The sequence below is a fragment of the Serinus canaria genome, chromosome 25 (assembly GCF_022539315.1).
Source record: "Serinus canaria isolate serCan28SL12 chromosome 25, serCan2020, whole genome shotgun sequence".
Classification (NCBI taxonomy): domain Eukaryota; kingdom Metazoa; phylum Chordata; class Aves; order Passeriformes; family Fringillidae; genus Serinus; species Serinus canaria.
The window spans coordinates 3,979,916-4,042,479 of record NC_066338.1 but is presented as its reverse complement, the minus strand read 5'-3'; the positions used below and the strand labels follow the sequence as shown (position 1 = coordinate 4,042,479).

At 52.8% G+C, this 62,564-nt stretch overlaps 2 protein-coding genes, 1 long non-coding RNA gene and 1 pseudogene across 3 annotated transcripts; 2 read left to right on the top strand and 2 right to left on the bottom strand.

Moving 5' to 3' along the window:
• The first annotated feature begins 12,016 nt into the window (after nt 1-12,016).
• LOC127060594 (Fc receptor-like protein 3) lies at nt 12,017-19,258 on the top strand (annotated as a pseudogene).
• Nucleotides 19,259-20,852: 1,594 nt separating this feature from the next.
• LOC127060593 (Fc receptor-like protein 3) lies at nt 20,853-51,962 on the top strand. The gene is given in 15 exon segments (XM_050984270.1): nt 20,853-20,879; nt 23,891-24,035; nt 25,052-25,341; nt 26,161-26,225; nt 26,326-26,426; nt 29,401-29,423; nt 29,520-29,597; nt 29,599-29,743; nt 30,014-30,271; nt 30,367-30,599; nt 30,602-30,647; nt 41,701-41,970; nt 42,969-43,265; nt 51,366-51,437; nt 51,898-51,962. Coding segments are annotated over 15 exon segments (2,115 nt in total).
• A 3,260-nt stretch (nt 51,963-55,222) lies between these two features.
• Nucleotides 55,223-56,346, bottom strand: LOC127060566 (uncharacterized). The gene is made up of 2 exons (XR_007779780.1): nt 56,272-56,346; nt 55,223-56,189 (listed from the first exon to the last, which is right to left on the bottom strand). It is a non-coding gene; the product is annotated as an uncharacterized LOC127060566 (long non-coding RNA).
• An 86-nt stretch (nt 56,347-56,432) lies between these two features.
• On the bottom strand, nt 56,433-59,818 carry LOC108963678 (Fc receptor-like protein 4). Its single transcript, XM_050984269.1, has 7 exons — nt 59,751-59,818; nt 58,998-59,228; nt 58,478-58,741; nt 58,110-58,388; nt 56,986-57,276; nt 56,819-56,905; nt 56,433-56,458 (listed from the first exon to the last, which is right to left on the bottom strand). The coding sequence occupies exons 1-7, from the start codon at nt 59,797-59,799 to the stop codon at nt 56,433-56,435; spliced, it is 1,227 nt and encodes a 408-aa protein (XP_050840226.1). The 5' UTR covers nt 59,800-59,818.
• Nucleotides 59,819-62,564: the final 2,746 nt, after the last annotated feature.

Here is a 62,564-nt window from a genome sequence, read left to right as displayed (position 1 = left end):
GACTGTCCAATTGGTTCTGGACATCACCAAACGAGAGAAGTGGCCAAAGCTCTCCCTCTGTGCTGACTCATGGATGACAGGTGTGTATACCCCCTCTGTGGGGGTGGCTGGACAGATGGAAAGAGGCCAATTGACAATGTAAAGAGAAACCCATCTGGGCTTCTGAAATGTGGCAAGACATCACCATCCAGGTGGAGAAGCCGGTTGTGAGAGTCCATCATGGAGATGCACATGTGCCTAAGAGTCAAGCCAACAAGGAACACAGGAATGACGAACTTCCAAACCAGGTTCCCCCAGTCAAAGCATCACAGGTAGATCTGGACTGGCAGCACAAGGGAGAGTTGTTTCTGGCTCCATGGGCCCATGATGCCTCAGGTCATCAGGGCAGAGATTTCACTTCTAAGTGGGCACAAGGCCAAGGGGTGGATTTAACCATGGACACCAACTCCCAGGTTACCCATGCGTGTGAGACATGTGCTGCCGTTGAGTAGGCTGAGAGAGTAAAGCCTCTGAGGAATGGTGGGTGTTGGAATACAGGTATGGAAAGGCCTGGGAGTTTGATTACATCACACTGCCACAAACCCACTAAGGTAAGTGCTATGTGCTCACCATGGTGGACGCAACCACCAGATGACTGGAGGTGCACCCAGTGCCTCACACTACTGCCCAGCACACCATCCTGGGCTTGGAAAAACAAGTCATGTGGTGACATGGCACCTCAGAGCTAATTGAGTCAGATCGTGGAATTCATTTCAGGAATAGCTTAGTTACCACCTGGGCACAAGAGCACAGTGTTGAGTGGGTGTATCACATCCCCTACCATGCACCAGCTGCTAGTAAGGTTGAACAGTGTCATGGACTGTTAAAAACCACTCTAAGGGCTTGCATGGGAGGACTTTCAAGCACTGGGATCAGCATTCAACGAAGGCTACATGGCCAGTCAACACCAGAGTCCCTTCACACTGTAGATGGAGATAAGGTCCCTGTGAAAAATGCCAATCACTTGTTTTTAAAATTTTACAAGTTTAATAGTAACAAAATGGTTATAAAAATAGTAATACAATTAGAGTAGCAATAATTTGGACAATTTGAATTAGGACAATATGAGACAATAGAAACAAAGAGTTACGGATGTCTGGGTACTTTTTCTGGGCAGCATAAGTCCGAAAAAGGACACCCGTTAATAAAGGATGAACCCTTAAAAACAATAGCCTGTTGAATATTTATACATCTCATACATGATGCATAAATTCCATTTAAATACAGGATTCTGTCTGGTCATCGTCAGCTTCTTCCTCATAATGCTAATCATGTCTTCCTGTCTGAGCGAGGCGGGTAAAAGTTAGTTTCTCCTGATAATGGAACAATAAATTCTCTTTGAAAGATTTAGGTGTCCTGTGGCTGCTATCTTGGCACAAGTCCTTCTTTTAGAAAAAAAGTATCCTACATAGCATAGTTTCTATTATAATATTTTGTTATAACCTAAAACTATATTTAAAACACTACTTAAGAGAATTAATACAGCATTACTTTCTAACACAACTCATATAATATTCATTTTAATATTTGCAGAAAGCCAGTCATAAAATACGCATTTTTCATAGTCCCTGTGATACAGCTGAGAGGCCTTAAAGGGAAAACAGTTTGGATTAACCATGCCTCAGGAAATGGCAAACCCACTGATGGGATTGTTTTTACTCAAGGACCACATTGCACCTGGTTGATGACACAAAAGTTGGAGAAACACGATATATCCCTCAAGGAGATCTTATCTTTGGGTGAGCTGTCCATGATGCCACTGCACCTGTAGCTGTATCTTGATGTGTGTGTGTGCATATATATATGTGTGTATATACATACATATATATATATATATATATATATATATATAAAATTTGAGTAATGCATGTATGTGTATAGTTGAAAAGTCTTAAGTTCAGTGTTGGTATGGGAAAAAAATTCAGGATGGCTAATGTTATGGGTTTAGGGTTCTCAGTGAATTTTTTCCCATTTTTTGTCATCCTGAAGGTGCTGGGAGGGGGAAAGGGTGACTCTTAGATGGACAGCCAGCAGTCAAGTCACATGGAAAGAGTGGCTGATAGCCTGGGCATTCCAACAGAATCACTTGGAGGGGAATAAACCTTTTAAATTTTAAAAGTGTGCTGTTGTTTCCCACAATGGGGCACTCATCTGGTATATAAAATCTCTTTTATGGCCCAAGAGATTTCAGAAGAATGGCACACCCCTGCTGATTTTATTATATCAAACCTCTCCGGCAACCATCAGTGATTTCAGGTCGGCACCATGGAGACAACAAAGACTAGATAATGGAAAAAGAGGAGGGAGAAGATAAAAAGCCCCTGAAAACTGCAGACCTAGAAGACTGTGAGTACTAGTGCATGTAAGAGCTGAGAGTATGCCTAAAGTGTGAGTGAAGTAGTGTGCTCGGGTGGGTATGAGACTTAAAAGATCCTCATAACTATTTTTAGCCAGATTGTAATTTCCATAATCCAGATGTATAAATTCAGACAATCAATTGGACCCATCCTGGTCTGTTGAAGCTTTAAGATATTGGACGGTTGGAAGAAAAAGAACAGAAGGACGCGTGGTGGGGGAAGAAAGTGGGGACCCCATGGCTGGTGGGACACATGTGAAAGAGGGAGTAAGAAGCTTCAGGCAGGATGCATAGAAGAAGAAAGCAGGGAACCCGTGACCGGCTGGATGCATGAAATTGAAGGATTTGTAGGGGCTAGAGAGCACCAGAGGGTTGCCAGGTTGAGAGACATGGTGTTAGAGTGAGGTTGAAAGTTGCCATTTAGTAGAGACAGTGCTCATGTGGAGGTGAATAGTTGAGGTAACTTTCCCAACCTGCCAACATGATGGGGGGGCGGGGAGGGGGGGGAGGTAAAGATATAAAAGGCAGAGCATCCATTTTGTAGAGGAGCACATGGCTGGTGGTCACAGGGACTCCCAGTGCTAAAAACTTTTTACTTATTCAGTCCTTTGTTGTAATTTTTGTTAAGGTTTAATAAACATTTGACATTTTAAAAGTGAACGGTCGTTTCTCACACCTTGGAAACCCAAGCACTTTCCCCTCCCAGGGAGCCTTTCCCCTGGTCTGTTTGGAGCTGGGTGTCACGATCCGCTAGTACAAGTGGGGGTTGTGATGGTTCGTTAACTGATGTCAGAGTGCAAAAAACATCACAGAGGGGATTTCAGTATTAATCAAAACAAATTGCACCTTTTATTGAGTGCCCACAGCAAATGCAATAGAAAGATTAGAAAGGAGATAAAGGATAGAGAGAGAGAGAAAGAAGGGGAAGGGGAATATAGCTACCAATGGAGAGATTAAATCCTTGTGGTCCAGCCAATAGATCTGTCTTGTCACATTGGGGAGAATCTCAAAGTCCTGGTTAACTCAGGAGTCTATTATAGTCCTCCACCGAAGGGGGAACAGGTAAACATCCTGCTTCAGTCAGACCAGCACCCCCTGTGTTAGAATTATAGGGGTCTCCGTCTCAGTCCTAGTGGGGGAGCTTCAATCTCTGTCTGGTCATGAGGCAGATGAGGGATTTTCCATGAGGGATCACCAAAATTACCCCAGAAAGTTCATTTGGCCAAGAGGTGGGAAAATTCAAAGGCCATTGTGATGAGCAGGGATCATGAAGCAGGTGTAAGTGTACAGAGCAAGCCACTCCTGGCCAGGCCCTGCTCAAGGCAGTGTATCATGGCGACACAGCAAACACACCTGTAAACAATCACTTGGCAAGCATCCACCTCAACCAGGCCCAGAACTCCAGTCAGGGTCTTCATGGTCTTAGTCTCTGTCTTTGAGACGATCATGAGGCAAATGAGGGAAACTTCGGACCATCTCTTACACTGGGCTGCAGCTACCCAGCCCCTGCTGTTTCTCCACCACTGCCGCAAGGTTTCTTTGCTACACTGTAGTCCCCACACCCCCTGCCCTGGTGGGGACACCCTGTGGCTCCTGCTACAGCTGCAGAGTTTATGACATATCTCATCTACCACTCTGGGACTTTGCTCATCCCTGAATTCCCAGCTTGCTACTCTGGGGTTCCTCCTACAGTTCCTTTTGCTGTCAGAGCGATAGTATAGGCATAAAATGTTTCTAAAATCACGGGATATTCAGGGGAGTTGGAAAGAAATGTTGGGCCTGGTAGGCCCTGGGAAAATGTTTGGCTTTATTGGATCATGTGAAACTGCACCTCAATAATCATTTAATGACTATGATAAATTATATGATTGTTATATGATAAATGATATGATTGTTAAATGTGATAATTGTTTGGTAATTGGATATAATTATTGTTTAATCGTAACAGGAATCATCAGAAACTATGTTTGGGAGTTTGATGGAGAGTACAAGAATCCATGCTTAGATGAGATCAACGTATATAATAGAGCAATATAAGTTTTATAATTAATATGTAGTTATTAATGATAAGGGTATAAAAAAGTGTTCATCCCAAACTCGTGTCGGAGTCAGATTTGGGTCTGTACCCCTGACAGTCTTCAATAAAAGAACCTGCATATAATCATTTCTTGATTATGAGTTTCTGAACGCTAACATGAGGGGCACTGGGATAGGCTCCCCCTGTGAGTTTGTAAAGGGAGCCTTTTCCCCATCCATTTCTGCCAGCTGCGTCCACCATTACCCCATGGAGGGAGATGGCTGAAGCTCATGCCACAGCACCCCCTGCAGCCCCGGGGGAATCATCGCACCCTCCCTGCCTGGCCAGGAGCCAACAGCGCCCCTGCTGGCTGTGCCTGGAACCGCACTGAAGGGGAAAGTGCCTTTGGCAGAGAAGTAGCTGAGACTGGGTTTGTGGTTCTGTTTGTGGTTGCTGCCATTATTGTTGTTTGTTTGTCTTGTCATACATATTCCAGTAAAGAACTGTTATTCCTTTTCCCATATCTTTATAATTTCAAAGGCTCCCGCCTTCCTTGGCAGACACCTTTGAAGCAGGATACCATCCTTTTGGCAGCAGGGGACAGGCCACAGTTTACCTTGACCTGGAGGAGTGTCCAGAGATCCTAAAACTGCTGGAAACTCAGCCTCACCCTGTGGCATGGACTCATTCCTGGAAAAATGGAAGGCTCTAGAGCACCCACAGGGCATTGATGACATCATCATGTGGGGGAACATGGCAGAGGAGAAATGGTTTTTGTTTGTTCAGCTCTGCCTGGTTTGGCTCAGGAAAGAAGGACCTGGTCAGGTTGTTGAGCAGATCAGTGTAGGATCTGCAGGATTTTTGGGGCTCGACTTGGATTGAAAAGACAGGTGTCTGTTAAGAAAGGCAGGAGCTTCTCTTGAAATGGAAAATATAAACCTCTTCCCTCTGAATTATTAAAATTTTGGAATTAAGCGACTCTCAGGTAAAGATATGGGAGTAGGAATAACAGTCCTCTAAGAGGTAAATGTAAAAATAAAAATAGTTATAGATGAATAATGAGATTATTTACTCTCGCAATTAAGGAATGAATATTGTGTAAATAGTTTATTGTTTAGATGTCCTCTGTTCTCACAGTCCCCTTTATCTGTCCTCTGTATTGTTGCCACTGGGTTGGGTTATTTAGGACAGGTAAAAGGAAGGCGTGTACATGTCCCCTCCTACAGGGCAGTTGAGAAGGGAGAAGCTAGTTGCTACTGGAGGGCAGACCTGAAGCAGCAATCAAGTTGCAAGAAAGCAATCTCCACCAATAAATGGCAAAGAAGAGTTGACCGACAGACTTTGGGAGGGGGCATGGTTGGCTGATGCAACCCCCAGAAGTATAAAAGCCAAAGAACCCATCTTGAAGATGAGCCATGTGGTAGGCAGCCATGAGGGAGACTCCCAGGCCTGTTTTTCCGTATTTAATCCTTTTGTTGTATTTTTGTTAAGATTTATTAAAAATGTTAAAATTTTTAAAGTGACCAATCATTTCAAATAAAAATTTTTAAAAAAATTAAAAAATAAAGCACAGTTATATGAAAGAATACTGACAGAGTTAGAATATGACCTGACACGCTGTGGGTTAGGGTGCTGGCAGCAGTCCCATTAAATGGTGGCTGCAGTCTTCCTGCAATGACAGCTGAGGTTCTGTTGGAATAGTGATCATGTAGAAGGAGGGAGTTTTCCTCTGAAGGTCCAGTGGTGGTGTAGATGGGCCTGGTCTTCCTCTGGGAATCCAGTGGAAAAGAAGGCTGCTCCTCAAGGAATCCAATGGGAAAACACTGGCTGTGGTGTTACAAATGTCAGATTATATCAAGGTAGGAATGCTTCTCTCCTCCCCCTGGGCAGAGCATCTTACAATGGGATGATGTAATTTTATCAGTCATTCAGTGGCACTCAATGGCCCATTAACAGAGGATATTAGCCAGAGGGAGGATTGGTTGTGGAAGAAATAAAGAAAACTGCCCAATTAACAGAAGATAACTGCCCCCTCTCTAACAGCAATAGAATACACACCCACAGCCACAGCTTGTAACCTAAGACAGGAGCCATGGGTGTACTGGGAGTGCTGAGAGGAGGATTGCAGAACCACTGGGAGTACAGGGGTACTGGGAAATAGAATGGGGAGCACCTGGATATAGCGGGAGCAATGGAGAGGCACTGGGAGGGAGAATAGGGAGCACCTGGGGGTACTGGGAGCACAGTGGGGAAGGAATGGAGAAGTCTCTGAGGGTACTGGGAGCACTTGGATGTGGAATGGGGAGGTACTTGTGGTAGTGCAAGGTGCGAGGGGGGAAGCCCTTGGGGGTTTTGAGGCATGGGGAGCTCTGGGTGGCCTTTGCAGCCTCACACATGACCCCCACTTGTGCCCACCTACCTGTGAATGTCGGGCACTGACAGGAGCCGTGGGGGGACACACATGTGTGGCTGCCCATGGGTGGGGTCTCCCACTGCCCCCCAGTTCCCCCAGAGCCCCCCAGTGTCCAGCCATGCCTGAAGTCTCACAGCACATTCCCGTAGATATCACCGGGTTCCCACGGTTGCCCCTGGTGTCCCCACAGCTCCGTGTAGGTCACCTGAGGAACCTAGAGTGTGGTGGCACGGGGGGGCTGCTGTGAGAGACACGGGCTGTGGGATATGGGTGGGGGTGACACTCATGGGTTACATGTCCCTCTGCATGTGTTCCACCCCGTACGCACCCCCTGCGCTCCTGGTGACCACGACGGGGGTGTACAGCACCTCCCACTTCTCTGGGGGGCCAGGGGATCTGGGGGGTCCCTGAGGGAATAAAGGGGATGTCTGGGAGGGAATGGGAGGTCTTAGGGGTTGGGGTAAAAGGGGAGAGTGTGGTTTGAGCCCTCCACTCACCTTCCTTGCTGCTTCCTGCCTGCTGCAATGGAAAGAGGGGAGGGGTGACTGTCGGTCCCCAGGGCCCTAACCCCTCTAAGGAATCCTAAATGCCCAAGGGACCCTCAATTTCCCACAGGACCCCTGAGCATCCCCTGATGCCCCCCAGAACCCCTGAACCACCCCAGTGCTCTGGACCCACTAAGCCCCCAGAAGCCTAAGACTGGCATGGAAAGGGACTCTCCAAATTCCGTCATGATCACTGGAAGGATCCTCAGCATCCCTGCGAGACCCCCCCCACACCTCCCCAAATCCTTGAGGACCCTGAGCAAAGGTCCTGAGCTCTCATTGCTGCCAAAATCAGGGGCTGTGGGTGCTACTCCCTCACCCCACATTCTATGTGACCTCCCACCTCCCCAGCACCATTGTTGTCTCTCTTGTCACCCACACATAATGTTCCACAGATGCCAGCCCACAGCTATGCCCATGAGCAGGACCAGGAAAAGGAGGGACCTGTCAAATCCTGTGGCCACTGCTGGGGACAGAAGGGACACATCAGGGTTACCTGTCACTCTGGGGGTTCTGCAATCCCAATGACCCTGTGTGACCCCACCTGTGCCCCTGTGTCCCTGTGGTGTCACCTCCAGTGACAGGTCGGGGCTGAGTGCCCGGAACACATGGTGCCCGTCTGGCTGGCTTGTGGCCATGTACTGGTAGGTGCCTGAATGTCCCACATCAACATCCCCCAGCTCCAGGAGAGGACCCTGGGCCACCTCCTGCCTGTTGTGCAGCCAAGTGAAGGTGACAGGGTCTGAGCCCACCTGCACTGAGCAGCACAGGGTCACAGGGTCACCTCTGTGCACCTGGTGTGACAGGGTGTTCTGCTTTGAAAGCAAAACCAGTGAGAGACTGAAAGTCAGGAACACAATTTATTAAGAAAAGGGAAAAAAAAAAACCAAAATACATGCAATAATACAAAAGAAAAACCACTGACAGAGTCTGAATACAACCTGACACCTGGTTGGTCAGGGTGTTGGTAGCAGTCCAGTTGGATTGGTGGCTTGGCTGCAGTCCTCCTGGAGAGGCACATGTGGGTCTGTTGGAGCAGTGATCCTCTAGAAGGGTTTAGTCTTCCTCTGAAGATCCTGTGGAAAAGGTGGCTGCTCCTCTGGCAATCCAGTGGAAAGACTACTTGTTCTGTCCCAAAACCCAGATTATATCCAGGTGGGGATACTTAGCTCCTCCCCCCTGGGCAGAGCATCTCACAATGGGCTGTTATCATTCTATTAGTCATGCCGTGAGTCCATTAAACAGAAATGGCTCCCAGAGGGAGTTATCTCTCAGTCAGGTGGGAAGGCATTGATGGGCCCATTAACAGGAGATAAGGAAAAACAGTGCCCCTCCTGGTTTCAACAGCTCTTAATTGGGAATAGAATGCATATTTATATTGTAAACTAGGACATAATCCACCCCTTATTCTATTACCATCTATACCCAAACTGATATCCACTTACAAATATATATAAAATACAGAATGAAACTTTACACACAGTTCTCGCTTAAAATTAGGTCTCTGTGGTACCCAACAGCTTTCCCCATCCTCCTGCCTTACCCACCAAGTGTAACCAGGTCCTCGAACAAGAACAATCCCACGGATGGGTTTGCTCCTGCCTGTGCTAGGATTAATCCAGTCTTTCCTAAAATACCTTCATGGGTACAGCAGAGACTTTATCTCCATCCACTATGTGCAAGGGTTCAAAGAGGGCAGGATCAGCTCATTTATGGACCCTCGGGTGTTGACCATCCAGGTGGCTTTTGCTAAGTTCAGTTCCCAGTTTCTGAAGGTTCCCCTACCAAGTGCCTTCAGGGTAGTCTTGAGTAGTCCATTGTACCATTCAACTATCCCGGCATCTGGTGCATGATAGGGGATATGATATATCCATTCAATACCATTCTCTGGCTCAGGTGTTGTTAAGGCCATGTTTGACTCAGATCTCTCAGGGGTGCTATGTCTCTATAGGATTTGCTTTTCAAGGCCCAGGATGGTGTTCCAGGCAGTGGCGTGTGGCACAGGGTAGGTCTCCAACCATCCTGTGGTGGCTTCCACCATTGTGAGCACGTGCCTTGGTGTGTCTGGGGCAGTGGGATGTAGTCAATCTGCCAGGCCTCCCCATACTTGGACCACTGCCCACCATACCACAGGGGCTTCACCCTCTTGGCCTGCTTGATTGTAGCGCACGTCTTACAGTCATGGATAACCTAAGAAATACTGTCCATGGTTAAATCCACCCCTTGGTCTCATGCCCACTTATCAGTGGCATTTCTGTCCTGATGGCCTGAGGTATCATGGGCCCATTGAGCTAGGAACAACTCCCCGTTATGTTGCCAATCTAAATCTATCTTTGACACCTGTTTTTGTTGCCTGATCTACCTGGTCATTGTTTTGGTGTTCCTCATTAGCCCAACTCTTGGGGACATGGGCATCCACATGACGGACTTTCACAGGTAGCTTCTCCAACCAACAGGCAATGTCTTTCCACTCATCAGCAGCCCAGACTGGTTTTCCTCTAAACTGCCAATTGGCCTTTTTCTACCTTTCCAGCCAGCCCCACAGAGCATTGGCTACCCTCCACAAATCAGTATAAAGGTAGAACTTTGGCCACTTCTCTCTCTCAGCAATGTCCAGGGCCAGCTGAACAGCTTTGAGTTGAGCAAGTTTACTTGATCCACCTTCTCCTTCGGTAGCTTGTGCAACCTGTGGTGTGGGGCTCCATACGGCTGCTTTCTACTTCCGGTTCATCCCTACAATGCCACAGGAACCATCAGTGAAAAGAGCGTAGCACGTTTCCTCTGCTGGTAGATGGTTGTATGGTGGAGTTTCTTCAGCACATGTCACTTGCTCTTGTTCCTCTTCATCAGTGAGACCAAAGTTTTCACCTTCCAGCCAGTTTGTAATTATCTCCAAAATCTCAGGGTGATTCAGGTTTCCAACACGGGCATGCTACATGATCAGAGCAATCTATTTATTCCATGTAGCATCAGCGGCATGGTGGGTAGAGGGAACCTTTTCTTTAAACATCCACTCAAGCACTGGTAGTTGAGGTGCCAGGAGGAGTTGTACTTCTGTACCAATCACCTCTGAGGTGACTTGGACTCCTTCATAGGCAGCCAAGATTTCCTTCTCTGTGGGAGTGTAGTTGGCTTCAGACCCTCTGGAGCTTCAACTCCAAAATCCTAGTGGTCAGCCTCAAGTCTCTCCAGGCACCTTCTGCCAAAGGCTCCAGGACAAGCCATGGTTCCTGGCTGCAGAGTAGAGCATGTTATTCACCTCTGGTCCTGTTCTGACCAGGCCAACGGCTACTGCATGAGCGATTTCCTGCTTGATCTGGGCAAAGGCTTGTTGCTGCTCAGGGCCCCAGTGGAAATCATTCTTCTTGTGGGTAACCAGGTAAAGGGGGCTCATGATCTGACTGTACTCAGGAATGTGTATCCTCCAGAAACCTATGGCACCTACGAAAGCTTGTGTTTCTTTGTTGTTGGTAGGTAGTGACATAGTGGTGATCTTGTTGATGACCTCAGTTGGATCTGATGCCGTCCGTCTTGCCACTTTACTCCCAGGAACTGGATCTCTCGGGCAGGTCCCTTGACTTTGCTCTTCTTCATGGCGAAGCCAGCTTTCAGCAGAATCTGGATGATCCTCTCTCCTTTCTCAAATACTTCCATTGCTGTGTTTCCCCACACAATGATGTCATCAATGTATTGCAGGTGTTCTGGAGCTTCACCCTTTTCCGGTGCAGCCTGGATCAGTCCATGGCAGATGGTGGGATTGTGTTTCCACCCCTGGGGCAGTCAGTTCCAGGTGTACTGCACTCCCCTCCACATGAAAGCAAACTGAGGCCTACATACTGCTGTCAGAGGAATGGAGAAAAATGCATTGGCAATATCAGTAGTGGCATACCACTTCACTGCCTTGGACTCCAGCTTGTACTGGAGTTCCAGCACGTCCAGCACAGCAGCACTCAGTGGTGGAGTCACTTCATTCACGATAGTCCACAGTCAATCTCCATTCTCTGTCAGACTTGTGCATAGGCCAGATGGGACTGTTGAAGTGTGAGTGGGTTTTGCTGACCACCTCTTGGCTCTCCAATTCACGGATCATTTGTGGATGGGGATCACGGCATCTCAATTTGTCCAATATTGCCAGCAGTGCACTGTCAAGGTGATAATTGGCACTCATTGCTTTGCCACCTCGAGGAGATCTACTACAGTTGGATTTTCTGATAGTCCAGGCAAGGTGTTCAACTGCTTAATGTCCTCTGCCTCTACAGCAGCTATGCCAAAAGCCCATCTGAGTCCCTTTACGTCTTTGTAATAGCCATTCTGGAGGAAGTCTATGTCTAGAATACATGGAGCCTCTGGGCCAGTTCCAATAGGATGTTTCTTCCACTCTCTCCCAGTCAGGCTCACCTCGGCTTCCAACAGGGTCAATTGCTGTGATTTCCCCGTCACGCCAGCAATGGAAACAGGTTCTGCCCCCACATGTCCCAATGGTATCAGGGTACATTGCACACCAGTATCAACTAAGGCATTGTAGTTTTGTGGTTCTGATGTGTCATCTGATCCACATGGTCCAGAAGACCCAGTTTTCCTGTGCCTCTCCCTGGCTAGAGGCAGGGCCCCTCTAACCCTGGTTATTATTTCTTTCCTAGGCATACATGGTAGAGGTACCTTCAAGGGGATCTGACAGATCATACTCAGCAGCTCGGTCATGGAAGGCTGAGGCTACCTTCACTTTACTGGAGTTCCCTCGGTTAGTTTTTCCCTCCTTGAGTTGACACACCTGTGCTGCCAGGACAGAAGTGGGTTTCCCATCCCACCTTCCCATGTCTTCCCCATGGTCACACAGAAAGAACCACAGGTCAGCCTGTGGGGTGTACCCTCTCTCTCTAGCTGAGGAAGGTTGGGCTCTGACTTCGGAGCCTGTGACTCACACTGGTGCTAGTTGGGAACTGTTCCTCCTCACCTCCTCCCTCATCTCCCTCATCTCCTCTCTGAGTTCTTAGACCATGGCAGAGACATGAGCCTGCATAGGGCCATTGATCATACCCTCATAATTTTTAAGCTTGTTTGCAACAGAGCCCAGTGTCTCTTGGCTGGTATCAGCATTGATCGTTGCAATGAAGGTGATGTATTGAGATGGCCCCAGATTTGCCAGACTCCAGCACATTTGCCCTGTGCACCTGACCTTGTCGGGGTCATTATCATGCTGTCCATCCCTCCCAAAGAGTCCCTCCAATACTGCTACTTCTCTCAACTGTTGGATCCCTTGCTTAAGAGTCTTCCAGACACATTCTATGGTGCTGCTCCTGCATTCTTTCCCTGTGGACAAACCTCTCTCTGACACTTATTAAAAGCCACTCCCAGAGGGAAAGGGACCCTGGCTCCCTTACAAAAATCTGATTGATACCTGAGTCCTGGGTCAAGGGTCCCAGATTCCTTGTCTCACCACCATCCAGCTGGACACCTGTACCCATAAGATCCCAGACCTGAAGTAGCCAGCTTGTATAAGCCTCACATCCCCATCGTACAATGTCTTTGTGCAGATTACAGAAACTTTCATACGTCAGGAACTCAGTGATGATTGCAACCTCTGGCTCCCCTGTGGGTTGTGAGGGCCCTCCCCTATTTGGGTGCTGCTTTCATCTTAGATCTCCTTGTTTCTACAGGGGTAACTGCTGCTGGCTGTGACTACCTTTGCAGCTCAGCTAGAACCTGGACAGTTGTAACATCTGTGGGTTCCGCTGCTGCACTATTAGACTCTCCCTCTTCAAGGCATGCGGAGGACTTCTCACCAGCAAGGGAAGTGTATTCCTTCAGCATCTGGCGCATCTCACATATCTTCTTCATCAGACCCCCCATCTAATCTGGGTAGTTCACATCTGGGGTGGGCAGTGGGGTAGGGTCAGGCTCTGGGGCAGCAGTATCCCTAGGCTCTGGTGGTGTGTAAGGTTCTGGGGTAGGTGTCAGGGTAGTTATCCAGGTTAGTGTCCCCTTCTCTCTAAATGCTAAATAGAACAGGCCTATCAGCAACACCAACCACTGAATGATATCATTAATATTTAGAGTGGATTTGAACCCTTCAAAAACTGGTGGGGCGGACCCAAAGAGATGGTTAAAGGGTTGGGAGAAGATTTCCCCAGGTGTAATTTCCTTACAGCAGGTGCCGTAATTAAAGTATCCCCAAAAATATACAGTTAGCATGTGCTAGCTGTGAATCCATGTGCCTGCTTTCCAGAGGAAGTTAAAAATCCATTAATTCCTCACCTTATTCACCCATAAAACAAACTGGATAATAGCCACAGTAGGCTTGGTTATAGGACCCATGTTTAGATAAGGGCCTACAAATGGGACAAATATAGCCATGATCACGTGCCACCCAAACCAGGGCAAGCTGGACCACATGGTGTCACTTAACAAGATTTCTATAGCTGCATACAAAAAATTAGACTACTCAAGAACTGTTATTCCCTTTTTGTTTATGTGCCCTTGAGCCTCAAGTTGCGCACCAAAATCTGTCTTGGTTTGGAAAGACAGGAGTCTGCTAAGGAAGGCAAGAGCCTCCCCTGAAATGGAGAATGTGAACCCTCCGCACCCCTCTGAATTGCTATAAATTTTAAATTAAGGGGCTCTCAGGCAAAAAATATGAGAGCAGGAAATAACAGTTCTTTAATAGGGAAGAAAGATAAAAGGATAAAACAATGCAGTACACTAGAACAACACTGACTGAGTCACAACTCAACCTGACACCCTGTTGGTCAGGGTATTGGTAGCAGTCCAGTTGGAAAAGTGGCTACAGTCCTTCTGAAGAGTCAGGTGTGGTTCTGTTGGAGCAGGGGGTCCTGTAGAAAAGGGTGTATTCTTCCTCTGAAGATCCAGTGGAAGAAGAGGCAGCTGCTGTTCCTCTGGGGAATCCAGTGGAGAAACCCAGCTGGTGTTTCAGAACCTCTGGGTTACATCTGGGTAAGAAAGCTTGGCTCCTCCCTCTGGGTGGAGCATCTCACAATGGGATGTTATAGTTCTTATCAGCCATGCAGTGACATTTAATAGCCTGTTATCAGCAGAGGTCCCCTCCTGAGGGAAGAGGGATGGTGATTACTCAGAGAGAGAGAGAGAGAAGGAAAATTGCCCACTTGACAAAAGACAACTGCCATACAGATGGTAATAGAATACATCTTGCCTTGCAATCTGGAACAACCCCCGCCCCCTCTCCCCCTTTTTCCAAACTGCTATACATTTTAAATTAAGGGGCTCTCAGGAAAAAATACGGGAGCAGGGAATAACAATTCTTTAATAGGGAAGAAAATAAAAAGATAAATAATGCAGTAAACTAAAACGTCACTGACAGAGTCAGAACACAACCTGACACCCTGTTGGTCAGGGTGTTGGTAGCAGTCCAGTTGCAGATGTGGCTGCAGTTCTCCTTGAGTGACAGATGTGGCTCTGTTGGAGCAAGGATCCTGTAGAAGTCCAGTTGGAATTGTGGCTGCAGTCCTCCTGGAGTGTCAGGTGTGGTTCTGTTGGAGCAGGGATCCTCAAGAAAAGGTGTAGTCTTCCCCTGAGATCCAGGCGAGGACAGCAACTGTTCCTTTTGGAAATCCAGTAGAGAAAATCCATGCTGGTGTTCCAGAATCTCCACATTGTATCGAGGTAGAATGCTTAGCTCTCCCCTCTGGGTGGAGAATCTCACACTGGGATGCTATAGTTCTTATCAGTCATGCAGTGACATTCAATAGCCTCATATCAGCGATGTCTCCCTAGTTGTGAAACAGATAAGGAAAACTGCCCACTTAACAGAAGACATCTGCCACAGAGATGGTAAATAGAATACAATTTGCTTGACACTCCAGGACATGAGTCCTTGGGGGATGCCACGTCCCCACCCTGCAGTCCCCAGCCCCACACTGGCCCTGGCAGGCTGGTGTCCCCTGTCACTTGCAGGTGCCCAGACCACCCAGCTCTTTGTGGAGCACCCCTGGAGGCCGGGCGGTGCTGCGGGACCGGGTGACACTGACCTGCCAGGGCTCGGCGGCTGCTGGTGCCACCACCTGGTACAAGGACGGGCAGCGCTGGAGGAGGGAGGGACGCGACCACATCACTGTCACTGAGAGTGGCACCTACACATGTGACAGATCCGGCAGTGGGCTCAGCCCCCCTGTGAGAATCTTAGATGGTGAGGGGGGTTGAGTGTCACCAGCCTGGCACCCGCAGGGACCCCGAGGGCTCTGGGAGGGCTCTGCACCATGGGTCACCTCCTGGAGTGACCAGAGCCCATCCCCTCCTTTGAGGACATCCCAGAGCATACCAGTGTAGAGGGACCCCCCATGATGGAATTGGGGACCCCTGATGTGCTGGGTGTGGCCCAGTGGGGAGGTCCCAGTGACATCGGAACACTCCAAGCCCTTGTGATGTGACAGGACCCACTTTTTCCCCAGGCAGGTTGGTGCTGCAGGTGCCAGTGCAGACGCTGCTGGAGGAGCACACGGTGACACTGCACTGCTGAGGCTGGTGGAATGGCACGATCACCTCAGTGACCTTCTACCATGATGGGAAGGAACTGTGGGTGCTCTACAGTGGGACCGAGCCGTCCCTGTCCCCTCGGCAGCTGAGCCACAGAGCCTGCTACAGCTGCAGTGGCCAGATGAAATACAGGGACTGGGAGATGTCAGAGATGGTGACAGTGACAGTGTAGGGTGAGCACCCCACAGCCCCCACCCCGACACCCCCACAGCCCCTCCCCAGTCACTCGGGGTCACAGTCCCCACTGCTCCTAATCTCCTTCCCTGAGCTCTTCACGGTGCCAGTGCTGGAGGGTTCCCCCAAGCCCACAAAGGGGTCCCCTCTGACTCTCAGCTGCCTCAGCACCACCAGCACCCTGCAGCCACGAGCCTCCCTCCTGCAGGTGTTCTACTGGGATGGGCAGGTGTGGGGGGCCCGCAGAGGTCCCCGTAGCTGCTGGTGCCCACCATGGGGGCCTCCCACTCCAGGAATTACAGCTGTGAGGTGCGCAGTGAGTGGGGGCCATGAGGAAGAGCAGAGCCTGGCTCCACCTCACGGTGCACAGTGAGTGTGGGGATAGGCATGGGGAGCTCCCACAGCCTCCTTGGGTCCCCTATCACTGCCTGGGGACCTCTAACCCTGTCTGACACCTGCCCTGGGGCACCCAACATTTCCTATATCTTTCCCTGGCTCCTCCCCTCCTTTCTCAGGTCTCTCCCTGGGTACCCCAGCCCTACAATGAGCACCCCCATCCTTCTCTGACACCTGTCCTGTGTCCTGCCATCTCTTCCCCAGGTCCCACCCCAGGTCCCCCATTCCTTGCTCGTGTCCCCTCATCCCTCACTGGGTCTCCTCACCCCTCCCCAGGACCCCCACCCCTCTCTGAGGTCCCCACACGTTCCCCAGGTAACACCATCTCCTCCCTAGGTCTCTGGATACCCTTCCTGGTGGCAGCCTCCTCCCTCTCCAGGTGTCCCCTCCCTGAACCATGCATCCGCCCTCGGGGTTCCTTTCCAAGGCCCCTCCATCCTGCACCCTCTCTCCCTCACTGGGGTCCCCCTGCCCCTCCTGGACACCTCCACATCCCTCACTGTCCCCTGGTGTTCCCCTCTCCTGCAGGGATCCCGCCCTCGGGGGTGTCCTTGTCAGCGCAGCCCCCCTGGGGACAGGTGGCACTCGGGGACCGCCTGGTGCTGAGCTGCAGGGTGGCTGTGGGGACAGGTCCCCTGTTCTTCTCCTAGCACCTGGAAGGGCTTGGGGGCACTGCTGGGCACTGTCCCTCCCTGGAGCTGTGCCACATTGGGGACAATGACAATGGCCACTACAGGTGATGGGTCAGTGAAGGGGACAGCCTGGCAGAGAGTGACCTCCTGAATGTCACAGTCCTTGCTGAGGGGGACCCTCAGGCTAGGGGTAACTCCACCCACAGCATCATCTAGGACACCCTCAGCCCCTTATTCCTCTTTCCCTCTTGCTGGATTCCAGCTTCTCCAACTGACCTCAGCCCTGTCTCTGTCCCCACAGTGCCTGTGGCCAATGCCACCATCATCCCTGGTCCCCTGTCACACCAGGTGCACGCAGGTGACCCTGTGACGCCGTGCTGCTTGGTGCAGGTGGGCTCAGCCCTGTCACCTACATCTGGCTGTGGAACAGGTGGCCCTGGGTCCTCTCCTGGAGCTTGGAGCTGTTGATGTGGGACATTCAGGCACCTACCAGTGCATGGCCACCAATCAGCTGGGAGAAGATGGGCACCGTGTGTTCCAGGCACACAGCCCTGAGCTGGCCCTGGAGGTGACACCTTACTCACCCTGGACACAGGTGGGGTCAGGTGAGTTCACCAGGGAGTGCAGGACCCCTGGGGTGATGGGTGACCCTGATACGTCCCCCTCTGTTTCTTGCAGTGGCTGCAGAATTCACTTTGGCCCTTTTGTTCCTGGTCTTGCTCGTGGGTGTCATTGTGGATGGCACTAGTGGCACCATGTGGGTGTGTCCTAGGTTGACTATATGATGCTTTTATCCCCAATCATCTTGTTCTGTTTGTGCTGAATAATAAGTTTGCACCCTTAAGACTTGTTCCAGAGAGTGAAGGGGGGAGACCAGAAGTGTGCAGTTTGTTTTCAGATACTGAACTCCTCCACATTCCTGCTGCTGGACTGTGTTGTCTGCGGATAGACAGACAGCAGGACAGAGCTCTCTTTTTTGCTTTTAGTTAGTTTAGCTAGCTGAGGCAAAGAAGTTCCCTGGACTGTGGGTTTTTTCCTTTTTTCCCTTTTCTTTGGACCTGTTCAAACCTGCTCTGGACTGAACACCAGCAGAGCACCTGCAGCTCCACCTGTGGCCACCGGGCCCGGCCTGGGCTGCAGCATTTCCTGCACTGGAGGGACTGATAAGGGACTGAGTGAGCTGAGCTGCAGCCCGGGGAGGGGACTTTCTCAGTTTGTCATCTCTTTTGGAGCAGCAAGGGGTTTTATTGTTTAGTATTGTTTAGGTTTTATTGTTTAATAAACAGTTTTTTTCCACTTTTCTCCAAGGAGGTATTTTCTCCCAGACCTGTTGGGGGGAGGGGCTGATTGAATCTGCTTTCCTAGAGGAGCCCTTTGGGGGTTCTCTCCCAAATTTGCCCTGAACCAAGACAGAGTGGGTGACAATGGGGGGATGGGGGTCCCAGGGAGGTGTAGAGGCCCGCAGAGCTGGGGAGCGATAGGCCGGCACCCACAGCTCCAGAATTGTGACCTTGGCTGGGGGTCCTGTAGGGTTTGGGGGGCTGCTGGAGGGTACTGCAGTGATGTTGGGGGTTCTTTCAGGGGCCCTGAGGCTGTTGGGGGGTCCCTGCTAGACTTTGGGTTCTTGAGGCTTAGTTGGCTGGCGGCATTGAGTAGGTTGATGAAGCCTGGGCAGCTTCAGGGTTTCTTAGGGGTCCTATGGGAAAATAAAGGTTTTGTGGGGGTTCAGGAATCCTGAGCGGGGTCAGGGCCCTGGGATCCCACAGTCACCTTTCCCCTCTTTCCTCTGTAGCTGCCAGAAAGTTCCAAAAAGGTGAGTGGGGGGCTCAAACCACCCTCTCCCCTTTTACCCCAACACCCAAGACCTCCCATTCCCTCCCACACATCCCCTTTATTCCCTCAGGGCTCTCAAGGATCTCTCAGCCCCCGAGAGGAGGGGGAGGTGCTGTACACCCACATTTTGGTCACCAGGAGGGCAGGGGGTGAGTACGGGGTGGAACACACGCAGAGGGACATGTCACCCATGAATGTCACCCCACCCAGATCCCACAGCCCGTATCTCTCGCAGCGTCCCCCTGTGCCACCACCCTCCAGGATCCCCAGGTGACCTACGCAGAGCTGCGAGGACCCCAGGGACGACCGCAGGAACCCGGTGACATCTACAGGAATGTGCTGTGACACTGGGGGGAACTGGGGGCACTGGAGGTCCCCACCCATGGGCACCCACTGTCGTGTGTGTGCTGCCACAAAAACTGCCCCTCTCCCTCCCTGTGGGGGCACAAAGATCCCAAAGGGCTGAGAGAAGAACAATTTCCTGAAAGAGCAATGAGAGAGAATAAAACCAACAGCAACAACAACAAGATTCAGAGTCCAAAGTGTCACAAAAGGAACAATTTCCAGGGAAAGCCCCCAAAAAGGAACAAACCCCAGATATTTCCCCCAGCACGTTTCCTCCACCAGAGGAACCTGGCAAGGCCCTGGACCTTCCTTGCTCTGATGGTTAACGTAGCCTTCAGGAGGCTTTGGATTCTCTTGTCCCCTCTTCCAAACACCTCCTCTGCCGGGTTCCCCACACGATGATGTCACAAAGGCCCTGTGGGGGTTCCAGAACCTCCCCCTTCTCCACGGCAGTTGGGATCAGGCCATGGCACAAGGTGGAGTGTCACAGACAGGAAAAGTTTGATGGCTCGAGACATTTTGGTGCAGCTGTGTGTGGCAGGGGTGGAACAGGCCCTGCTTTTGGTGAGCCGGGGCCCCATTGATCCATCAGTCTGTCAGCCATGGCACACAGGGACAGAGTGATGCTCTGCCAAAGCCAGCTCCTGAGTGGTCAGGTGACCAGAAGCCCCACCTAGAGAGAGGGCCCTTGGTAGCCCAACTGGCTTAAAAGGCAGTGCATGAGGTGGCCAAGTCTCTGACCCTGTCTTGTCTTGGTGTGTCTCTTCCCTCCTGTCCTGGTTTAGGAAACCAGGAGGAGTCAACCCGTTTAAATGAGAAATATCTGCCATGGAAAGTGGGAACATTCCTGGAATGGAAAGAAGACCCATGTCAAGGACGTTTTTAATTTCAAAAATGATGGGGCTTCCAGGAAAAAGTGTAGGAAAAGGAATAACAGCTCTGTACTGAGAAATTTATAAAGCAGAACTGAACCAACAACACAAACCCAGAACTTTCCCTCTTGTTCAGCGCTGTTGGTTTTTGTGGCTATGATAACGACGGCCAGCAGATGGCGGTGAAAGGAGCACTCCCGGCCAGCAGGGGGCACTGCAGGGAGCACTCCCGGCCAGCAGGGGGCGCTGCAGGGAGCACTCCCAGCCAGCAGGGGGCACTGCAGGGAGCACTCCCGGCCAGCAGGGGGCGCCCCGGTCCAGCTCCATCCCCTCAGGGGTCATGGTGGCTTCCCACAGGAGGCAGGAGGGGAAATCGCTCCTTTTGCAAACTCACGGGCACCAATTGGTCCCAGCACCACCACCGGCAGCAGGCAGAAGCTGCCAAGGCAGCAGGTTGGATCCCAGTGCCCACTGGCAGCGTAGCAGTGTCCTGAGGCCAGGCACACACCCTGGGCAACACCTGTGACTGCTCTCCATGATCCTGGATGGAAGGAAGGCTGCGCCTGACCCCAGGCAGGTCTCGGGTCCACAGCAGCACCTCTGGTGGCTTTACACCACAATTCCTGCAAACCCTCAGCCTTTCACTCAGGTGAGGAGGGCAGGGATGGAGCAGCTTTGGGGACACCTGAAATCCAGACAGGGTCACTCCCCAGAGCTCCACGATGGCCATGCGGCAGAGCCACGGCTCAGTATTTCCATACTTTTCCCTCTTATCTGGCAGCTACGGCCCAAATCCAAACATTCTTTCCATGAAGGCAGGTTTTGTTAAAGAAGGAGAGTCCTAGGCATTTTGTTGAGCAGATTGTTGTTGTCTTTGCAGTAGTTCTGGGGCTCTCTCAGTCCCTTACCAAGAGAAGTGAATGACCAATGGCTGCATTTCTGGACTGATTCCCTCTCAGCTGCCCCTGCAGGGACGGGTTTTCAGCCAGCCCTGCTCTGAAAACCATCAAAGGCCCTCCCAGAGCCACTGCTTGGGCTCACTTTTGGTTTTGTACTTCTTGAAGGGCTGAGCAAACCACAGGCAGGGCCTTTTTCCCCCACAGAATTCTCACCTTTGCAGCAGCTCTAAAGCTGCCAGAATCAAAGCCAAGGGGGCAGGGAGGGACCCTGAAGTCCTGGCTGCCACCTGGGGCTGGGCAGAGCAGTGCTGAGCAATGGCCATCCCTGTGCAGTGGAGATGGGCCATGGCTGGGTTCCACACTCAGATGGCCACCGGCTTCAAGGAGCAGGAGTTTGGGAGCTCCTTCCTGCCCAAGCTTCATTCCCAAGCTGCTCCCCTGCAGGGGACAAGGAAGAATGGAGAAGTCTGGACCCCCCCAGAGCTGCAATGCCCCAGGACAGGACCCCTTTTTCCAGTATGTGTCCCCTCTGAGACAGGATCTGCCCCAGAATTGGAGGCCCCCGGATGTGCCCCCCCAGATCAGAGATCAGAACCCGTCCCCTCCCCCGTCACCCCCCCCTCCGACCCGTGTGACACTCAGCCCAAACGGCCTCTTCCTTCTCCTGCAGGAAAGAGAAAGTGAAAGTGTTGGGAGTGTGGAGGGTGAAAGCTGGACACCCCCATCCCCATAGCCTCCCCAGCACTTCCTGCAGACCCCTCACTCCTACTTCCTCTACCCTGGGCTTCCCCCATTGCTCAGGAGCTCCCCAGGATCATCAAGGCATGAATGGGGGCTTGTGAAATTGAGAAGCAAAATTATGGAAATAAAGAGGGGAAAAAGCCCTTGGGGGCTGGGGGGACAGTGACCCAGAACCTGTTGGAATGTCCCTGGGGTGAGCCTCCCAAGCCACAGGCACCCTGGGAGGACTTTGCTAGGCCCAGATTTTGGGTCACCCCAGAATCTGAGATACCCAGGGAAGGAGCTTTGACCCATGGGCTCACTAAGCCACTTCCTGTCCCTGACACCTCCATTCCCCAGGGATCCCAATCATGGAATCCCCATTCCTTCCATCCACCCTCCCCTGGGACCCCCATCCCAGTACTGACATTCCCCAGGATCTCCATTGCCCAGCGCCCCATTCCCAAGGAAACCTTTCCCATTCATTCCATCCCCTGAAATGCTCCTTCCCCAGCACCTTGATTCTCTCAGGAACCCCCATTTCCACGGGATCCCTCATTCCCCCAGCATCCCCATCCTATGACCCCAAATCCCTGGAGCACATGTTCCCCTGGGACTTCTATCTCTGAGTTCCCCCACCTCTAGGGATCCCCACTCCCATGGCCCCCCATCCCCAGTGATTCCCCCTCTTCAGGACCCCCATTCCCAGGGATGCCCCCATTCCCCTGGACAGCCATGTCTGTGTCCCTCAAAGTCCCTGAGCTCCCCACTCATGGGAGCCCTATGTCCCACTTTGTCACACCCAGGCTTGTCTCCATCCTCTCCCCACCCTGCCCACAGCCTGTCCCCAGTTTGTGGTCACCCTGCCCCCGCCAAGGGCCACCTATGCATGAGGATGAAACCTGACCTCGCTTCCTTCCCCTTTGGCCAAAGAGCTGCCACCCAGGGGACAGCCACCCCCGGCAGCAAGTGACAGCCAGTCCACATGGCTGGGGACACCGGGATGGCTGGGAAGTTGCTGCTGCTCCTGTGGGGTGAGTGCCCTGGGCATGAGGCTGACACCCTGGGGATGGGAAGGGGAGCGGGCATAGGAGGGCTTCAGGGTCACCTGAGGTCCCCAATGGCAGCAGAGCCAAAGCATGAGGTGACTGGGGTTGTGGGGTGGCCGTGGGGACAGCAGAAGGGGGACAGGAACATGGGGACAAAACTGGTGGGACAAGGATTTGAGGAGGCATCATGGAGCTGGTGGGGGTGACTTGTGCCAGCATGGGGTGGCCATGGCATCCCCAGTTCAGGGGTGTCCACAGTGTCCTGGTGTCCTTCCTGAGCAAGGGGTGGCCATGGTGTCCCTGTCCCCAAGACATCCATGTCACACAAGGACAGTTGGGGACAGCCCCTACAACCCCATGCCCCCATGTCTCTGTCCCCGTGGTGCCACCTTCATCCAGCCCTGTCCCTTCTCCCTTCCAGCCCAGACCCTCGGCCTCACTGGTGAGTCCTCGGGGGATGCCATGGCCCCACCCTGCTGTGCCCAGCCCCCACTGGCCCTGGCAGGCTTGTGTCACTTGTCACCTGCAGGTGCCTATACCACCCAGATCCTCGTGGAGCCCCCTGGAGGCCGGCGGTGCTGTGGGACCGGGTGACACTGACCTGCCAGAGCTTGGGGACTGCCTTTGCCACCACCTGGTACAAGGACAGGGAGCGATTTGGGCAGGCAGGACGCAACCACCTCAAAGTCACTGAGAGTGGCACCTACACATGTGACAGACTGGACACTGGCCTCAGCTGCCCCATGAGAGTCTTAGATGGTGAGGGAGGATCTTAAATCATCACGGTGGCCCCTGACAGGTCTGCATGGGCTCCACTCCATGGGTGGCCTCACACTCCTTGTGTGGTAAGAGCCCCTGCACACAGGGACATCCCAGAGCACCCCAGTGCACCCCAGAGCACCCAGATGTCCTCAGTGACATGGGGACCCACCTCGGACCTGTCTCGAGCCCTTAAGTGAGATCGGACCCTCCTGTCCCGCGGATGAGCTGGTGCTGCATGTGCCGGCACAGGTACTGCTGGAGGGGGACACAGTGACACTGAGCTGCCCGGGCCAGTGGAACAGCCCAGTCACCAGGGTGCAATTTTACCAGGACGAGAAGGATCTGACAGAGTCCCTCAGAGGGTCCGAGCTCTCCCTGTCACCTCTGCAGCTGCACCATAGCGGCCGCTACCGCTGTGAGGGCTTGGTGAGGTCCTGGCCATCATGGTCAGAAGCAGTGACAGTGACAGTAAAAGGTGAGCACCTGCACGGATGGAAATCCAATCTCCTGATACCCCCAATGCCACTTCCCAGCAGACTCACAGTCCTCAGATCCCCTCTCCTTCCCTGAGCCCTTCATGGTGCAGGTGCTGGAGGTTCCCCCCTGTCACCAACATGTTCTATGAAAAGTCCTTTCCTTAGGATTTTTCCCCTCCTGAGAAGCTGAGAGGCCTCAGGAACAAACTGCAAACAATTCTTATCTGCTGCTGTGGAATGCAACAGGGGGAATCTGTGATTGGTCTCATCTAGTTGTTTCCATTTAAGGGCCAATCACAGTTCACCTGCCCAGACGGTCTCGGGCAGAGACAAGACTTTGTTATTCATTCCTTTTCTATTCTTAGCTTAGCCTTCTGATGAAATCCTTTCCTCTATTCTTTTAGTATAGTTTTAATATATTGTCTATCATAAAATAATAAATCAAGCCTTTTGATACATGGAGTCAACTTTCTCGTCCCTTCCTTCATCCTGGGACCCTTGTGGACAATACCACACCCCCCGAGCCCACCAAAGGGTCCCTCCAACTCTCAGCTGCCTCAGCACCCCCAGCCCCTTGTGGCCCCGAGCCCCCCTCCTGGATGTGTTCTACAGGGACAGGCAGGTGGAGAGGGGCCCGCAGGGGTCCCAGGAGCTCCTGGTGCCCACCGTGGGAGTCTCCCACTCAGGGAATTACAGCTGTGACTGGTTCCCTCTCAGCACTCTGAGGCGGGGGGCCATGTGGAAGAGCAGCACCTGGCTCTGCATCACAGTACACAGTGAGTGTGGAGATGGGCATGGGGACGCCCAGAGACCCCTCAGGTCCCCTGCCTGGGTACCTCCATGTCCCCCAGAAACCCTCCTTGGGTCCCCCCCGCTACTGCTCTATGTCCCCTCACCCCTCCGTTGTGTGACCCCATCCCCGATATCCTCCACCAAACCTATTCTCCCTGTCCCTATCCTCTTACACCGGCTGCCAGCCCCTCTCATGGCCTCAGCCCTGTCTCTGTCCCCACAGTACCCGTGGCCAATGCCACCATCACCCACGGTCCCCTGTCACACCAGGTGCTTGCAGGTGACCCCATGACCCTGCGTTGCTCGGTGCAGTTGGGTTCACCCCCTGTCACATTCACCTGGCTGCACAACGGGAAGGAGGTGGCCTGGGGTCCCCTCCTGGAGCTCAGGGATGTTGATGTGAGACATTCAGGCACCTACCAGTGCATGGCGACCAACCAGCTGGATGGGCACCATGTGTTCCGAGCACTTAGCCACGAGTTGGCCCTGGAGATGACACATCCCTCACCCTGGGTCACAGTTGGGGTCACAGAGGGTCACTGGGGTGTTCAGGAACCCCAGGTTTCAGGGTGTCCCTGATGTGTCTCTCTCTGTCCCCAGCAGTGGCTATGAATGTCAGCAGGATCCTCCTGTTCCTGCTCCTGGCTGTCACTGGGGGCTGTCACTGGTGGCACCTCTGGGGTGGGTGACAAGTGGGGGGAATGGGGTTCCTGGAGTGAGGGGAAACCCCCAGAGTGGAGGCAGATATCGGCAGTACCCAGGGCCCCTGAGCTGGATGAAACTGACCCCACAGTGACCTTGGCTGGGGGTCCTGGGGGGTGTGGGGGGAACTTGGAGGGTCTTGGTTGGGCTCCAGAATTATCCCTGGATTGGTTTTGAGGAACATTGGGGTGGCACTGGGAGCTCCTGGAGGGTTTGGGAAGCTCCTGATGGGTTGTTCAGGGATTTTGGGGGATCTTTCTGGGGTCCTGGGGGAGTTTGGGGATGCCCCTCCCTGCCAGGCTTGGAGTTCTGGGGGCTCAGATGGTTGGGGACACCATGGGGGTTGGGGACCCTGCAGTGGTGCAGAAGTTCTGGGGGGTTCAGGGGTACTCAGAGTGTTCAGGGGGAATCAGGGGTCCATTGGGAATCGGAGTTGCAGTGGGGATTTGGGGGTCCTGTGGGTGGTTGGAGCTGCTGAGGTCCCAGGAAGAGGTCCCAGTGTCCCCACAGTCACCCCTTCTCCTTTTCCTTGCAGCCAGCAGGAAGCTCCAGGACAGGTGAGTGGGGGGTTCAGGCAGAGATTCTCCTTTCCCCTTCCTCAGACATCACCCAGTCCCCTTATCCCCACAGGATCTCACGGAGGAGGGGGCCGTGCTGAACACCCACATCGTGGGCGCTGAGTGGGCAGGGGCTGAGTACAGGGGGCACACAGGGACACATCACCCATGGCTGTCACCCCCCACCCAGGTCCCCATCACTGGTATTACTCTCAGGGCCCCCACGGGTGTCCCCCAGCCCTGCCCCACCTCGGGATCCACAAGTGACCAACGCAAATCTGTCGGGACCTCACAAGGGACAGCTGGACCCCCTTGACTATGAGAAGATGCTGTCACAGGGTGGGGCACTGGGGGCACAGTGATCCCCTCAGGGGTTTTTTTTCCTCTTCACAGCACCCCATGGGGCTCTTCATTCCCCTTTCCAGTGCTGGGGGTGGCATGCAACCCTTTTCACTCTAATTGTACCCAAAATGCAGCTTTTTGGTTAAACTGTTTGAGAAACAAGGCTTACTCTTGAAAATTTGTAAATGTTTAATAAGGGATAAAAGGGATAGTAAAGAGCATGCTGGGTGCTTAGCAACTGCCAGAGGCACACAGTTCACTATAACAATTCTTCTTGTATACCTTTTCATTGTATTCGTTAAATACAAGCTCAAGAGGATTATACATATTCAAACATTCTTTCCAATTTACCTGTTCAGGGAATTCTTTTACTTGGTTTGACCCTTGATTTGTTTTCATAAAGTACAGGCCATACTGCGGATTAAATTAATATATTTTATGTCCTCACAAGACCCCCAGTTTTTTGGTCTGACAGTTCTTGATAAACGAAGGGTCAGTGGTAAATTCTTCTTTTCATTCTTTCTTTTGATGTTTATTTACTTGCTACTTTTTTGTATTATCTTATCCTACAGTTGAGATACTTTACCAGTACATTAAATCAACATTAGTTTTTCACAAAATTATCTGAGTTATTCTCACCATGGTCATTAAGTTACACAAAGAAAGGCATTAGCTACATCTGCAACAGTTAATGTTATAACACACATCACATTGTCTCTATCAAGATATTTTAGGACAGCCTAAACCCTAATATATTTATCACACTAAAAAGATATATTCTACACAGGGATTAATGTATAAGGCTGACAAATTGCGGAGTTCAAAAACAGTTAAAAAGTGATTACAAACTTTATTATATCAAAATAATTTTGAAAACCCAATATAATAGTGAAAGCCAATGACTACTCTCTTCGTGAGAGGGACAAAATGCTCAATTGCTGCATTTCTGGACTGGTTCCCTCACAGCTGCCCCTGCATGGGGGGGTTTTCAGCCAGCCCTGCTCTGAAAATCATCAAAGGCCCTCCCAGAGCCACTGCTTGGGCTCACTTTTGGTTTTGTACTTCTTGAAGGGCTGAGCAAACCACAGGCAAGGCCTTTTTCCCCCCACAGAATTCTCACCTTTGCAGCAGCTCTAAAGCTGTCAGAATCAAAGTCAAGGGGGTGAGGGGGACTCTGAGGTCCTGGCTGCCACCTGGGGCTGGGCAGAGCAGGGCTGGGCAATGGCCATTCCTGTGCAGTGGGGATGGGCCATGGCTGGCCCCACCCTTGGACTGACAGGGGTCCCCAGGATGTGCCACCCCTGAGACAGGATCCCCCCAGGACAGGACCCCCCTGGATGTGTCCTCCCAGGACAGAAACCTGCCCCTTTTTCCATCTGACTCTCAGCACAAATGGCCTCTTCCTCTTTGTTCAAGAAAAAGAAAGTGAAAATGTTGAGGGGGCACAGCACAACACCTCCATCCCCCACCGCCTCCCCACTCTTCGCTGCACCCCCACACTCCATTTTCCTCCTCCCCAGCTCCCCCCAACCCATTCCCTGCTCAGCTGCTCCCTGGGATTGCTGAGCCACGAACTGGGGCTGAGGGGACATGGCACAAAAGTGAGGAAAAAAGAGAAATAAAGAGGGGGAAAAAGAGAAATAGGAGAGGAAAAATTCAAGGGCAGGGGAGGACACAGAAGCAGAGCCACCCAGGACCCCCATGTGATGCATGCATAGGAAACGAGCACCCCAGGGAAGGCAGTGCTGGGCCCTGGGTCACCCCCAAATCTGAGGCACCCAGGGAAGGAGCTGTGACCCGTGGACCCACCCAGCCACTGCCCATCCTGGCACCCCTATTCCCCTGGCACACCAACCATAGGACCCCCACTGCCTTGATCTCTCCTTCTTGGGGACCTCCATCCCAGGACTGCCATTGCCCATGACTTCCATTGCCTTCATCCCTTCCCATGGGCTGCTTCTTCCCTCAGAAACTCTATCTCCGAGGATCCCCTTTTTCCCTTTGCACCCCCAACCCTGGCACCCACATGCCATGACCCCAAATCCCTGGGGACCATGTTTCCACAGCACCCCCATTCCCCTGAATCCTTCCAGGCATGAAGACCCCAATTCCCCTGGACCCCCCCCCCCATTCTCCTGCACACCCATCCTTGGTTCCCCACATCCCCTGAGCCCCCTATTCCTGGGGACCCCATGTCCCCAGACCATGTCCCCAGATTGTCCCATAATCTCCCCAGCCTGTCCCCATCTTGTGGCCACCCTCCCCCCACCAAGGGCCACCTACACATTGGGACGAGATGTGACCTTTCTTCCTTCCCCTTCATCTGAAGAGCTGCCAGCCAGGGGTGTGGTGGCCACAGCAGCAAGTGACAGCCAGTCGATATGGCTGGGGACACTGGGATGTCTGGGAAGGCGGCACTGCTCCTGTAGGTTGAGTGCCCCAGGCACAGGCCCTTGTGAGGCAGAGACTGGTGGAGAGGGGGCACAGGGCGGCTGCAGGGTCCCCTGAGGTCCCCAATGGCAGCAGTGGCAGTGCCTGAGGTGACAGGAGCCATGGGGTGGCTGTGGGTACAGGAGAGGGGGGGGGGGTCAGGAACATGAGGACAATAATGAGGGGACAGGGATTTGGGGAGGCATCCTGGGGCATGTGCAGATGTGGGAACAGGGATGCCAGGACAGGGACTAGGGGACAAGCACCATGCATATGGGCCATGGTTACAGAGATCGTGGGGCTGGTGGGGGTGACCTGCTCAAGCATGGTGTGGTCATGGCATCCCCATTTTCAGGGTGTCCACGGTGTTCCCGCGTCCTGCCTCAGCCTGAGGTGGCCCTGGTGACCCAGTCCCTGAGAGGTCCATGCTACTCTGGTGTCCCCACAGGGAAAGCCTGAGGAAAATGCCAAAACCCAAGCTCTGGGTGTTGCTTTCCCTGCAGGGCCAACCCCACCCAGCCCTGTACCTTCTTCCTTCCAGCCCAGAACCTCGGCTTGCTTGAGGTGAGTCCTCAGGGGATGCCATGTCCTTACCTTGCAGTCCCCAGCCCCATGCTGGCCCTGGCAGGCTGGTGTCCCCTGTCACCTGCAGGCACCTAGATCACTCAGCTCCTCGTGGAGCCCCCCTGGAGGCTGGTGGAGCTGTGGGACCAGGTGACATTGACCTGCCTGGGCTCGGGGGACCACTGGTGCCACTACCTGGTACAAAGATGCACGGCGCTGGTGGCAGGAGGGGCGTAACCTCTTCACTGTCACCGAGAGTGGCACCAACAAATGTGACAGATCCAGCAGTGGGCTCAGCCTCCCTGTGAGAGTCTCAGATGGTGAGGGGGGTTGAGTGTCGCCAGCCTGACACTCACGGGGACCCTGAGGTCTCTGGGTGGGCTCTGCTCCATTGGAAACCCCCCTGGTCTGACCAGAGCCTGTCCCCTGCACAGGGGGACATCCCAGAGCATCCCACTGTGGAGGGACCCCTGTGTTGGGATTAGGGACACCCGGTGTGCTGGGTGTGACCCACTGCAGGGGGGTCCCAGTGCCATTGAGAACATCCAAGCCCTTGTGATGTGACGGGAAGCCTGCCACTTGGTCCCCAGGCAGGCTGGTGCTGCAGGCGCTGGAGCAGGTGCTGCTGGAGGGGGACACAGCGACACTGTGCTTCAGGGGCTGGTGGAACAACCCGATCACCTCGGTGTCCTTCTACCACGAGGAGGAGCACCTGGTGGAGCTCCACAATGGGACCAAGCTATCCCTGTCCCCTCTGCAGCTTCACCACAGCAGCGGCTACCACTGCAGGGGCTGGCTGAAATAAAGGGCGTGTGAGGTGTCAGCGCCGGTGACACTGACTGTGCACGGTGAGCACCCCACAGCCACCACCCCGACACCCCCACAGCCCCTTCCCAGGGACTCAGAATCACCCCCCCACCAGAGCTCCCAATCTCCTTCCGAGAGCTCTTCACAGTGCCAGTGCTGGAGGGTCCCACCAAGACAACAAAGGTTTCCCCCCTGACTCTCACCTGCCTCAGCACCCCCATCCCCCTACGGCCCCAAGCCCCTCTCCTGCAGGTGTTCTACTGGGATGGGCAGGTGTTGGGGGTCCCACAGAGGTCCCCACAGCTGCTGGTGCCCCCTGTGGGGGTCTCCCACTCGGGGAATTACAGCTGTGAGGTACGCTCTGAGTGGGGGGGGCTGTGGCGAAGAGCAGTGCCTGGCTCCGCGTCACAGTGGGCAGTGAGTGTGGCGATGGGCACCGGGAGCCCCCACAGGCTCCTTGGGTCCCCTGCCTGGGTACCTCCATGTCCCCAAGACACCTTTCTTGGGTCCTTCCATCACTCCCCTCTCCTCCTATCTAGGGTCCTTCCATCACTCCCCTCTCCTCCTCACCCCTCCATGTTGTGACCCCATCGATGACAGCCCATATAACACCCATCCCCTTTGTCCCTATCCCCCCACACCAGCTGCCATCCCCTTCCTGTGGCCTCAGCCCTGTCTCTGTCCCCACAGTACCCATGGACGATGCCACCATCACCCCCAGTCCCCCATCACACCAGGTGTGCACAGGTGACCCCATGACCCTGCGCTGCTCAGTGCAGGTGGGCTCAACACCTGACACCTTCACCTGGCTGTGAGATAGCCAGAAGGTGGCCTGGGGTCCCCTCCTGGAGCTTGGGGATGTCGATGTGGGACATTCAGGAACCTACCAGTGCATGGCCACCAACCAGCAGAACGGGTACCACGTTTTCCAAGCACTCAGCCCAGAGTTGGTTCTAGTCGTGACATAGTGGGGACACTGCAATAGAGGTGGGGTCACACAGGGTCACATGGGAATGCAGGAGCCCTGGGGTGATAGGTGATCCTTATGTGTCTCCCTCTGTTTCTTGTAGTGGTCACAGGGGTTGGTTGGGCCCTTTTCTTTCTGCTCCTGCTCATCGGTTTCCCTGTGGCTGAGCACCCGTGGTGCCATCTGGATAGCTGACAATGGGAAACTGGGGTCCCAGGGAGCTGTAGAGGCCCCCAGAGTTGGGGAGTGATAGGGTGGAACCCACAGCCCCAAAACTGTGACCTTGTCTGGGGGTCTTGTAGGGTTTGGGGAGGTGCTGGAGGGCTCTGCAGGGATGCTGGGGGTCCTTTCAGGGGCCCTGTGGGCTTTGGGGGGGGTCTCTGTCCCTGCCAAGATTTAGGTTCTTGAGGCTGAGTTGGTTTGGGGCACTGGGGATGTTAATGTATTCTGGGGGCCTTCAGGGATGCTTGAGGGTCCTGAGGGGAAATGAGGGTCCCGTGAGTTTTCAGGAATCCTGAGAGGGGTCAGGGCCCTTGGGACCCCACAGTTACCCCTCCCCTCTTTCATTTGCACCCACTGGGAAGCACCAGGAAAGGTAAGTGGGGGTTTCCAGACGTGAGTCCCTTTTTACTCCCACCCCACAACTCTCCATCCTCCCCCCTCTAGGGGGGCCCTCTTTTTCTCTAGAGGGCCCCCCTAGAGCCCTGCCTCGCCCAACCAACCCCCCCCCCCCCCCAGAGGAGTGGGAGGTTCTGTTCACCCACATTGTTGAGTACCAAACAGGCACAGCATAAGTACACTGGTCGGGGGGGACCATGACACGTCACCCACCGGTGTCACCCCTACCTTGGTCCCCACAACTAGTGTCTTTTGCAAGGCTCCCCTGCGTCACTGTCCCCAAGAAACCCCGGTGACCTATGCAGACCCCACGGCTGACCACAGGAGTGCAGTGGCATCAGTGAGATTGTGCTGTGACACTCGGGGCAGCTGGGGGTCATTGGGGGTCCCCAACCATGGGCATGCACTCACGTGTGTGCTGCCACTAAAAACTGCCTCTCCCCCTCCTCGTGGAGGCAAAGATCCCATAGGGCTGAGAGAAGAACACTTTCCTGAAACTGTAACAAGAGAACAAAACCAACTGAAACAGCAACAAGTTTCAGAATCACAAGGATCACAAAAGGAACGATTTCCAGGGAAAGCCCTGACAAGGAGCAAAACCTGGACAATGTTCCCAGCATATTTCCTCAACCAGGAAAGTGGAGGAAATGTGCTGGGGGGAGTGTCCAGAGTTTGTTTGTCCAGGGCAGGGCCTTGGACCTTCCTTGCTCTGATGGCCAAAGCAGATTTCAGGAGGCTCTGGATTCTCTTGTGCACTGTCTCAAACCCCACCTCTGCCGTTTCCCCCACACAATGATGTCACAAAGGCCCTGTAGGTGTTCCAGAGCATCCCCCTTTGCCAGGGCAGTTGGGATCAGGCCATGGCACTGGGAGTGGTGTCAGAGACAAGAAAACTTTGATGTCTTGTGACATTTTGGAATACCTCTGTGTGGCAGGGGTGGAACAGGCCCTGCTTTTGGTGAACCGGGGCCCCATTGATCCATCAGTCTGTCAGCCATGGCACACAGGGACAGTGTGATGCTCTTCCAAAGCCAGCTCCTGAGTGGCCAGGTGACCAGAAGTGCCACATGGGGAGAGGGCCCTTGGTGGCCCAATTGGCTTAAAAGGCAGAGCATGAGGTGGCCAAGTCCCTGACCCTGCCTTGTCTTGGGGTCTCTGTCCCATCCACACTGGAACTTGGAAGCTGGCAACTGTCTTGATTTACAGGAGAAATATTTGGCAAGGAAAGCAGGAACATTCTTGGAATGGAAAGAAGATTAATACCTAAAACTCTTATTATGGGGATTCCAGGCAAAAATGTAGGAAAAGGAATACCAGCTCTTTACTGAGAAATTTATAAACCAGAACAGAACAAACAACACAAAACCAAGAACTTTCCCTTTCACACAGGGCTCTTTGTTCATCTTTGGTGCAGTTATAACGACGGCCAGCAGGGGGTGCTGCAGGGAGCACTCCCGGACAGCAGGGGGCGCTGCAGGAAGCACTCCCAGCCAGCAGGGGGCGCTGCAGAGAACACTCCCGGCCAGCAGGGGGCGCCCCGGTCCAGCTCCATCCCCTCAGGGGCCATGGCAGCTTTGCACAGGAGGCAGGAGGGGAAATCGCTCCTTTTGCAAACTCACGGGCACCAATTGGTCCCAGCACCACCACCAGCAGTGGGCAGAAGCTGCCAAGGCAGCAAGTTGGATCCTAGTGCCCACTGGCAGCATAGCACACACCCTGGGCAATGCCCGAAACCACTCTGCCTGATCGCAAAAGGAAGGAAGGCAGCGCCTGACCCCAGGCAAGTCTTGGGTCCACAGCAGCACCTCTGGTGGCTTTACACCACAATTCCTGCAAAACCTCAGCCTTCCACACCCTTTTCCTCTTTCAGCCCTGACACAGCAGCTCTGGGAATATTGAATTGCCCTGGTATGTTGAGGAAAGCTAGTGCTCAGTGCTGACTCTACCTGGGCTCCTCAGGAGGTTCTAGAGTACGTTTGGAGTTCCTGTTCTTTCTAGGCCACTGCTGGTCCCAACACAGCAGCCTCATGGGGAGGAGAAGGAGTAGGAAGAGAGCAGAGCCACAGCCCTGAGGGCTCTGCCGCTGCACCTGGAGCACAGGGACAGCCCACGCTGGGAGCAGTGCCTTGGGAGGGCAAAATGGGGCAAAATTGGAGCTGGTTGGACCAATGCCTCTGTTCTGCTTTGGCTGCTGCAGACCCTTAAGGAGGTGTTGTAATTAGGGCCAGCGTTCCTAAAGTTCAGCCATTCTCCTAAAGCATCCCTTTGTGCAAACACACGGCACCTCTGCCTCTCCCAGAAAATTTGGGCTACATAAATTGGGCTTGTGATTGGGACTGGAGGGGCGGACTGATGCAACACTGCCTCTCCCCCATCACGTACCGCATGATTGTGGGCCACCCAGCGCTAAATCATTTGTAGACTACTTGATTCTGGGTCAGGGTTTCGTACATCGCAGAGCAGCTCCCTCGCTGTGATCTATTGAGAATCAGCCCTCGACACAAGCTTTTGTCACTCGCATGAGCAGCTGGCCCACCGCTCCAGCGTACAGGTGTGGTCTGCCTCCTCCTCCTCCTCCTTCAAGGTCTCTCTCAGCGGGCTGGGGCCGACAGGGGGCCCCGGTGGTCTGGGCACGCGGGGTATCCGCGCTAGCGCAGTCCGCCTTCACGCTGTCCTCCACACGGGTCCCAGGCCCGATATGCGGAGTCTGGGGGCCGGGCACGGAGCAAAGGGCTGCGTGCTGCCAGCATTGGACAAAATTTGGGGTCAGATGGCCCCAGCTCTGCCCACAAGGAGCTCTTTTGGCTGCCAGGAAGGTCTTTGCTGGTGCTAGGGATGATTCAGTGCCTGTGCTATGGGGCCGCTGCTTCCTGCTGGCTGGCCAGGAAGGCCAAGATGGGCCAGCAGCTGAGGCGGGAACGGCTAGATCAGGTGGCCCATGAGAACAGCACCTGGCCATGCAGGGGGAACAGGAGTGCCAGGAATTCTGCAGGGTGCTCAGGTGAGCTCCGTGGGGCTGGGCCATAGTGGGGCACTGCTTACCATTCCTGCTCTCCCCAGAGTTTGCGACAGAGCAGTGACACCTATTGGGCTCCCAAACCCCTCAGGGCTTGGGCACAGCCTCACAGGAGGTCCCAGCCCAGGCCTTGGCGATGATTCAGGTGTTCCCGGGCTCATTCCCAACAAAGGGCAGCGCTCCAGGAGTGGTCAGCACATCCCAAAGGAGCAGCACTCTGTTTAGAAGGCTTGATTAATTATTTTATTATATATATTACATTAAAAACTATACAAAAAGAATAGACGAAAGGATTTCATCAGAAGGCTGGCTAAGAATAGAAAAGGAATGATTAACAAAGGCTCAGACTGACTGAAACAGTCTGAGACATGTGGACTGTGATTGGCCATTAATTAGAAACAACCACATGAGACCAATCACAGATCCACCTGTTGCATTCCACAGCACCAGATAATCATTGTTTACATTTTGTTCCTGAGGCCTCTCAGCTCCTCAGGAGGAAAAATCCTAAAGGGTTTTTCATAAAACATGTCAGTAACAGTCCCCGAGCAGTGGGAATGGGCCCAGCTGCCATGGTGCTGTGAGTGCCAGGACAGTCACTGCATGTCCGAACCAACTGTGGCAGCATGTCCGAAGCCACTGTTGCCATGTCTCAGGACCAAGCGTTGCCAGGGTAAGGCCTCCACAGCTCTGGGAAGCGGAGGGGTACCCTGGAAGGGGTAGGGTAAGGGCGGGGCAGACCCTGTCTTTTCCCTGTGGCTTGTGCAGGTGAAGAGGGCAGGGATGGAGCAGCTTTGGGGACACCTGGAATGCACACAGGTTCACTTTCCCCAGCCCTACGACAACCACAGGGCAGAGCCCCTGCTTGATATTTCCACACTTTTCCCTCTCTTCTGGCAGCCAAGCCAGAACCCAGACATTCTATTTGACAGGTTCCAGAAGACTGCAGGTTTTGTTCAAGAAGGAGGGACGCAGTCAGGTTGTTGAGCAGATTGTTGTTGTCCTTGTAGTAGTTCTGGGTCTCTCTCAGTCCCTTGCTAAGAGGGACAAAATGATCAATTGCTGCATTTCCGGACTGTTTCCCTCACAGCTGCTCCTGCAGGGGGGATTTCCCGCCAGCCCTGCTCTGAAAACCATCAAAGGCCCTCCCAGAGCCACTGCTTGGGCTCATTTGGGGTTTTGTGTTTCTTGCAGGGCTGAGCTAACCACAGGCAGGCCTTTTCCCCCCACAGAATTATCACCTTTGCAGCAGCTCTAAAGCTGCCAGAATCAAAGCCAAGGGAGTGAGGAGGACCCTGAGGTCATGGCTGCCACCGGGGGCTGGCCAGAGCAGGGCTGGGCAATGTCTATCCCTGTGGAGTGGGGCTGGGCCATGGCTGGGCCCCATCCCTAGATGGCCACTGTCTTCAAGGAGCAGGAGTTTGGGAGCTTCTTCCTGCCTAGGGCTCCATTCCAAGCTGCTCTTGCTAGCTCAGTTCCTGCAGGGGATGAGAAAGAATGGAGAAGTCTGGAACAGGATTTCTCCCAAAACCCAATAAACTCAAATCATCCCAAGCCCCAGGACAGAAATCCTGTAATCCTGTGGGGGGAATAACGGGGAGCAGGAGAGGGAGGGGGCAGCCCCAAACAGCTTCAGCCCCACCCTGTGTCTCAGCCCTGTAGCAGCAAATTTGGGTCCAAGTCAGCCACTTTTCCAGGGGGAAAAAGCTGCACTTTTCCATCCCACTGCTGGGGGTAGAGGGCAGGATGGTCCTTGGGGTTGTGGACAGAGGAGGGTCACATTTGGGCGGTCATGAGTGTTTCATCTGGCTCCCACTGTTGAGACCTTGAGGGATGGGGTCATTGTTGGGGGCTCTCAGGGGGTCTGTGCCCTCCCCAGCTGACATGTCACCTGCCCTGTCACCACCATGGGGCTTCTCACACGTGGAAGGATCTCGGAGAGCTGTGGGATGGCTTGCATCTAAAAATTTAAAAGGGGAATTGAGGGCTTCTAAACTGGATGAGGGCATCGAGGGTGGTTGTGGAGAGGACAGGGCACATCCTAACACCCCAGTTGCAACACCCCAGAGGTCACTATGTGCCACCAGGAAGAGTGGGGGCGGGCAGGGCTCCCCCAGGAAAAAGGTTCACAGGATGTCCCACCCCTAGGACAGTGATGCGGCCGCCAGAATGTGTCATCCCTGGGACAGGATGGCCAACAGGACAGAGACCCCAACAAGAAAGGAACTCCCTGGATGTGCCCCCCCCCCCCCCAGAATAGAACCGCTTCCCCCAATCTGACCCTAAGCACATATTGCCTCTTCCTTCTGCTGCAGGAAAGATGAAGTGAAAGCATTGGGGCACAGCTGGGCACCTGCATCCCTCACAGCAGAGAACTGGAACCTTCTGGAAGTCTCTTGTGGCGCCCACCTCCCCAACTACAAGCACCCCAGGGGGCAGCACTGGAACATGGGTGTCTGCCAAATCTGAGGTACCCAGAGAAGGAGCTGCAACCCCCATACCCACCCAGCCACTGCTCATCCCTGGGACCCCCATTCCACAGGGAACCCTACCTTGGGACCCCAATTCTTTAGGGTCCCCCCTCCCTGGGACCACCATCCTGGCACTGCCATTCCTCAGTGTCTTCATAGCCCAGGATCCACCTTCCTATCATCCTCTCCCATGGGTCCCCATTCCCCCACAACCCTCATTCCCATAGGCCCCAGGCCAACTGGCACCCCATCCCTGAGACCCGCATCCCATGGGCAAAAATCCCTGGGGCCCATGCTCTCCTGGGAATCCCATTCCTGGGCCCCTCACCCATGGGAACTCCCATTCCCAGGCACCCCAATCCCCTGGGCCACCCTCCTCGGGATCCCATTCCTGAACCCTCTTTCCTTAAAGACTACCCTTCCAGGACCCATTCCTGGGTTACCCCTCCTTTCCCTGGTACACCCATTCTTCATTCCCCACATTCCCTCATTGCCCCAATCCTGGGAATACCCTGTCCCCACCCTGCCCCCACAATGAACCGCCAACATGTGGAGATGAGACGTGACCTTGCTTCCTTCCCCTTGGGCCAAAGAGCCACCACCCAGGAGACAGGTGGCCCTGGCAGTGAGTGACAGCTAGCCTGGATGGCTGGGGACACCAGGATGGCTGGGAAGGTGGCGCTGCTCCTGTGGGGTGAGTGCCCTGGCATGGGCCTGATGCCCCAGGGACAGGCCCTGGTGAAGGAGAGACTCGTGGGGAGGGGGCACAGTGGGGCTGCAGGTTCCCCTGAGGTCCTCTAGGCCAGCAGACCCAGTTCATGGGGGTGGACTCCCTATTATGACTAGGATTGTGGGGTGGCTGTGGGGACAGGAACAGGGGATAGGAATGTGGCAGCTGGGGTGTAGGAATGGGATGCAGGGAGAGTAATGGAGGGAGGGGGTGTGAGGAAGGGGATGTGGGGACAAAGATATGGCAAGAGATACCTTGGAACTGGGGACAGGGACAGATGGACCTGCACCATTCAGATGGACCATGATGACTGATACCATCAGAATGGGATCATGGGCACAGGGCCACTGGGACATGACCACGGGGACAGGTGCCATGAGGCTGGTGAGGATGACCTGTGCCAGCATTGGGTGTCTGTGGTGTTGCCACTTCCTGTGTCCACCCAGGGTGGCCACACTGCCCCCCATGCTCAGGAAATCAATTCCCAACAGATGTGGCTGTGGGCAGCTGTGATACAAATATGTCCCCTGGCCTCTCCAGACTTGTTAGGAACCATTCCTGAGCACTTTCTAATGAGAACCAGTGTCACAAAGGGGACAGTTTGGGGACAGCTCCCACACCCTCTGTCCCCGTGTGCCACTGTTCCTCCAGGACCACCCTCACCCAGCCTGTCCCTTCTCCCTTCCAGCCCAGACCCTCGTCCTTGCTGGTGAGTCCTCAGTGGATGCCATGGCCCTGCCCTGCTGTCCCCATTCCACAGTGGCCTTGGCAGTCCCTGTCACCCGCAGGCACACAGACCCCTAGCTCCTAGTGCTGCCCCCCTGGATACTGGCAGTGCTGTGGGACCAGGTGACACTGACCTGCCAGGGCTTAGGGCCACCTGGTGCCACTATCTCTTACAAGGATGGTAGGCACTGGTGGCCAGAATGAGGTGAGCCCTGGCTCATCTGCAAGACTGACCCGCACCGGGCTCAACTCCCCAATGCATGTTGTAAACCATGAGAGCTCTTTGCGCCCCTGCCCTGGCACCTGTGGGAACACTGAGAGCTCCTGGGTGAGCTCAGCTGCATGGCTCACACCCTTCATGTGACCAGAGCCCATTCCCTGCACACGGGGACATCCCAGAACATGACTGGAGCATCCCATGTACAAAGCAGTGCATCCCAGTGCGATGAGAGTACCCTATTGCAATAGAGGACCCCTGGTTCCTTCTGTTGCCATCAGGACCCTCCTGTCCCACAGCCACCCCAGTGTGGCAGGTGCTAGCGCAGGCGCTCCTGGAGGGGGACATTGTGACCCTGTGCTGCCGGGTCAGGCAGAAGAAGTGATTCCTTGAAGTGCACTTCTACCATGATGGGAAAGATCTGGGGCAGTACTTCCGTCAAACCAAGCTGCTCCTGCTGCCCCTGAAGCTCAGCACAGTGGCCACTACCACTGCAATGTCCAGGGAGGCTCCTGGCCAGAATGGTCACTGTGGGTGCAGTCGGCACCAGTGATAAGGACAGTGCACAGTGAGCACCCCACACATCACACCTCAGCACCCCCACAGCCCCTTCACAGCAGACTCAGGGTCATGTGCCCTCCTCTGCCCATCTCCTTCCCAGAGCCATGGCAACACCTCTGACACGGGGTGGCTCCTGATGTTCCTGGGATTCTCCCACGCAATGGAGACTCAACCCAGATGTCCTCAGTGCCATGGGCACCCATCTTGGACCTGTCTTGACCCCCTCAGTGAGATGGGACCCTCCTGTCCCACAGACCAGCTGGTGCTGCAGCTGGAGCTGCACAGGCACTGCTGGAGGGTGACACAGTGACACTGCGCTGCTGGGGCCAGCAGGAAAACCTGGTCACCAGGGTGTGATTTTACCGCGATGAGAAGGAACTGGGGTTCCCTCAAAGGAATCAAGCTGTCCCTGTCTACAACTGCAGTGAGGGCTTGGTGGGGTCCTGGCTGTCACAGTCAGCAGCAGTAACGGTAACAGTGCACAGTGAGCATCCCCAAGGCTGGAACTCCAATATCCTGACATCCCCAAAGCCACTTCCCAGTGGACTCAGAGTCACAGTCCTCTCCTCCCCTCTCCTTTCCAGAGCTCTTCTCGGTGCCGGTGCTGGAGGGTCCCCCATGCCCACCCTGGGATCCCCCCTGACTCTCAGCTGCCTCAGCACCCCCAGCCCCCTGCGGCCCCAAGCCCCCCTCCTGCACATGTTCTACTAGGATGGGCAAGGTGATAGGGGGTCCACAGAGATCCCCACAGCTGCTGGTGCCTTCCATGGAGCTCTCTCACTTGAGGAATTACAGCTGCAAGGTGCCCTCCGAGGGTGGGGCCGTGTGGAAGAGCTGCACCCAGCTCTGTATCACGGTGCACAGTGAGTGTGGGAATGGGCACAGGAAGCCCCCACATCCCTCCCAAATACCCCATCCTTGCTCAACCCTCTGCATGCAGCCCTGCCTGACAGGGCTCTCCCTGGCACCGCCCATCACCTTCCCTTGTGCCTGCATTCCTCACCAGGTCCCCTCACACTTCCCTGGGTCCACCTCTCCTGCTCTGAGGTCCCTCCATTCTCCACAGGTCTGTGAGAGTCTGTCCGAAATATCCCTCATCTGCCTCACAATCGGCATTGGGGGACCACTGAAGAAAAGACCGCCCCCCTGTCTAAAATCTCTGGCTTTGTAGGAGAAAGTTACACAAAGGCCCTGAGACCTGAGAGCATTGTTAAGTTACTGTTTTCACAGGTGTTTTTGCTGTATGCTACACTGAGCTCAAGGGCACTCTGCCCTTTTTTGCAATAATAGCCTTGGAAGCTGTCCCACCTCTCACCCTGGCTGGACTTCTCCTGAGCTTTTGGGTGGTCCCCTACAGAAGACCCTTCTCGTTTGCAACCACTGTAACAGACAGACTGAGATGTAAGAAGCCTCTCCATCAAAGACCGAGACATGAAACCCCTATGTAAAAAATCGCTCTTTCCAAGGACTGGTACTGAAACCCCCAATGCAGGGGAGGTGTGTGGGAGGCAAGCCAACCAAGAAGACAATGGTTCTTGCTTACTGCTGAGAACATGGACTACCTGTTACATCTATTCCTTATTGTATCTGTTTCCCCCCCCCCTCACAATTTCCAACAGAGTTATCATAATAAAAGCCTCTGAGTTAGCTAGATATTTTGAGATCTCCCGAACATAACAGGCGGATCCTTGACTGGACTCAACCAGCACTTCGTCTCTATGTTTGGTAGCTATATCCATCTCTCTCTCTCTCTTCTCTCTCTTTCTCTATCTTTTTCTCTCCCTTAATCCCTCTATTGCATTTCTTCTGTGGTTATTTCAATAAAACTGCACTTGTGTTGATTATCACTGCAAACTCCTTGTACCATGTCGGTTTTTTGCACCCTGAGATCCCTTACAAGCCATCACAAAACACATCCGCAATGATGGCTCGTGACAAGGTCCCACCATGCCAGTCTGGGTCCCCAAAACCTTCCCTATGGTTCCCTTCAACCCTCTCCATGTGTCCCCTCACTGAATCTCTCATCCTTCCCTGGGGTCCCCTCCACCCCTTTCCAAGCTTCCTCCCCATCCCTCTCTGCTCCTCCCCCTCCCTGATTCCTTCACTGCTCACTGCTGTTCCCCACTCCTCCCATGTCACCAATCCCTCCTGTGTCCTCCTGCAGGGGCTCTGCCCTCAGGGGTGTCCGTGTCAGGGAAGCCCCCTGAGGGACAGGTGTCACTGGGGGACTGCCTGGTGCTGAGCTGCATGGCGGCCTTGGGGACAGGGCCCCTGTCCTTCTCCTGGCACTGGGAGGTCTTAGGGGCAGTTCTGGGCACTGGCCCCTGTTTGAAGCTGCACCACCCTGGGAACGAAGACAGCAGCCAGTACCGGTGCTGGGTCATTGATGGGGACAGCATGGCCAAGAGCCCCACGATGAACATCACTGTCCTGGGTGAGCGGGACCCTTGGGCAGAAGGTGATCCCACCCACAGCATCCCCAGTTCCACACATTCCCATTCCACCTCATCTGCCCCAAACCATCCCAACCCAGCCCAGGTCACAGACCCCACCCCTGGGTGTCAAAGTCCAGGGTGTCTGGGACCATCTGGGTTCAGGTATCCCCACCCAGGATATCCAAGCTATGCATCCCTAATCCCAGCTGGCCCATCCCACACTCCACATCAGGTCACATTCACCCTATTGAGTGTGACCCTCTCAGGGCAGGGAGACCCTTGGGACTGGGGTGATGCCCCCATTTTTATGCTTCATTGGACCTATTCCATCCTACCCATGCCATTCCACACCCTCCACAAGGTGACGTCCATCACCACCCTTGGACAGAGCATCCCTCATCCCACGCTCAACTTACCCTCAAACCCTCCTCATCCCTAACCCCTCATCCATCACATGCCCTCATCCCACACCGCATGATGACCCCCATCACCATGGGGTCACTTTCCTGGCTGAACACCTCTGTCTCCAGGCCACCATGCAGATCACTCATCCCCCCACAATGGGTGCCAGCACCTCCCCCTGGCTTTGACAGTGGGGCCCTGGAAAATGCTAAGATAAAACTCTGAAATGTTAAGTCTTGTGTTTTACCTGCTTAAGTAGTATAATTGCTAGATGTGATGATTGTTTAGTAATTAAAAATAATTATTGTATAACCATAAGAGGAACTATGAGAAACTCTATGTTCCTAGTCTAAGGTGGCTATGCTTAGCTGAAATCTATGTATCCAATAGAACAATGTAAGTTTAATAATTAACATGAAAGTTATATAACGATAGAATATAAAAGCATATCCATCCCGAACCTATGTCAGAGTCAGATTTGGGTTTGTACCCCTGACACCCAGAGCTCTTCAATAAAAGCATCTGCATATAATCATTTCTAGTGATTAGGTGTTCCTGAATGCTAACAGCTTCAGCTCTGTCTCTGTTCTTGCAGTGCCCATGACCAATGGCACCATCACCCCAGTCCCCTGTCACACCAGGTGCATGCAGGTGGACCCTGTGACCCTGCACAGCTTGTTGCAGGTGGGCTCAGCACCTGTCACCTTCACCTGGTTGCACAATGAGCAGGAGGTGGCCCGATGTCCCCTCCTGGAGCTTGTGGGTGTTGATGTGGGAATTTCAGGCACCTACCACTGCATGGCCACCAACCTGCTGGATGGGCACTATGTGTTCCAGGCACTCAGCCCAGAGCTGGCCCTGGAGGTAACACCCCAGCATCAAAGGGACATAGGTGGGGTCACGTGGGGTCCCTTGGGGGCTGCAGCACCCCCAGGTTTCTGGGTGACCTCATGTCACGATCCGCTCATATAAGCAGGGGTTGTGATGGTTTGCTAACTGATCTCAGAGCGCAAAAAACAGCATGGAGGGGATTTCAATATTAATCAAATCAAATGCACATTTTATTGAATGCCCACAGCACATACGATAGAGGGATTAAAAAAGGAGATAAATGATAGATAGAGAGAGAGAAAGAGGGGAAAGGGGTATAGCTACCAGATGTAGAGACAAAATCCTCATGGACCAGTCAATAGATTCACCTTGTCACGTTGGGGAGAATCTCGAAGTCTTGTTGTTGCAGTGTGATGTCATAGTTTGTCTCAGGTATCCCAATCCTTCCCAGGTGCCAATCACCTCTCCTTTCCCCCACCCTGACCCCTGCTGAGTGCTCTCTGTCAACCCTGGCATTCCAGAAAAGTGTTGAGTTATTGGCAGAGTTCAAAAGATGCTCTGTATCCCTGGGGGCCATTGGCCCATCCAGGTGTCCCTTTCACCTGAGACCTGCCCACCCTGCACATGGTTGATGGGATCCCTACCCCTTCCCTCCCCCTCCCCCTGGCATTAAAAGAGCCAGCAACCACACGGTTCAGGAGGTTCTGTTAGAGCTGATATGGGATTCAGAAGCTTGCGGGTCAGAATAAAGCTCTGGATTGAAACCCTCTAGCAGAACCCGACTCCTTTTCCTTCACCTCACCTTATAGCATCTCCAACAGAGGTAAACTGGAGCTCATGCATGTCTGGTCTTGTCTCTAGTGCCCAGCCATAGCATCCAGCTTAGCCAGAGGTGTCTCTGAGGTGAAAGCAACGCAGTTGCTGCCTTTTGGTCAAGGCAGCGGAGGATAGTCAAGCCCTGACACATTCCATCCAGCTATATTGGTAATTATTCCGATACTTGATTAACTCAGGGGGCTATTATAGTCTCTGCCAAGGGGGGAACAGGCAAAAGACAATAGGGAATAAGTCTCTTGAAAACGGGTACAGGCAGTCCATGTTCCGGAACTGGATAAGTCAAACTCAGCAGTGAGCAGGACTTATTGTTTAATGACTGGTTCCCATGGGAAACCAGTCTTGGTCCAGTGAACACATCTGCAGGCAATACTTGGCAGATATCTCACTTCAGTCAGGCCAGCGCCCCATCTCAGAATTATATAGGGGTCTCAGTCAGTCCTTGGGAGGGGCCTTCAAATCTCCATCCATCACAGTAGTCGTGAAACAAATGAGGGATTTTCTGTGGGGACCACCAAAGTAACCCCAGAAAGTTCATTTGGTCAAGAGGTGGGAAAATTCATGGGCTATGGTTGTGAAGCAGGTGTAAGCATATAGGGTGCGTCACTCCTTGGCAGTCTCCACTCAAAGCAGTGTACTGTGGCGGTAAGCGCACCTGCAAACAATCATTTTGTGAGCATGCACCTCAACCAGGCCAGAACTCCAGACAGGGTCCTCAGGGTCCTGGTCTCTGTCTTTGCGACAGTTGTGAGATAAAAATGAGGGAAACTTCAGACCATCTCTTACACCACCCTGTGACTCATGATTGCTGTCAAGAGATCTTTATCAGCAGGACTCAGTAGTGTCATTGCGAAGTCTTCAGGACTAGTCAATGTTGGTAGCATATCCCGGAAAACAGAGACGGTACATAGAGAGAGAGAGAGAGAGGGAGAATAGAAGGAAAAGGAAAATAGAAAAAGGAAAAAGGAAATAACAAACAAATAAAATTAATATTAATAAACAATATTATTTTAAACATTTTTCAAATAATCAGTATTAATTAGAATATTTTTTCAAAACAAATCACAAAAAGATACAATAATAATTTTCACAAGATTTCAAAAAAGAAAAATTATTTCAAAACACATATTCAAATTTTATAATCACCTTGTGTCAATAGCCTTGGGATGTCCACAGGGGAGAGGACATCGGCCAGGTTGTGGGCATTAATTATAAATGTGAATTGTGTTAAATGTTTCATCATTCTCCAATTTGTAATGAATAAGATTGCTGATAAAACAAAACCAATCAAAACTAATTCATAAGGACAATGATGGGATGACACAAATTGTTCAGGGCACTTGTGGCAGTAGGTGACCTCCCAAAAAGAGTATCCCACCACCTGTGTTTGGTCTTGATCTTTTCCAAAATTTCGATTAAGTTCTGATGAAGCAACAATTGCTTTCCAAAGTAAGGTTCATCCCAAAGGGGGTAGGCAATACTTTATGGAATCAGTGTGTAATTGGATTGTAAAAGGTAATGAGAGGTAACTGGAGCTTCATAAGAACAATCACATCCTGCAATTTTAGTAAAGTTACAAGCACAAAAATTTGCATAATTTTTAGTATCCGCTACTATGTTTTCTACAAATACAGTATCACAAGCAGTTCTAAAGCATGCACCAAAATGACAGATATTTTGCTCTGTGTCTAGACAAATGTCTTGAGCTATAATTGCATTACTTTCACAGATGAACCCTTGTTGTTCTCAGACAATACAAGATTCCAAATTAGAGTTTACCATTTCTCACCAATTTGACAGGCCCATTCCCCATGCTCGGAAGGATAGAGAATGGCTCCATCATAATTCAATCTTAATGCAATGATAGGAGGTATTAAATGCACTGAGGCATTACGTATGGTTAACACAAAAGCTGTGGCTATGTTTGTAGTAGGATTGTAAGTAAAATTCCCTAAGTTCCAACCAGGATTGAAATTTTCTTTCAAAATTAGTTGCAAAGTCCCAAATTATTTTCCAAATTTCAGTAGGAAAAGTGCCTTCTTCACCTTTTCTTATAATTGAGGCAGCAACTGACTACATCCACAATTGTGCCTGGATACAGCTGAGAGCCTAATAAACGTTGTTTTGTGTAGCACCAAGTGCATCAATTACCAATTTGTGATCATTTCCATTTATCTTTTCCCAAGATGGTAATATGGTTGATAGCAACTACTGCTGTGTTCCCAAAGCCAATAAGGATGACTGCAGTGGTTGTTGCAATTTGGTCAAATCTTTAGTTGTGGCAGCCAATTTATTCAAGTTCAATTAATTTTCATATTATTGTAACATCATCACCTTGTGTTACCATAAAGACAGGGAAAACATTATTTTTGTCATCCAACACTAGTGTTACCATGGTTTATCAGGTCTTCCTGTCCCTCGGAACTCTTCTGCAAAAGTAAACACAACAGAATCCTGCCACAAAGAGGCAGAAAAAATTAGAGTGATGGAATTATCCAGCATGTATTTATCCAATGCTCTTTCCCCAGAGCATCGGAGGCTACCCATGCATATTTTTTCAGAGAGGTTTGTAGCACAAGTGGAACTTGCCCTATAATAAGGGAGGTCCACCAGAACAGGTTGTCCAGGGTAATGTGTTGGATTTATAGGATCATTTGGTACACAGCATAGGAGTCAGTGTAAATGAAGACAAAACAGGTATTCTGTACCTCACATTGGAAAACACTCAAAACAGTTATCAGCTCCCCAATTTGAGCACTACCTTTTTGCTCAGTAATAATTCAGTCACCAGAAGAAATGTGGACAGCTTCTGCCCTGTATCTCCATACATTTCCTTCTTGTTTGGCAGAGGCATTAGTGAACCAAGAATTTGCTGATTGTTCGGGGGAGTAAGGAGGGGCTACTTTGATTACAGAGGCAGCTTTGTCATGGCTGCTATCCAAACTCCCAGTTTCTTGGATGGCTGAATTTTTTACAGCTTGTTCTGTTAGTGAGAAAATGTTACAGTAATGTTCAATCTGAGCATACCACTTTCTAACTGAGGCCATCTGGGTCACCCCATCAGGTGGGGGGGGGTGGTCCCAGTGGTGACTGTCTTAGTAACTTTGAAAGGGCCTCTCAATATAATTGGTTGTTGTCATGCAATTTTTTCCACTTCTATGAGAGCTAAGCTAACCACAATCAATCCTTTCTCCCGTGTAGCATATATTTTCTCAACATCTTCGGACCCTCAGGACCCTGCTGCCATAGGTGTACTGACAGCACTGAGGAGGCAAATCCCCATTCCACCTGGAAAAATTCTGTAGAATGGATAGGGGCCAGTGCTTGATGAGCTGTTGCTTCAAAAATCAGCAATTGCAATGCTTCCTCCTGAGAAGGTGTCCAATCCCATTTCCCCCCTTTCCTCAGCAAGTCATAAAGGGGAACAAATGGGTCATTCTGGTTACTAGTATATCTATCTTGTCTTTCTACAGGAGATAAAGCTGCTATGGTTTTTTGAAAGAGAATTGTTGTGGATTTAAGTGTTTCTAGAAACCTTCGAATTAAAGGGGTCAATTTCAGGCTTTATAGGTAATTGCATTGCTGACTCATTGCCTGTAGCTAATTTTCTTTCATGTATCATTGGCAAGCAGGCAGCTTTGTGAATGTTTTCCAGGAGTTGGTCGGGGGTACCAACTATGGATATAGTGTCTCCCCTTTCCAAGAGGTTAAGCTGTCGGAACCCAGGAAATTCCTCTGGCTGCCCTGGAGGACTCAAGCCCCTGTCCGGGGGGCTCGGAGACCTTGGCACAGATCCTAAGACCCCTGTGCCTTTGATCTTGACCCATGGAAACAATTACCAACCTTTATATGAAGAATTACAAGTCAAGAAAGTTTAAGTAGAATGATAGTGAATTTATCACAAGGTGAAAAATAGAATTTTGAGGTTTTAAGAATGGGGACTTGGGGTCCCAAGATGGAGAAATTTGGGCATGCCTTGTCCTTTTTCCTTCTTCTTCCTAGCCTCCATCTTCTGGGTGTTGTTGGCATTTTTAGATTGGTTTAGAGTAGAAGCTCACTGTCTAACATAGGTGATAGGTATTGGGAAAATATTGTAAATTGTGTACACATAGTTTTTGGTATAAAAAGATAATGCCTCCTCTGAGGCAGTCAGTGTGCCTCAACCCCACCTGCTAGACAGACCTCGGTGGGTCGGAGAAAGAATTTATAGATAAGAAACAGTGAACAACCTTGAGAATAAGAATAGAAGAGTTCTGACCCTTCTCCAACTACTGGGCTGGAAAAAGAGACTTTCTAACACATCTTGGGGTCACTCTGATGAGCAGAGATTCCAAGATTAAGCCTTCTTGCCCAATAAGCTGCGCACTGAATTAGGGATCATGGGCTGCATCTGTCTCCCGTTGTTAAAAACACCCCATGTCCCCAGGGCCCACTGGCTTCTTGTTCTGACAAATGAATTTGATCTCCCCCAGTAAGAGACACTCAAAATATGTATTCTGTTTCAGATTCATGAGGGAGATGCCTGTACTCCTTTCCCGAATTAGCTAATCCAGTAGCAGTGTACAGGATTTCTTTAATGGTTATATGTGGGTCAAGATCCTCATCATTGATATAGTTGTATTCTGTTTTACTTAGAGGTCTCATGCTAGAACAGCAGAGTTCCCCACAATTTTTCATCAGAGCTAATTCTTTTTGAGGGTAATTTGGATTAATGTGAGGAGTTTTTTTCTCCTCTGTTTCTTTTGAGGAATCAAAAGAAACAGAATTCTGTGAATTTTAAACATGTTCCTCTCTCAAGGCAGCCTGTAATAAATGATTTTCATTTATTTCTTCATCTAATTGCTTTTGCAAAATTTCAACTAGGTTTTGAAGGGAGTCTATAATAGCTTTTTCCTCACTTCTTTTGTTTAAGGGAGTCTCTATAGCTGCTGTAAGACAAGCTTCCAAAACTGAGCAGAGGATAGTTTTATTTGTGCCTAGTTTAAATTTTATTTCCTGTTGTAAAGAACATACTCTATCAATAACATTTTCCAAATTAAACCAGTTACTTTGTGCCCATTCTTCTCCTCCCATAGAAGGTTTGGCATTGTGTTTAGCTAGTAGAGCATAAAATTCAGCTTTACCTTTTGTACTGAAGTTTTCAGTCATTTTTGTGAAGGGACCAAAACCACGACAGGGAGGTGCAGACTTAAGTTACACAACCACAGAGCCTTTGCTGGGTTTGCTTCACTTCTCTGGGTGGGTGAAGGGACTAATCTGCTTGGGAGGCCATGCTTAGTTTCTTCAAGTTGTCCCTTTGCTTCCCTGGCAGTCCAGATTCACACATACACAAAACCAGTTATTTTGTGAAGGGACCAAAATCATGACATGGAGATACAGACTTAAGTTACACAACCACACAGCCTTTGCTGTGTTTCCTTTCTCTTCCCTGGGTGGGTGAAGACACAAAATCAGCCTGGGAGGTTCTGCTTAGTTAGTTCAAGTTGTCCCTTCCTTCCCAGTCCAAATTCACACATACAAAAAAGCAGTTTCTCCTTTTGCACTAAGAGATCTTCTGTGAAATTCTGAAGAAAGAACTCTCAATTGAATATGGGAGTGCTTTTCACCCAGGCGTGTGCAGTTTACGGGAAATTCGAGTTACACCCCTTCTGGAGTGAAACATCCTTCCCTGGTTACAGACTACACACAACCCTGCAGACCCCTCTGTCTGCCAGAATCCTATCCATGATGCCAATTTGATGTCAATGGACTCATATAAGTGAGGGTCATGATGGTTTGTTAACTGATCTCAGAGTGCAAAAAACAACATGGAGGGCATTTCAATATTAATCAAAACAAATGCACCTTTTCTTGAGTGCCCACAGCAAATGCAATAGAGGGATTAGAAAAGGAGATAAAGGATGGAGAGAGAGAAACAGGGGAAAGGGCTATAGCTACCAGATGTAGAGACAAAATCCTCGCTGACCAGCCAATAGATCCACCTTGTGGAGAATCTCAAAGTCTTGGTTATCTCAGGGGGCTATTATAGTCCTCTGGCAAGCCGGAAACAGTCAAAAGACAATGGAAAATAAGACTCTTGAAAACAGGTACAGGCAGTCCACATTCCGAAACCGGATAAATCAATCCCAGCAGTGAGCGGGACCCATTGTCTCAGGATTGGTTCCCATGGGAAACCAGTCTTGGTCCAGTGAACACATCTGCAGGCAACACTTGGCAGATATCTCACTTCAGTCAGGCCAGCGCCCCATCTCAGAATTATATAGGGGTCTCAGTCAGTCCTTGGGTGGGGCCTTCAAATCTCCATCCATCACGGTAGTCGTGAAACAAATGAGGGATTTTCTGTGGGGACCACCAAAGTAACCCCAGAAAGTTCATTTGGTCAAGAGGTGGGAAAATTCATGGGCTATGGTTGTGAAGCAGGTGTAAGCATATAGGGTGCGTCACTCCTTGGCAGTCTCCACTCAAAGCAGTGTACTGTGGCGGTAAGCGCACCTGCAAACAATCATTTTGTGAGCATGCACCTCAACCAGGCCAGAACTCCAGACAGGGTCCTCAGGGTCCTGGTCTCTGTCCTTGCGACGGTCATGAGGCAAAAATCAGGGAAACTTTGGACCTTATCCTACACCCCAATGTGGCCCTCTCTGTTCCCAGCAGTGGCTGCAGGGGTCACTGGGTCCCTACTGTTCCTGGTCCTGCTCGTCGTTGTCTTTGAGGGCTGGCACCGGTGTCACTGCCTGGGTGGATGACAATGGATATGGATGGGGATCCTCTGGTCAAAGAGAGGTCCCCACATTGGGGGCAGACAATGGGACAGCAACAACTGACTTTGGCTCAGGATTCCAGAGGGTCTTCAGGTGCTCCTGTATCATTCCAGGGGGGCCTTGAGGAATATTATGATGGTACTGGGAGCTCCTGGTTGGGCTCAAGAGGTATTGGAGGGTTGTGCAGAGATGTTGAGGGGGTTTCGGGAATCCTGGGATAGTTCATGGGGTGCCCCTCCCTGTCTGGGGAAGCTTGGATTCTGGCAGTTCAGCGATAAAAGGGGGGGCTTGGTGGTACAGGAATGATTCAGGGGTTCTGTGTGGCTTCAGGGTGCTCAGGAGTGCTAGGTACAGTTAAGGGTCTGGTGGGGGTTCAGGAGTCCCAGGAAGGTTTGGAGGTCATGAGGACCCCCGGGGGTTCAAGGGCTCTGGGGTCTCCATTGTCACTTCCTTCACCCTTTCCTTTGCAGCTGCCAGCAGCCCCAGGAGAAATGAGTGAGACACTCCAGCCAGGACCCTTTTTTCTCCCTCTGCAGACTCCTCCCCACACCCCTTTTTCCCCACAGGGCCCCACCCAGCTTCTTTGGAGGAGGGGGAGGTGCTGGACACCAAAGATGTGATCACCAAGAGGGCAGGAAGTGAGTATGGGGGATGGGGACAGGGACATGTCACCCACAGGTGTCACCCCACCCTCATCCCCCAGTGTCCTTTGCAGGGCCCCCCCACATCTCCCCCCTCCAGCACACCCTGGTAACCTAACCCAGGCTGCTGCAACCCCATGAGCAACCATGAGACAACAGTGACCTCTATGAGAATGTGCCACAACACTGAGGAGAAGGGGGGCACTGGGGGCACTGGAAGCACTGGTGTTTCCCCGTCCACAGCTCCTGTGGTTTCCTATCCTGTTTGGGAGCAGGTCACAACTTGGGGGGGCCTGCACAAGCACCAAGTAGTCCCCATTCCCCACCCCAAGTACCACAAGGGGTTCCCCTGTTCCCCTTCCAGTACCCCCAGGTACTCCCCACTCCCCATCCCAGTGCTTCCAGTATCCCCAGGGGCTCCTTACTCCTCTTCCCAGTACCTCTCTATTGCTCCCAGAGAATCCAGGGGCTCCCCATTCCCCCTCTCAGTACCCCTATGATCCCAGGGGCTCCTACCAGTAAACCATCTTGATTTACAGACAAATTTAGAAGAAAATGCTCTGGAATGAGTGTTTCCTCTAAATAGAAGGGCTTCAGTAATCCCTTTTGCCAATGAGAAAAATGAATGCCAGGAAGTGAAAGTGAAAAAAACCTCTTTATTTACAAACAAAGTGCCTGCATGGCACAGAAAAGAATTGAATAAATGCTAGATATTGAACTTCCACAACTTTACACATGCTCACAGCAGCACAAAAAACCCCAAAATCCAAGGGCAAGAAATAAATGGGCTGTCTGTGTGGTAAAAGGGGGACAAAATCGGGGCTGGCTTTTGTCTCAGAGAAGGGAGAAACAAGAGTTTGTGCAGCAGCTTGGGCAAAACAGGTGGGAACCTGTTGAACTTCTGGCATTGGTCTCTTCCTCACAGCAGATGAAGCTGGTGGATTTTGGTGTCCTTTCTCTCGTTGGTTCATCTTTTCCTGAGGTCTTGGGCTGACTGGGGCAGCTCCTGCAGGCTTGCACTTGATGGTCTAGGCAATTGTTTGATCTCAGACAAAAACTAAGCCAAACAGTTCAAGACAAAAATAAAACAGAAGCCACCAAAGGATTGATACTGCAGCCTCTGCAAGCCAGGGGAAGAAAAAAAAAAAAAACTTCTTGTTAACAAAAAACCAAGCTAGCTAAACCACAAAATAACATCTGACCCACACCACACTGCACCCAGCATGCTCCAGAGGGAGGCTTTGAACAAAGCCTGCGCAGGAGCTCCGAGGCTCCTACCCTCTCCCAGACCCACTTTAAACCTACAGCAGCCATTTCTGGGCATAAAGTAGACAACCAGGAACAGGGCGTCATCATAAAACCACCCCAAGATATACCCCCATGCTCCTAGTGGCTCCCCATTGCTCCTCCCAATGCCAGGGAGGCACAGGACCCCTGCTGTTGGCCCAAAATGCAGCTTTTTGGGTTAAACTGGTAGAAATGGGGTTTCTTTGTTCAGCTCTAACGAGCTTTAGGAATGAGATTTTCCAGTTCTGGGCTGCCACTAAAAACCAGGGGCTGCTGCCCCTCCCCCTCCCAGTGGAGGCACAGAAGGCGAAGATCTCAAAGGGCTGAGAGAAGAACAATTTCCTGCAAACAGCAATGAGAGAACAAAACAACAGCAACAGCAACAAGATTCAGAATCCCAAGGGTCAGAAAAGGAACAATTTCCAGGGAATGCCCCTGACAAGAGCCCCACATGGCCAGAGCGTGAGTCCAGTGGAGAGTGGAAACTGACAGGGACTGCAGGGACCAGAACCAAGTGCCAGTGCTACTGAGAGATGCTGTGCCGGAGAGAGGACATGCCGGAACTCCAGGATGAGCTGGAGTGTGAGGCAAACAAGTGATGCCCCCATGGACATTGCCAAAGCCTTTGTCCCCATTCCTGTGGCAGCAGAGGGCAGGACACAGCTTGCCTCGACCTGGAGGGGTGTCCAGAGCCCCTGGAACCAACTGGAAACTGAGCCCTATCCTGTGCCATGGCTTGATCCTGACTGCCCTGGAAAAGGGGGAGGCGCTGGAACTCCCACAGGTCCTTTGTGACATCATCTTGTGGGGTGTCGCAGTGTCCTAGGGTGATGTTAGGATGCTGTTATCCCCTAACATGCACCAGCTGCAGGGAAAGTAGAGAGGTACAACGGGCTACTAAAAACCCAGCTGAAAGCCTTGGGTGGGGGATCCTTCAAAAATTGGGAGCAGCATTTTGTTGTATTGCACTAAATAGTTTATTTAGTTGTTGCACTGGGGATGGGCAATTTCTACTGAGCATGTTGGGTAAAGTAGATGGATTTTCCCCCTCCCTCATCACATGGTCTCCCCTTCACACACCCCACCCTGTTATACACACCTGGTCTGTCCCATAGGTAATTCGCCCCTTCCCAGTGGCATCCCATTGGCTCCGGTCCTCTCTCCCCCACCCCCTAGGGTATAAAACCTCCTGTGTGAGAGCTCCAATCCCTCTTTTGTACCTGGGTGACCCATTACCTGTGTCCTGCCCCAAGCCAATAAACAGGATACTTGCACCCACGTGGAGAAGAGCGCCTCTTGTCTTTTACTTTCGTCTATGCAGGTCCGTGTGGGCTAGAGTCTTAAGCTAGCCGGACTGGACTCATATAAGGCCCAGGAAAAACACGGATTACCGCAGCATTTAGCAAAGGCTACCTGGTTAGTTAACACCCGAGGTTCCACTAACCGAGCAGGTCCTGCCCAGTCTGAGTTCCTGAATATAAAAGATGGAGATAAAGTCCCAGTGGTACATGTCAGAGGTCTGTTAGGGAGGACGGTGTGGATCAATTCTGCCTCAAGTGCAGACAAACCCATCCGTGGGGTTGTCTTTGCTCAGGGACCAGGTTGCACATGGTGGGTGATGCAGAGAGATGGAACAACACGATGTGTACTTCAGGGAGATCTGATTGTGGGGTGAGAATGATATGCAAATATTGTTTGCTATATTATTACCATTGTCTGTACACTAAACCGTATAGAAATGAGATAGGAGGAAATTGACGATATGGGGATAAGGGGTGGAATGTCCTAGGGTGACGTTAGGATGCTGTTATCCCCATTCACGTGTGTGTAATTTATGCTGGATATTATGTTCTGTGCCTTTAAGACTGGCAGAGTGAGAGTTTTGTTTTGGGCCTCTTATCAGCCACTCGGCAAGACATACAGATAGCACCAGGACTTAGTGCTGCTTTTTTGCTTTTTGCCCTGCTTTTTGCTTTTGCTCTTTCTTCTGCTTCGCTTCTGCTTTGCTTGCTCTTGCTCCCCCCCCCCCCCCCCTTCTCATTAGTTAATTTAGCTAAACAGTCCAAATTCTTTTCTGGACTGTTCCCCCCACCCCCACCCGCTCCCACCCCCCCCCCACCCCGTTTGGACCTGCCGAACCTGCTCCAGACTGGGATTTGGAACAGAGAGAGAGTTTACACCTTGTGGCTGCAGCAGCTCAGCGCCGGAGGGACTGATAACAGCGACCACCCCCAGGAGAGACTTTCTGAATTTGTCATCTTTCTCAGAGCAGTGGGAGAGTGGTGTCATCCGGTATTGTTCATTTTGTGTGCTGGGGGGGTGCTGTGCTTGTCAAATAAACAGGTTCTTTCCATTTGTCTCCGAGGAATTCTTCCCGAACCGGTTGGGGGGAGGGGCCGTGTGGGTTTGTTTTTTGGAGAATCCTTTTTGGGGATTTTCTCCCAAATTTGCCCGAAACCAGGACACGCAGTGAGGGAAGTCGGTGACGCTCAATATGAGAGTTCAACAAGCTTCGTTTATTTGATTAGAGCATCAGACATTTAAGCACAACAAGTAATAAGCTCATGCATATTCTGTAAGCTAAGCAATCTATTGGTTATTCTTACTTCCTCATTCCTTACAACTTACACCTCCTTTTTCTTACGTCTCTTTCTTAGCTACAGCATCTTGTTATCATAATACAGCTATACTCAAGGTCACAGTGGCCTTGCAGGTGCAGGGACTCAGATTAGCTGGGTCCAGTACTTTTCCAATTCTCAGCTATCCAGAGCATGTCTACGTGGCCTTTGTCATGTAACTAGCTCTCCACAGTGGGGAACACGGCAGAGGAGGGGTTTGAGACAGGGGAGAAAATCCAGAGCCTCCGGAAGGCTGATTTGGCCATCAGAGCAAGGAAGGTCTGGGACCTGCCATGTTCTTCCTGGTGGAGGAAACATGCCAGAGGCAGCTTCTGGGGTTTGCTCCTTGTTGGGAGCTTTCCCTAGAAATTATTCCTTTTATGCCCCTTTGGATTCTGAATCTTGAGAACTGAGAAGGATCGGTTCAACCACCTACTGGGACCCTCCTCCTTCCTGAGCCGAACACGGCAGAGGTGAACAAAAAAAAACCATTTCTCCTGGTTTAATCAAAAAGCTGTGTTTTGGGTACAGTAAGAGGGACAAGGGTTCTGTGCCCCCTGGCACGGGGGGAGGGAATGGGGAGCCCTGGGGGTAATGGGAGCTCTGGGAGCACTGGATTGTGGAGCCCTGGGCAGCCCCACGTGGGAGCCCTTACTCATGGCCACCCCCTGGCCACAGTGGGCACCCATGGGAGCTGGGGGTGCCCTCAGGCAGGGACCCCAGTGCCCCCTGTGCCCCCAGTGTCACAGCACATTCTCACAGATGACACTGGGGTCCCACTGTCTCCTGTGGGGTCCTGGCAGCTCTGCGTAGGTCACCTGAGGGGATGTGGCTCGGGAGGCCCCTGAGAGAGACACCAGTTGTGAGGACCTGGATGGAGGGTGACACCCATGGGTGACGTCCCCCTGTGTCCCCCCTGTACTCACCACCTGCCTTCTTGGTGCTCACAACATCGCTGTACAGCACCTCCCCCGTCTCTGGGGGGGTCAAGGGCTCTGGGGGGACCCTGGAAGGATAAGGGATGTCTGTAGGCATGGAGGGTTTTGTGGTGGGAGTAAAATTGGGGTTCAGACCTAAAGTCCCCAACTCACCTTTCTTGCTGCTTCCTGAGGGCTGCAAAGGAAAGGCATGAGGGGTGACTGTGGGGTCCTCAGAGCCTCTGAACACCATCAGGACCCCGACTGTCCCTGGGACCCTTGAGCATCCCTGAAACCCCCAAAATACCTGCAACCACCCTTTGAATCCACTGAGACCCCAAAGTCCCCAAACTCTCCCAAAACCCCTGACAGAACCTCCAGCTTTCCTGCACGACCCCGCAGGACCTCCCCAAATCCCCCAGGACCCCCAGCCAATATCTCTTCAGGCTCAGCTTCACCCAGGTCAGGAGCTGTTGGTGCTGCCGTATGGACCTCACACTCTGGGGGGGCATCGCCCCCATCCCTGGGATCCCAACAACCCCCTGTTGTCACCCACCTTGGCAGTGCCACTGGTGACAGCCCCCGATGACAGCCAGGAGCAGGACCAGGAACAGCAGGGACCCACTGAGCCCTGCAGCCAGTGCTGGGGACAGAGGGGGACACGTCAGGGTGACCTAGAAGCCTGGGGGTCCTGCAGCCCCCGTGTGACCCCATGTGACCCACCTGTGCCCTGCTCCTGTGTTGTCACCTCCAGGGCTAGCACTGGGCTGAGTGCCTGGTGCCCATCCTGTCCCAGCTCGTTGGTGGCCATGCACTGGTAGATGCCCGAATGTCCCACATCAACAGCTCCAAGCTCCAGGAGGGGACCCCGGGCCACCTCCTGCCCATTGTGCAGCCACGTGAAGGTGACAGGGGCTGAGCCCACCTGCACCGAGCAGCACAGGGTCACGGGGTCACCTGCACGCACCTGATGTGACAGGGGACTGAGGGTGATGGTGGCATTGGACACGGGCACTGTGGGGACAGAGACAGGATTGGCACCGGGCAAGGAGGGAATGGGGTGCTGTGGTTGGGGTCACCCCCAGCCCGAGGGTCCTGCTTTCCCAGGATGGTGACATTCAGGGGGACACTCTCAGCCACTCTGTCTCTGCCACTGATGCAGCACTGGTACTGGCCGCTGTCATTGTCCCAAGAATGCCCCAGCTCCAGGTGAGGACTGGTGTACAGTGGTGCCCCCGAACCCCCCAGTGCCAGGAGAAGGACCAGGGACCTGTCCCCCCGACCTTCGCGCAGCTCAGCACCAGGTGGTGCCCGAGTGCCACCTGTACCCTGGGGGTCTGCTCTGACAGGGACACTCCCGAGAGCGGGACCCCTGCGGGAGGCAGCAACACCAGGGTACAGGAGGGAGGAGGGATGGAAGAGGGGAAATGGGACTCCACTGAGGAAAAGAGGGTGCAGAGATAGGAGGGGGGATTGGAACAGGACCCCAAGAAAGGATGGAATTGTACAGGGAGGGGACACCGGGAGAGGAATATGGGGAGACTCCAGGAAGGGTATGTAGACCCAGGGAGGGAATGGTGAGGACCAGGGCGCAGATCAGAGAGGGCTGTGGTTGAACCAGGGACAGATGAAGGGACCCCAGTGAGGAATGGGGGGACACGGAGTGTGACCCCAGCAGTAATGGGTGGAGGTGGATAAAGGGGAAGGTGAGGGTACCCACGTAGGGCTGGGGGATCCGGTGAGGTACCCGGAAAGGGTCGGAACCCAGACAGTAATGGGGATCCCCAGACAGGGCAGGGGCACCTGAGGAGGCTGTGGGGGCTCCCCGTGCCCTTCCCCACACTCACAGCATGCCGTGACGTGGAGCCGGGCGCTGCTCTTCCGCACAGCCCCCCCCTCAGAGCGCATCTCACAGCTGTAATTCCCCGAGTGGGAGACCCCCACGGCGGGCACCAGCAGCTGTGGGGACACCTGCGGGCCCCCCAACACCTGCCCATCCCGGTAGAACACATGCAGGAGGGAGGCTCGGGGCCGCAGGGGGCTGGGGGTGCTGAGGCAGCTGAGAGTCAGGGGAGACCCCACTGTGGGCTCAGGGGGACCCTCTAGCACCGGCACTGTGAAGAGCTCTGGGAAGGAGAGGAAAAGGGGATTTGTGAGCCCGAGTCCCTGGGGAGGGGATGTGGGGGTGTTGGGGGAAGGACTGTGGGGTGCTCACCGTGCACTGTCACTGTCACTGGCGCTGAGAGTGCCGATGGTGCCACCTTGGAGCCCACCCGGCCCCCGCAGCGGTAGCGGCCACTGTGGTGCAGCTGCAGAGGGGACAGGGACAGCTCGGTCCCATTGAGGGACCTCCCCACCTCCTTGTCCCCGTGATAGAATCGCACCCCAGTGACCGACATGTTCTCCCAGCGCCGGCAGCGCAATGTCACCGTGTCCCCCTCCAGCAGCTCCCACGCGGGCATCTGCAGCACCAGTCGGGCTGCAGGACACAGGAGTCTTAGGATACCAGGGGCATTCCATTTTCTCAAGGACCCCCGAATTGGAACACATCTGGTGAACCAAGGGTTGGTTCCCAAATCCAGAACTGGGGTCCCTCTCCTCTGAGATGCTCTGGGATGTCCCCGTGTGCAGGGGACAAGCTCTGGTCACCAGGAGGTGACCCATGGAGAGGAGCCCACCCAGAGCCCTCAGGGTCCCCATAGGTGCCAGGTTGGAGACAACCAAACACCCCTCACCATTTGAGACAGTTACGGGGGGACTGCGCCCACTGCCAGGTCTGTCACACTCATAGGTACCACTCTCGGTGACAGTGAAGTGGTCCTGTTTCTCCTGCCACCAGCGCCCCCCATCCTTGTACCAGGTGGTGACACCAGCGGTCTTCGAACTCTGGCAGGTCAGTGTCACCCGGTCCCACAGCACCGCCGGCCTCCAGGGGGGCTCCACGAGAAGCTGGGTGGTCTGGGCACCTGCAGGTGACAGGGGACACCAGCCTGCCAGGGCCAGTGTGGGGCTGGGGACAGCAGGGTGGGGCCATGGCATCCCCTGAGGACTCACCAGCGAGGCTGAGGGTCTGGGCTGGAAGGGAGAAGGGACAGGGCTGGGTGATGGTGGCATGACAGGGACATTGGCAGGGAGGGACTGGGTGTGGCAAGGATCCCTTGGGGACAGAGACACCTCAGCTACCCCTTGCTCAGTTAGGACATGGGGACACGGTGGACCCCTGGAAATGGGGACTCCACAGACACTCCATGGTTTCAGTGGACGCCCCCACCAGCCCCATGATGCTTCCCCAAATCCCTGTCCCCCTGTTCTTGTCCCCACTTTCCTGTACCCAGAGCCACCCCACAGTCCTGGTCACCTCATGATCTGGCTCTGCTGCCATTGGGGACCTCAGGAGACCCTGCAGTCCCCCTGTGCCCCCTCCCCAAGAGTCTCTGCTTCACTAGGGCCCATCCACAGGGTGTCAGGCCCATGCCTGGGGCACTCACCCCACAGGAGCAGCGCCACCTTCCCGGCCATCCCAGTGTCCCTAGCCATGTGGAGTGGCTGTCACTTGCTGTGTGGCCACCGCTCCCCTGGCTGGCGGCTCTTCGGATGAAGGGGAAGGAAGCGAGGTCACGTCTCGTCCCCATGCGTAGGTGGCCCTTGGTGGGGGCTGGGTGGGGACAGGATGGGGGCAGGGTGGGCACCCTGTGGGATATGGGGGTTGTGTTGGGACATGGTGGGTCATGGTGTTGCCTTAATTTGGAGTCTGAGGTGGTGTAGGTAGGGAGCCAGGGTGACACCCATTCCCTGGGTGTCCAGGGGAATGGGGTGTCCAGGGGAATGGGGTCCCATGGGAATGGGGGGTGGGGTGGACTCAGACTTGGGGATGAGGGTCCCAGAACAATATGGCCTCCAGGGATCTGTGTTGTAGGGTGGCAGCCAAGGGACTGAGGCCCCAGGGGAAAGGGGGGCCCTGTGAGAAAAGGGATCTTGGGGGAATCAAGGTCTCCAAAGAAAGGGGGGGTCCCAGAGACTGGAATTACCAGGATAGGGTTCCTTGGGATTGGAGATCCTGGGAATTGCAGTCCAGGTATGGGGTCCTAGGGAAGGGGGGACAGAAGGAAATGTCATCTCATGGCTGGGGTCCCCGAGGAATGGGGGGGCACAGGGGTCCCAGCTCCTTCACAGGGTGGCTCAGGTTTTGCGGTGACCTAGGGCACAGCACTGCCCACCTGAGGTGAGTGTTTCCTGGGCAGGTATCAAATGGGGATCCTCGGTAGCTCTGCCTCTGTGCCCTCCCCTGACCTGGACTTTTTCCTCTCTTTATTTCTCTTTTTTCCTTCTTTTCCTCACTTTTCTGCCATGTCCCCTCACCCCCAGGTCCTGGCTCAGCAATCCTGGGGAGCACCTGAACAGGGAAGGGGTTGGGGGGACCCAGGGGAGGGGGAAAATGAGGAGAGGTGGTGCAGGGAAGGGTGGGGAGGATTTGGGAGGGATGGAGGTGTTGAGCTGTGCTCCCTCAACACTTTCTTTTTCCTGGACGATAGGGAAGAGGCCATTTGTGCTCAGAGTCAGAAGGGATAGAGGGCGGGTTCTGTCCTGGGTGGGGCACTTCCAGGGGGATGCTGTCCTGGGAGGATCCTGTCCCAGGGGATGACACATCCTGGCATGGGGGGCCATGTCCCAGAGGGTGGCGGTTCCAAAGATAGTCCTGCATGTTCCTGGCAGGGTGGATGTCCCAGGGGTGGCACATCCTGGGGACCCCTGCCAATCCGAGGGTGGGGCCCAGCCATGGCCCAGCCACACTGCACAGGGATGGCCATTGCCCGCCCTGCTCTGCCCAGCCCCAGGTGGCAGCCAGGACCTCAGGGTCCCCCCTGCCCCCTTGGCTATCATTCTGGCAGCTTTCGAGCTGCTGCAGAGGTGACAATTCTGTTGGGTTAAAAGGCCTGTCTGTGGTGTGCTCAGCCCTGCAAGAAGCACAAACCCCAAAGGGAGCCCAAGCAGTGGATCTGCGAAGGTCTTTGATGGTTTTCAGAGCAGGGCTGGTTGGAAATCCCCCCTGCAGGGGCAGTTGAGAAGGAACCAGCCTGGAAATGCAGCAATTGATCATTTTGTCCCTTTGCCCATGAGACAGAAAACCACAAAACTACTTCAAAGACAAAACAATCTTCTCAACAACCTGACTGGGACCCTCCTTCTTGAACAAAACCTGCAGCCCTTTGGAACCTCCAAGAAAGAATGTTTAGGTTTTGGATGTGCAGACCAGAAGAGAGGGAAAAGTGTGGAAATATTGAGGAGGCTCTGCACATGAGGGGCTGGGAAACAGGGGTGTCACAGCAGGAGCAGGGAGTGCCCAGGCAGGGGAATTCAGAGTAGGCTGGAATAGATTTACCAGCTCATCAGACCCTGAGGCACATAGGGACATTTCCACAGATTCCAGTGCATTGTCCCAAGGATGGACAGAGCTTCTCTCCTTCCTCCATAGGAAGTCAATCAAGTTTCAGGGTGGGAATGGGGAGAAAAATAGGAAGAGTTCCTAAAGATGACCCGACAGAAGGCTTCCTTAGGGGCTGGGTTGCTGCACAGCAGGCAGGGAACAATCCCATGGAGCTGTTGGACACTCAAGGAGATTGCACACTCTGTGTTATCCACAGGGAAACACTGCTGTGGGATGCACCAATGGGCTGCTAAAGGGAACCAAAAAGTCTCAGTTCTTTGTGGTTAGTTTGTATTTTTATTGTGAGTGACTTCTTGAGAGAGTAACAGTTAGAAGGATTCTATAAACCAGACTAATGACCTCTTCTTTCTGCTGCAGGAAAGAGAAAGTTGACACCGAGTGGGCACTGGGAGAATTCAGGGAGGGTACAAGGTGTCACCCCCCACCCAGGTCCCCACAACTGGTGTCACTTTCATGGCCCCCATGGGTATCTCCTGGCCCTGACCCACTTCAGGATCCACATGTGACCAATGTGGAGCTGTCGGGAACCTATGAGGGACAGCGGGACCACCGTGACTACGATGAAGTGCTGTGACACTGGGGGCACTGGGGGCACTGGAGGGTATCGATTCCCCTCCGGGATCCCTTCTTCCTCTTCACAGCACCCCACGGGGCTCCTCCTTCCCCTTCCGAGTTCCGGGGGGCACACGCCCCTTTTTCATTGTACCCAAAATGACACTTTTTGATTAAACTGTGAGAGAAACAAGGCTCACTCTTTAAAATTTGTAAATGTTTAATAACAAATAAAAGGGTCTGTAAACAGCTGTGCTGGGTCCTTGGCAACTGCCAGAGGCACACGGTTAACTACAACAATTCT

Coding starts and splice junctions, on each gene's coding strand:
- LOC108963678 (XM_050984269.1), bottom strand. CDS start 59,799: ATGGCTAGGGACACTGGGATGGCCGGGAAGGTGGCGCTGCTCCTGTGG. Junction 57,277..58,109: donor GCTCCACGTCACGGCATGCT/GTGAGTGTGGGG, acceptor CTGTCCCCACAG/TGCCCGTGTCCAATGCCACC. Junction 56,906..56,985: donor AACACAGGAGCAGGGCACAG/GTGGGTCACATG, acceptor CTCTGTCCCCAG/CACTGGCTGCAGGGCTCAGT.